The 72,089-nt window shown below is 34.9% G+C and overlaps 1 protein-coding gene and 1 pseudogene across 1 annotated transcript; both read right to left on the bottom strand.

The window, feature by feature from the left end:
• Positions 1 to 31,717: 31,717 nt before the first annotated feature.
• Positions 31,718 to 40,838, bottom strand: LOC149562750 (DEAD-box ATP-dependent RNA helicase 32-like; annotated as a pseudogene).
• Positions 40,839 to 48,860: 8,022 nt separating this feature from the next.
• LOC149562749 (uncharacterized) lies at positions 48,861 to 54,358 on the bottom strand. Its single transcript, XM_089826164.1, has 3 exons — positions 53,939 to 54,358; positions 49,715 to 50,148; positions 48,861 to 49,602 (listed from the first exon to the last, which is right to left on the bottom strand). Exons 1-3 carry the CDS (start codon positions 54,101 to 54,103, stop codon positions 49,164 to 49,166), a joined length of 1,038 nt encoding a protein of 345 aa, XP_089682290.1. The 5' UTR covers positions 54,104 to 54,358; the 3' UTR covers positions 48,861 to 49,163.
• Between the last annotated feature and the right edge of the window lie 17,731 nt (positions 54,359 to 72,089).

Below are 72,089 nucleotides of genomic sequence, written 5' to 3'. Positions count from 1 at the left end.
TCTCTCTCTCTCTATTAGGCCTTGTATATACAATGAGAAATGCAACCATTAATGTATTCTTAGCATTAGGTATGAACTAATGTATAATGATGGAATTAAAGTTCCAATCAACCTCTTTATGTCTAGCTTCTCCAAACCCAATTCCAATCTTATATTAAAATCTTTCTCAAACATCAATTGTAAGGAGATATATCACAATCTTGGCACATCTCAAGAAATATATAGTAACCACACCACCTCTTACAGTGCTCATAAAACTAATTCAAGTTGCATCTTCTATTGAGCCAATATGTAAGATACCATTAACAATGACTTGTGTTAGCTTTTAATAATTAAATAGATGAATAATATCTATTGTTTATGTTGAAGTATGATTTCTCAAAACTTGAAACATAACAAATGTGAGGACTTCAAGAACCTTTTTTTAAACTCAACGTGATCAACTATAATGATAATGAACCAAAAAGTATTGAATAAGTATGGATTCAAATGAAATAATTAAAAGGCACGTGATAAGCTTAGCAACATGGGAGTTAAGCATGTCAAAGGTAATAGAAAATCATAACACAAAATGACTTGATTGGAAACTCGCTTGCATGAATAAAACCACTCCATATGTCTCACTAACTTATCACAAATAATCTTTTACAAAGTTTCACTCACTATATGTCTCACTAATCAATAAAATGTATCCCTGGTCGAATGTGCCTCACTTACAAGTATACCTCACCAACAAAGTAATGTACCTCACTAGTAGGTATATCTCATGTGTCTTGCTAATAGTGTGTCTTATTGACAGTGTGCCTCACTAGCTTTATACCATCACTCTCACAATACAATATAATTTATTTTATCCATAGTCAAATAGCTCAAATAAGAATGGTAAAAATAACCTATTCTTTGGATACATGTCACACCTATACCAAACAATGCATTATACCAAGTTATAATCACAACATTCTACAAAAGATATTGCTTTTGATCCCTATGTGCACAATGAACTAAATAAACAAAGAATATTTCATGAAAATCCAATCTCTTTCTCCATACACTAAACAAACCCCTAGTGCCATGTTTTTCAAGTGTTCCATAGTGATCAACTGATACATAATTGGCATATGAAATTGATTTTCAAATTTATTCAAATTGTTTGTTAATGTTAAAAAAAATCTTTCCATTAAGAATTTCTTAATGAAAATGTATGTTCATTTCTATTTTACACATCAATGAAATTGAGTAATCAATTTTTTAATCATTGCCTAGTTATGTGCCTTGGTATGTAACATTTAACTTGAAAAGACCCTAACTATTATTAGGGTTCAAAGTAGAGAAAATACACACTAGAACCACTTACGATACATAGAAAACACTTAACTAAGGTTTAGAAAGAATGCAAACCCTAAGACATGAATGTACGAAGGTTTGAACAAAACCCTTATTTTCAAAACTCTGATGAAAAGCTTTAAACCCTAGCTATGCATAATGAATACATATTAGAAGACCATTCTAAACTTAACAATAGTTAGTGTCAAACCACACTTTAAACTAAAATTAAGATGATATAAAAAATCAAAACCTTAATGAAAGAATGAAATTGGGCTGGACATCATACCTAACCACAATTCAATATTGAATATTTTGAATACATGACAATGTATTAACAGAAAGACCCTTTGCATAGCTATATAAGCATAGGTTAGAAAACCTTTTCATGAGTCTTAAGAAATAATCAAAGTTACAGACAAGACTTCAACCCACGAAATGAGAATTTAATCATGGTATGCTATGGTATGAGGATGAATATACTCTAATCATGAATACATGTATAGTAGAGATACATAGTGTTTAAAAATCATATGCATATATAAACTAACAAGAAAACCTAATAGATATGATTAACAGACAACCTTAATGGAAAGTACAAATAATAAAAATAAACAATGAACACCTGTCAGATGGTCTATGACTCCTTTTCAAATCTCGCATTCTCTACAACCTAAAGATCTTTCTCATGCCCTTTCTGTAAAATCTTCTCTCACCCAACTGTTACTATCATTTACAATGCTCTATCATTTTCATCAAACCACCATGAGAACCAAAGATTATGCCCTAGCTTGAGCTTCATGTTTTAAAAAATGAATAGCTTTTCATCTCAACCCGAGAACCCTAAGATTAATGAGCATTTTGTGTTTTAGGTGTGAAGTAATTTCCTTTTTTTGCCAATGTAATAGTTTTTTTTTTATATTGAAAAAATGCAAATTACAAGGGAAATTAGAGCAGTTCACAAAGAACTATTGGAAGGAATGAAGAAAACATTACAATAGAGAAACAAGAGGCAAAACAACCCACTAGGGTACATAGAGAAGAGAACACATTTTCAAATACAATTTATTAGAATCTGGATACAAGGCTAAAGACTATAAAGTACCCCATTTTTCTGATTCTTGATTAGTTGAACTACTTGGTGCTAGATACATTGAACTAATATGTTGTCGTGTTACTCTTCCTGGAATCCGCTTGTAGTTGGGTGAAAATAGAAGCAAGACAATAAAATATGTCTTTGAATAAAGTTTTAGAATTGCAAATTTGTAATGATCATAGGAGTTATCAAAAACTACTTTGCAACAGACTCTCTAGATGTGTAATAAGATGTTTGTCAAACACTTTCAGCAATGACATTGTTTTGAAACCCAACTCCAAGTAAAGCCTCTTTCTAGTTAAGGTAATTCCAAAAGATAATAGGAAGATAATGAAAAACAAAGTTCCATGACTTCTTTGCAAAAGAACTGCCCCAAAAGATGTGGTGCATGTCTTTAGATTTCTTGCAAAAAGGACAATTAATGGGATTAGCCATGATATATTTCAGCCTACTACCAACTGGTAACTTGCAATGTAATATCTTCCAAGCCATTAATTGTGCCTCTGTGTTAATCTTTGACTCCCAACTTTTAGCTGAGAGTTTTGGCCAAAATTTTTCACTAAATTTACAATTCCATTTGCTGTTCAACCGAGACTTCATGGGAAGATTAGGAAACAACTATAAATATACTTCAAAGGAAAAGACAAGAAAGGAAATGTTGAAAGCCATAGCCAGTCTTTGAAGAAATTGCATTGAATTGGAGTACACATTTTCATAGACAATTCTGGAGGCAGTAGAGATTTCACAAAGATAAAAAATGATTTGCATTTATTGTTCAGATTGAATTGGGCTCTAATGACATCCCATGGTAGCCAATCTAAATTATTGAAGTCCCAAAGATCTCCCACCATGTTAATGCCTTTTTTGGACAACAAATAAGATAATTTAGGAAAACTCAATGCCAAAGGATGAACATGATAAAATATGTGTTTGTTCCACCAAATAGAAGAAGTGGAAAAAGATAAAACCATGTTGGAGAGAGCCATATCTCCATTTTAAAAGATGGCTAACCCTTTGCCAAGCTTTCCAAATTGATTGGAGAGAAGGTGAGGCCTTAATAGAAAAGAAGGGAGCATGAAGTGACTTGTCTAGCCACCCCACACCTTGTCATTTGCCTCTAACCGTGGCAAGGAATATCCTATTTTGAACAAGAACTTTCCAAGGTTTATCTCCTTTAACAACTCTAATAATCCATTTCGCTACCAAGCAAAACCCCTGGGTTTTTGAGTTAATTAATCCCAAGCCTCCTTTGTGCTTTGGTTGTATGAAATGAGACTAAGATGTAGATATAAATCCCTTACTGCCATCCCATTTAGTCCATAAAAAATGTCTAATGATTTTAATTAATTCCTCATAACCATTGTTGGAGGGCATCCAACTAGATGAATAATAAACATTAGTGGCCAGAAAAATCTTATTAGCAACTTGGATTTTCCCAACAAGAGACATAAATTTATTACGCCAATTAAAAAGTTTGGATTTGACTCTATTAAGATACCAAGTCCACATATCAGAGAGAGTGAATCCTAGACCATAGGGAATCCCAAGATATCTCATAATCTCATCATGCTTAATATGCTTCCATTCATGTGAAATCCAATGGGGGATATGCCCATCTCAAATCATCAAAAAATCTCTTTTTTCATGAGCTAGATTAGAGCCAGAGACAACACAATATATTTCCAAAACATCCAAAGTATTAGAGATCTCTTGCTCAGAGTTTTGCAGAAATAATAAGCTATCATCATCATAATGCGAGTTAATAACAATAGAACTTTGAGGAATAGAAACACCTGAGATGAGTTTCAGCTTCCATGCACCTTGCAACATATAGCCTAATGCATATGCAGTTAGAACATAAAGGTAAGGGGCAAGAGGACATCCTTGACGAATAGATCATTGAAGAGGAAAAGGATTAGTCATCATATTATTGATAATGATTCGAGAGGTAGCATCCTAAAATAACATACGAACATGAGCTTGAAGTTTAGGACCAAACCCCAACCATTTGAGCATGCTCAAAATAAAATTCCACTAGATTCTATCATAAGCCTTACCAAAATCAAGTTTGACAAGAATAGCATTCTGACAAGTTTTTTGAGTCCATTCACATGTTTCCCTCGCTAAAATCAAATTATCAAGAATATATCTACCAGCAATAAAACTAGTTTGTTCAAGTTGAACAATTTCTTGCACCATCGGTTTAATCCTATTAGCAAGAGCTTTTGCAATAATTTTGTAGGAAGTATTCAAAAGTGTAATGGGATGCCAACTTGAAATAGAATCTTCATTTTTTCCTTTGGGAAAAAGTTTGATTATACCACCATTAATAGTAGGACCCAAGGATCCTCTCTCAAAGGCTTCTAAGTAATAGAAATCTTCTTCGATGTGTTTCCACATTGCTTCGTAAAACTCCATAGGAAGCCCATCGTTGCCCAAACATTTATAAGGAGCTATATTAAAAAGAGCATTTTCCAGCTCTTCCAATGTGAGGATTATATCAAGGTATCAGCTATAATCAGCAGCTATACGCTGAGGAATGTGAACTTTAACAATATCTTCTAGAGCCTCTTGAATGTCTGGCCATTGATCATCTTTGAATAGATGTTCATAAAAATGTTTAAAAGCTTTGCATATTTTAGTCAAGTCAGTAAGAAAAGAACCAAATTTTTCTTTAATGGCACCAATCTTTTCCTTTTTGTGTTTATAATTGAGATAATTAAAGAAATATTGCGTACCCTTATTACCTTCTTTTATCCAATGTAATCTAGATCTGATTTTATCTCCCTGACCTTTATAATTGTCCATCTTGTGCAATTGGTTTTCAATAGCAGCAATAATAGATTGAAGGTTTATGTTATTAGGATCAACACTAAGAAGTTTTCTTGCATGCACAAGTTTACCTTGAAGAGATCTTTCTTTACGCTTCCGGTGTTAGGCCATTTTCTTTTTTCCAAAAGATCAAAGAAAACTAGTGCATTGAGAAATGGCAAGACACCACCAATCAATCCAAGAATCTCCTTCTTTGGGTTTAGGAAGAGAATTCCAAATCTCCTCAAGGGAAGCAAGGCAAATAGGATCCTTTAAATGAGAAATATTTAGTTTGAAAGGGAGGTAACTCTCAAAAGTTAAGTTTTGAGAAAAACTAATGCTGCACATAATGGGAAAATGATTAGAAAGAGTAGAAGACTAATCCACTTTAACACAAATCCCCGACGGATCATAAATTAGTGAGAGAATAGAGGAAATATAAAACCTATCTAAATTACTCAATTTTCTACTATCTCCCATTCTGCAATTGGACTAGGTATACAAGTTCTTCGCATGGCTAGAAAATTTGTCATGAATGGGATCAGTCACACCAATAGAATTATGACAGAACACCCAACTATCAAACTCATCCCTGCTAAGTTTTAAAAAACTATTCTGACTATGATCATGAGAGTATTCAACCATGTTAAAGTCTCCTCCTAAAATCCAATCAGTGTTGGGTAAATTATTAGCCAACCAATCCCAAAGAGAAATTCTCTCTTTAACAAAATTGGAGGCATAAATAGAACAAAATCCTATAAGTTGTCCATTAATAAGCATAAGGGCCCAAGCACAATTGTGGGAGGGATCTTCTCCTTTATCAATGATATATTTTGAAACCCAAGGAGCCATCCCAATGACAAAACCACCTTTGTCATCTGAATGAGTTGTATGAAGAAAGGTGGCATCTTTCCATATATTATGTAAAGAAGCGTAAAGTCTAATGTCATTGATTTTGACCTCTTGGAGAAAGAAAACATCAAGTTTCCACTTCAACACCATCTCTTTAACTTTATATTTGTGATGAGGGAGAGAAATCCCTCTGACATTCCAAAATAGTAACTTAAGTAATAGCTACACTTGTGACTTGTTTTTAAGGAAAACATTAATAAGAAAATTCTTTACCACATACCTTTGCTAAAAAGAGATGTCTGATTAAAGTTTGACAGGACATTATTCCCATCTCAATTTGGAACATTTCTTAAACAAGTGGTGTTATGTGAGTCTTTGCATAGATCGGTGGTCCTTTCTAGTGACTCATAGCTCTTGCTTACCCTTTTGCAACTATTTACAAGATGATCAACCTGTAACACATTATGCCACACTATCATTGTCAAAAACATATATCAATATATAGCATTGTTTATAGAGGTTCAGATTGTGTATCAACATAAAACTAATTAAGTGCCACAAGAGACTCTGTCATATCTTGTAATGTCCCCTGTCCCCTCTTTTAGCTTAGTCCAAAAGAGATATGTGAGTCACCTTATTATGGGGTCTTATAGGCTAATAGGGTTGGATAGAGACCCAATATGGTTATTCAGTGTTGAGGACTTGATGTTTTGGCAGTTATTGATTAGTTGGGAGATGTTCCTTTTTTTAGGAGGCAGTTCCTACTATTTAGGAGGTATGATCTTGCCTAGGGTTGGGTCTCCATGAGATTACTCTTTGGGTTTAGTTTCAGAGGGATAGGGCTTGTTTCCTAAATTTTAGGAGCATCCCTAGATTTTAGGAATGAGACTGCCAATGGATCTTTGATTTCCAACTTCAGTCACAGACAGGTGATAGGATGATTTTATGGTTTGTGATGTCAATTGGGAATTTTGTGGCTATTTGGGTTATATATTTAATATTTCCTGAGTTAGCATTTAATAATTAAATAAGGCTAAGTTATTAGCCATTTTGAAGTAATAAGGGGTTTTTGGCCTCATTCAAATGTGCATCCTATGGTGTGATAGCTCATTGGAAAGGTCTCAAAATTCTCTAAATCTTTCTCTTTGGTCTTAGGGCAATTCAGTGAACAGATTTTTGTCTATGAGGGAAAAGGTCATTTTCTAGTAACATAACCACTTTAAAATAAGAAATTATAACACTTTCACTACCCAACGCCACTTGGAGACACCTAAGCTTCAATTTGCAATTGAGAGAGGTCACAAGGAGATAGAAGCTTTATTCTAAGATCATCTTTTGCATATTTGACAACTTGTTTATGAATTTTCTCTGAATGGGCAATTTCTAGTCTAGGATGCAAACTCCAAGTTAGTGATTCGCTGGGACGTAGCCCTTAGCAATCTTTGGCACTAAATTTCTTAGGCATTGTATGTGGTGATTAAGGATAGAGGCATCAACTCTCATTGGGGTTTCAGCATGGCATATCATCTTTCCAGTTGGGGCATGGTTCATTGTACCTTGTGGGATGCCATTTGCAGTAGATACACAACATGGTGTATAGGGTATTTCTTGTATTCTCCTCCATATGTATGTTAGATTCAAGAACAATCTTCACCTTCTAGTTTGACATCAAATTTTTAAGTGAGCTTTGGGAAATGCATTGCATTTATTGCTTGGCTCTATAATTTAGACAAATTTGCCTAGTACGGTTTGCAATAATTTTGATTTTTACTGAATACTTATTTATTTCAGTGTTTTTTCATTGTTGTTGTTCCCTATTCTTTTCTATGTTATAAAGCCATAAAAAACAAACAAACCTTTTTGCACTTCTGTCTAGTTCTACAAGAAAACATAAATAAATAGGAAAACAAATTTAAAAAGATAAAATTGCAATAGATCAATAGACGAGATCCATCAGGGATCTTTCAATGATATTAGAGGTTACATCCTACCAGCTTGTAGAGTTTTTGAGAAATTGTCACAACAGATTTCAGCATTTGGGTACTAGCTAAAAAGTTTTAATAATTCATTTTGGCATTTGGGTATTGGATAATTTTTTTTGATAATTCATTTCAGCATCTGTGAGCTAGCTAAAAAGTTTGATAATTCATTTTGGCATCTAGGTACTAGATCAAAAATTTTGATAATTCATATTAGCATCTAGGTAGTCACTAGTTGGTGGATTGAATACAAATCTATGCATCCAAGAGCTGAGATACACATATTTTATACGCGCAAAAGAGCTCAATTTGAGCTAGGGTTTGGAATAGATCAAGAACCTATTATGGCAAAAGAACAGGTGGTGGCATAGGGAATTAGGATGATGAAGAGAGAGATGGTGTAGACCCTATTCACTACTCAACCTAGGAAAGCTTAGGCTTTAGATAGATTACAGGATTCCTTGGAGTGTTTGGAGATGGGTGGACATAGAGGAGAGAAAAGTAGACCAGTTTCTATGGTTCGTAGTCAACACAACCATTAGTCCCATTCTTCATTTGGGAGCTTCCTTCATTCCTCTAGGCAACATCACTATCGTACACCTACTATGAATAGACCATTGCTTCCTCAATTCATACCAGGTGAACGACCAACACAGGTGAAACCACCAGAGGTGGGGTTCCAAGAGTCAGTTTTGGCAGCCACGACTGAGTGGAGAGCTCTACCCCTTGAGGTTAGGGATGTCTTCCCTCTTCCCTAGTATTGTGCACAACATAGAGATACAACTAGGTTTAGGGGAGATTGTGGTTATAGACCACCAAAGTAGTATTAGAACTATGACCTCAATAGAGCTACTAGGAAGATCACATTGGCTACATATAATGGCTTAGGAGATATGAGTGCACGAGCTTGGGTTCACAAGCTGGATATATATCTTTCATTACGACCCATGCTTGAACATGAGGCTATTCAGTTTGTTGTGTTGCATCTAGAGGGGATTGCCTATGATTGGTGGCACCATGGATTGGTTAACCAGGATCACACCTTAGTGCATTCCTATACTGAGTTCATTGAGCGACTCATTGCATGGTTTGACCGTAAGAATACAAAACTTTACTATAGAGAGTTAGCTCATTTGAGACAAACTAGTAATGCAGAAGCTTATATTAATGAGTTCCAGTACATTGTAGTTATGGTACTTGATATGACACAAAAGCATAGTGTGATGCTATTCATTAAGGGATTGCAGGAAAAGCTTAAGGGATTGGTTTGTGCTTTCCAGTCGGCCACTCTTAAGGATTCTATTGATGTGATATTGAGATTGGACACCAATCCTACCTCTTATCAGACTGATAAGATACCATCAAAGAATATACAGGCACCACAGAGACCTTTACAGGCTAAGGACATGCCACCTCCACCTCTCAAAGTAGATTTGGATTCTAGAAATGAACCAAGGAGGAGGAAATTATGTTTTTCTTGTAAGGAGCCATGGATACCGGACATAGGTGCCTTGGGCAGGGGAAGGCACATCTCATTGAGGTCATATCAGATGCAGACGATGAGGAGGTTCAGATATAGATAACAAAGATGATGGTCTCCAAATTGAGCTTGAAGATGTTGAGGTAGCAGTCGCAACATAGGGGACTATGGATACGTTGTCAGGTGCACCGATGATTCACCTCTTCTACATCTCGGGTATGATCCATGGGAATACTGTGTATTGTTTGGTGGACAGTGGGTCTACACATAATTTTATAAATACAAGAATGGTAGACCGATGTGGTCTACAAGCACATAATTTTCTAGAATTCGATGTGACTGTGGCCAATGGTCTTACTCTGCAATGCGTCAAGGCTATCCCATAGTTGAGCATAGGCATGAAGGGATACACCTTGATAAATGACTTTTACATGAGTTATCTTGGGGGAATGGATGTAGTTTTGGGTGTACAGTGGTTGCAATACTTGGGGAGATACAACCAAGATTTTAGGAAGAAACAATTTGAGTTTATGGTGGGGAGAAGGAAGATCGTGCTCAAGGCATGCCCACTTTCATCTCAAGGTGGATCATTTAGGAGTATGATTACTGATCAGGACTCAGATAGTAATAGTGATTTGATCATAACCCCATGTCCCTCAATATTTCAACACATAGGAGAGGGTGCCTTAGATTTGCCACAGAGATTGTATGAGGTTTGGGATGAGTTGCATAATAGGATTTTTTTGGGGTTGGCTACTAGTCTAAATTTTGACAGGAGGATAGGATGGCCATTTTTTTGGATTCTTGGGCATGAGGGTATTCAGGGGTGGATACTCTACTGTGATGATGTGATCTACTTCACTTCTACACATTATAATGGGGAGTATGTTTGTCTTGATGAGACACTATAGGTTTGGGGTCGATTAGTGCTCTGTAATTGGATTGCTTGGGATAGTGGAGGATTAGTGTTGTATTGCTTGTGGGCAAGCATCTCCAAGAGGAGAGGACTGTCATGTCCCCTCTTTTAGCTCAGTCTAGCAGAGACATGTGAGTCAACTTATTATGGGGTCTTGTAGGTTGACAGGGTTGGATAGAGACCCAATATGGTTATTTAGTGTTGGGGACTTGATGTTCTCGCAGTTATTGATCATTTGGGAGATGTTCCTTGTTTTTAGGAGGAAGTTCCTATTTTTTAGGAGGTATGATCTTGCCTAGGGTTGGGTCTCCATGAGATTACTCTTTGGGTTCAGTTTTAGAGGGATAGGGCTTGTTTCCTAAATTTTAGGAGCATCCCTAGATTTTAGGGATGAGACTACCAGTGGATCCTTGATTTTTGACTTCAGTCACAGACAGGTGATAGGATGATTTTATGGTTGTGATGTCAGTTGGGCATTTTGTGGCTATTTGGGTTATATTTTTAATATTTCCTAAGTTAGCATTTAATAATTAAATAAGGCTAAGTTATTAGCCATTTTGGAGTAATAAGGGGTTTTTGGCCTCATTTGGATGTGCATCCTATGGTGTGATAGCTCATTGGAAAGGTCTCAAAATTCTCTAAATCTTTCTCTTTGGTCTCAGGGAAATTTAGTGAACAGATTTCTATCTATGAGGAAAAAGGTCATTTTCTAGTAACATGACCACTTTAAAATAAGAAATTATAACACTTTCACTACCCAACGCCACTTGGAGACACCTAGGATTTGATTTTCAATTGAGAGGGGTTATAAGGAGATAGAAGCTTCATTCTAAGATCATCTTTTTCATATTTGACAACTTGTTTATGAATTTGCTCTAAATGGGCAATTTCTAGTCTAGGACGCAAACCCCAAGTTAGCGATTGGTTGGGATGTAGCCCTCAACAATCTTTGGCACCAAATTTCTTAGGCATTGTGCATGGTGATTAAGGATAGAGGCATCAATTCTCATTGGGGTTTCAATGTGGCATATCATCTTTCCAGTTGGGGCGTGGTTCATTGTAGCTTGTAGGATGCCATTTGCAGTAGATGCACCACGTGGTGTATAGGGTATTGCTTGTATTCTCCTCCATATGTATGTTGGATTCGAGAACAATATTCACCTTCCAATTTGACGTCAAATTTGTATGTGAGCTTTGGAAAATGCATTGCATTTATTGCTTGGCTCTATAATTTGAACAAATTTGCCTCGTACAGTTTGCAATAATTCTAATTTTTACTGAATACTTATTTATTTCAATGTTGTTTCATGGTTGTTGTTCCCTATTCCTTTCTATGTTATAAAGCCATAAAAAACAAACAAACCTTTCTGCACTTGTGTCTAGTTCTACAAGAAAACATAAATAAACAAGAAAATAGATTTAAAAATATAAAATTATAACATAGCAGTAGAAGAGATCCATTAGGGATCTTTCAGTGGTATCAGAGCTTACATCCTGCCAGCCTGTAGGGTTTGCCAGAAATTGTCACAATAGATTTCAGCATTTTGTTACTAGCTAAAAAGTTTTAATAATTTATTTTGGCATCTAGGTATTGGATAAAAAATTTTGATAATTCATTTCAGCATCTGGGTACTAGCTAAAAAGTTTTGATAATTCATTTTGGCATCTGGGTACTAGATCAAAAGTTTTGATAATTCATATTAGCATCTAGGTAGTCACTAGTTGGTGAATTGAATACAAATCTATGCATCCAAGAGCTGAGATACACAAATTTTATACATGCAGGAGAGCTCAACTTGAGCAAGGGTTTGGAATAGACCAAGAACCTATTATGGCAAAAGAACAGGTGGGCGACATAGGGAATTAGGATGATGAAGAGAGAGAGAGAGAGATGGTGTGGACCCTATTCACTACTCAACCCAGGATAGCTCAGGCTTTAGATAGATTATAGGATTCCTTAGAGCGTTTGGAGATGGGTGGACATAGAGGCAGGTGAAGTAGATCAGTTTTAGTGGTTGGTAGTCAGCGCAGCCATCAGTCTCATTCTTCAGTTGGGAGCTCCCTTCATTCCTCTAGGCGGCATCTCCATTGTACACCTACTACGAATAGACCATTGCTTCCTCAGTTCATACCAAGTGAACGACTAGCATAGGTGGAACCACCAAAGGTGGGGTTCCAAGAGTCAATTTTGGCAGCCACAGTTGAGTGGAGAGCTCTACCCCTTGAGGTTAGAGATGTCTTCCCTCTTCCCCAATATTGTGCACAACATAGAGATACAACTAGGTCCAGGGGAGATTGTGATTATAGACCACCACAGTAGCAATAGAACTATGACCTTAATAGAGCTACTAGGAAAATCACATTGGCTACATATAATGGCTCAAGAGATACAAGTGCACGAGCTTGGGTTCACAAGCTAGATATATATCTTTCATTACGGCTCATGTTTGAGTGTGAGGCTATTCAATTTTTTGTGTTGCATCTAGAGGGGATTGCCTATGATTGGTGGCACCATGGATTGGTTACCCAAGATCACACCTTAGTACATTCCTATGTTGAGTTCACTGAGCGACTCATTACATGGTTTGACCATAAGGATACAAAACTTTACTATAGAGAGTTGGCTCATCTAAGACAAATTGGTCATGCAGAAGCTTATATTAATGAGTTTTAGCACATTGCAGTTATGGTACCTGATATGACACAGAAGCGTAGTGTGATGCTATTCATTGAGGGATTGTAGGACAGGCTTAAGGGATTGGTTTGTGCTTTCCAGCCAATCACTCTTAAGGGTGCTATTGATGTGACATTGATATTGGACACCACTCCTACCTCTTATCAAATTGATAAGATACCATCAGGGAATATACAAGCACCACAGAGACCTCCTTTACAGGCTAAGGACATGCCACCTCCACCTCCCAAAGTAAATCTGGATTCTAGAAATGAACTAAGGAGGAGAAAATTATGTTTTTCTTGTAAGGAGCCATGGATACCAAGCATAGGTGCCTTGGGTAGGAGAAGGCACATCTTATTGAGGTCATATCAGATGTAGACGGTGAGGAGGTTCGAGATATAAATGACAAAGATGAAGGTGTCCAAATTGAGCTTGAAGATGTTGAGGTAGTAGTCACAACACAGGGGACTATAGCTACGTTTTTAGGTGCATCGATGATTCACCTCTTCTACATCTCAGTTATGATCCATGGGCATACTGTGTATTGTTTGGTGGGCAGTAGGTCTACACATAATTTTATAAATCCAAGAATGGTAGACCGATGTGGCCTACAACCACAAAATTTTTCAAGAATCAATGTGAATGTGGCCAATGGTCTTACTCTATAATGCATCAAGGGTATCCCACAGTTTAGCATAGGCATGAAGGGATACACCTTGATAGATGACTTTTACATGTGTGATCTAGGGGGCACAGATGTGGTTTTGGGTGTACAGTTGTTGCAATACTTGGGGAGATACAACCAAGATTTCAAGAAGAGACAATTGGAGTTTATGGTGGAGAGAAGGAAGATTGTGCTCAAGGCACACTAATACATTAGGGGTCAATTTGCGACAGCAGGAAAATGTAATGTGTTTTTGGCCTCTTTTTTTTTCAATTTTAGCCCGAAAATATCGCAATTGCGACGTTAACTCCAATACATTTGGAGTGGAACTATGAGGGAAGTTTGCGACGATAGAAAATGTTATGTGTTTTTGGCCTTTTTTTTCAATTATAACCCGAAAATGTCGCAATTGCAACGCTAACGGGATATATGAGAAAAAAAAACCAAAAAATGTTGCTCATTTGAAATTGACACAGGGATCTCTGTGGTGAAAGGGCCAAGGCAACATTCGGAGGAGGATGATGGAAAGGTGCAAAACAAACAAACCCATTACTCTTAGAATCCTTTTTTCTCCAATCATTATTATTATTATTCCATGATCAATGAAATCCATGCCCCACATCTCCAGACATTGGCAGTTTTAAGGGCTTTTGTGAATTAGATGGAATCTTTGTTTTTTAAGAAAGATCTTTGGCTTAGAAGCTGGAAAATTTTTGTGCCACACAGGGCATCAATGTGAGAAGAGTTTAAAGCCACGTAGCTTATTGGAATTAAGGTCAAAAGACATTCATGCTCAAGCTTAAAGCAGACACGTACATTGTTTTCCATTTGAGGCTATATCTAAATTATGGGAGGCAAAATATTAGTATCTGAATGGGGAGATTAGAAAGGTGACCAAAATTTGTCAATCTATTTGTAATTTATCTTAATTTTTTGACTGTGTTTAAGAATTATTTTGTTTTCTTGCATTTTCAGGTATGGATTTTACGATGAATGTCTGAGAAAATATGGAAATGCAAATGTATGGAAGTATTTTATAGATCTCTTTGATTACTTGCCACTGACAGCCCTTATTGAAAGCCAGGTAAAGAAAAAGATATTATACACTATTTTGTTGGTACCCTGTGCAACACAACAAACTTATTCTTACTATAAGAAAATTTTCTTTTCTTTTATTTCATTGTAGATCTTCTGCTTGCATGGAGGTCTCTCCCCATCATTGGACACACTTGATAACATACGAGCTTTGGATCACATACAAGAAGTGCGTCTATACACATAAGTATAATGTTCTATGTTGCATAGATTTGAAAAGAAGATCACAACCATAACATTTAGTTCTATGCATGATAGTGTCTTAGATCTAGTTCTATGTAGTGTTCTCTATTAGAAGAATTTTATGTCCTGGTTACTAAATAGTTTCTATTTGAAAGTATTTTGGTTGTACTGGCTATGTAGTGCCTCACCAAGGAACCCTTGGAACTAAGCGTAAAACATGCAGGGGATTTTGTTAAAACAATTGTATCATTACACACTTAAATTAGGACAACAATGCTAACAACATGAACAAAAATGAACAAAAAATCACTATCACTTTGTGCTTGTGCACAAGTAGAAGTCTTGACACACTTCCAAGGGTCACCTGACACTCTACTAGACAATTTTAATGAAATTCCCACATTCCATTGTTTTGCCTGACATAAATGACCTGTTATCAGACGAGTAGGGATGAAGGTGCCAATTACCAGTTGGAGGCACTGATTAATGTATGTGTTGAAATATTGGTGGAGACATTAATCTAGCAAACTTGCCCACAAGCTGAGTTAATATTCACCCAAGACTGTGCTAACTCCAACATATGGCTGAATACATAATAAGGCCAAATCACTTGAGTATAACAACATACATATACATCAATTTGCTACATTACAATATCCATGAATACATGCATGACTCTTACTAAAATTGGAAGAGGGAGAGAGAGGTGCAGAAGGAACTCATGTAGGTGCCACTAAATTCAATTTAATACTTGTACACTGGTTCCCAACAGTGCCTTGTCACACCACTCAATCATGTGGTACTCTCAGGTCCGCCTCACTATGCTTGTGGAGATAGTCACATAGCCCAAACAAGAACACAAGGCATACAAGGAGGTATAAGCATACTCACACCAATCAATGTATATAGAGTGCAAATAAATCATAGGCTTATTTAAGAGAAAACATGGAACAACACAACATGAAGCAATGGCCACAATGTAATATCTAAACACACTCAATCAACCAATACCCAAGAGGTTCTATTCATACTACTAGGACTTCGGTGGTTGAGTACAGTGCATAGGGAATGTCATCACATGCCCATACATGTGTCAACTATCCTCACAAGTCACCCATTTCCTTGAGAAAGTGCTCATGGTATTATGCTCATGGATTTAATTGTGAAACTACCCTCACAATTCAGCCATAGCCTTGAGAAACTGCTTATGGTGTGCTTGGGGATTCTATAATGCATATTGCCCTCAGAAGTCACCCATAGCCTTGTAAAATCATGTATGGTGTGCATGGGGATTCTATTATGCAAACTGTCCTCACAAGTCACCCATAGCCTAGAGAAACTACCCATGGCATGCTCGTAGATTCAATCTTACAGCTACCCTCACAAGTCATCATAGCCTTGTGAAAGTGCTAACGTGCTCATGGATTCTATTATTTTATTTTCCATACCTAGTCAAAGAACCTAATCCTATGGCTTAAACTTTTTAGAGAAGGTAACAATATAAACTCAAAAGACTTGATTGGTCTTCACAAGAGTGTAGGTCCCAAGATGATCACACAATATAATAACATGACTCCATTGGCCAACATGCTAAGAGGGTGGATCTCAATAAGATCTCACATTACCAAGAAATATCCCAATATATTAATATACCAAATCACAATATCCACAACATTGCATAGATCCCCTTTTACAAGCAAAGGCAATGTGCAACAAGCATACTCAATTGGCATCTCAGCCAAGAGTATGAATCCCTAAGTGATCCAAAGTACATTTAACATCACATAGCCATATAATAGCACATGTAAAGTTTAAGTGTATTACCACAAAGAATATAACCTCAAAATGACAAATGTCCAATCATGCACATATGCACACTCAATCAACCTCTATACTGAGAGTTCAGATCCCAATGCACCTGAAATGAAAATTCCAGAAAAATTATACCCAATGCTCCACATGGGGATAACATATCACAATGCACAAAATCTAGTGTTAATAAAATTCCATTCATGGCCTAAAACTAGTTTTAGAAATTAATAAAACCGATCTAGACTTTACCTATATACAATAATCAGAGGTGCAATTAGTTAAACAAAGATACATTGACCCAAACAGAAATGATAATAGCTATAGATTATGAAGGGCCAATGTGACTATCTCCTCTAACCACTATTAGGGATATAAACATAGGTAGACCTGTGAAGCTAGTTGGAGTTGATGTCAGGTACCTCCCATCACTACAACACACATTAAGTGTAGTTGCTCACCAATTAAACAATTTTTAACCAATGATTTAGCTACAGGCAACTGGAAATTAATTTCTTATCATAGATAATGAAGATTTTGTTTCAATATAAATGTTGATCAAATCCAACTTCTTCCTTAAGCACTAATACAAATAGGCATCTAGTAACAATTAAATTCTTAGTTCATAAAAGATTTGATTATATCAGCACACCCTGATGAAGGCGATTGCTATTAAGGGCTGATGGTGTTGTGAATCATTGCTGTCAAAAAATAGACTAATTTTGGGTTGCATTGTGAACAATATGGCAGATTAAGGGTGCAACACTTTCCTTTGGGAAGACTCCAGCAATTAGCAGACAACCTTAAACCCTTCTATAAAATTTATACTTTCACCTTGGGAAGGCTGTCTAGGTCTCTCCTGGCATAATTCACTACCCTTTAAATTTTGCGGCTACTGGGGCTACATCCAGGCAGCTCACACGGGTTTCGTTCTGTGACAGACTTAAAATCACAGAGAACTCAATTATTGGTGAAGAGAAAATAACATTAATGATCAATGAATAAGTCTTTTAAGGCATCAAAATTTCTTACAATAATCCCATCCCTTCCAAATAGTTTAAATTCTTCTAGATTATTCAGAATGGCAACTAGGCATAATTCCTAAGGTTCAATTACATATTTATTAATTATTGTGGCCTCATCATTAGACATAATGAATAACTAGCAGTTGCATGCTTTTGTGCATGCAATGAGTTCGTCGATAGGAGAACTTTGGTCATCTTATGGTGGACTCTTGTCTACACAGAGAAAAATTATAGTATTAATTATAATATTAATACTACATGTAGTAGACAAAAGACTTACTCAAGTTTAACCATGCATTAAATTTAATCGATTTAGCAACCAAAAAATTTAAAAATTGAGAAATTTTTGGCATACTAACAACTTTTTCATCAACTATTTAAATTTTGGGAGGAAAGCTTTCACAAATAGCCTATTGGCTAAATTAAATATATTGCAAATAGACTTTAGCTTTTTGGGCTAATATTTTATTATTCACTCATTCCCTTACTATTCAATCACTTTTCTAGCCTTAGGGAATGGAAAAGGCTAGATATTTCTTCTCTGCTAAAGATCACTTGGAAGTGGACATTAAATAATAAATACATATAAAATAGCCGAAGCACCTGTGCAAATAATCCAAAAATTGAAACCAATAAAGGGGCATTTGGACGGCGTAATTATTCTTATATATTCAAATGTTAGGACATTGACCCTTTCATATCTGATCACCATTTAAACCATCATAATAATAATGTAATTAAATATATGCATTTAAATAGCATTTAAACAACAACAATGAGTATATATCAAATCTCCAAACCAGATAATAACAAAGCATTATCAACAACAATATGTCAACAAATGAATAACCAGATAATTTATATGCTTTTTCATGACTATGTTTGACTCATATAATTGTGATCTCTCTAGCACTATGATGTTGTTTAATATGTCTTGCTAAAGCTTGTAAATTTTGTTCCTTTTGCCATGTCATGTAATATGTCTTGCCTTGTAGCTTATATGTTTTGAAATTGCTGTTAGGCCTTGTAGCTTGTATAATTTGATTGTTGGAGAGCTTCTACAACTAAGCAAGAAGGTTGTTGCACGAGTTATAGCCGCGCACTCGGGTATGAAAATTGTATATTTTTTAATCTAATGTATATTTTAACTAGACTTTTAGCTTATATGTTTTGAAATTGCTTTTAGTGGCTTAATGTTGTAAGGTCTCTTGAAATAAGACCTTCAGGCGGTTGGTCAAAGTTTTACAAATAATCTTATCCACAAATTTTCCTAGAGCAATTGACTGAATGTTATAAAAGGTGATTGGGTTAAATTTCTTACGAATAAAGTCAAAGAAAGTATTTTTAAAATATTAAATTATTTAGCTAGGTCTAAGAATATTTTTGTACTTTTGACAGTTTTTCTTAGTTTGTGAAAGTTGTAGACCAAAGTTTTCATAGCCCGATTTTTGCTTCCTGTGAAGAACGCTCATGTTAGATAATATAAGTGAAGAAAAAAATAGGGAGACAATCGATAGATTGTGGTCTAACTTGAAAAGAAAACGTGATGGAAAATGTTATTGTCCTTGCAAAATTTGTAAGGGCTTACACCGTGGAAGACTGCTAATCAAAATAGTTAAGAGACATTGTAGGGAGAATGGTCACATTGAAGGGGGGCATGACTATCATCCACTGGTAAGTTGTTCATTATATCATTTTAATATATACATATGAAATCACTTGATGATTAGCTGATGATCATGGTTTATTTATGTTAATCAATTTTATATAGGTTGATCTCCCCAGGGAAGTACATGATATGAACCACAACAATCCGAAGAATATGGTTTTCGAAGTGTAGGAACATGGAGGTGCAAATATCCAAGGTGAAGATAATGATCTCATGGAAGATGATGATCATGCGCCAAAAAACACAATTGAAGATGATGGTATAAATACATTGATCCATGACACATTTAGTCCAAGCATATCTAATCATGATGATGATGATAGCCTTGATGTACCTCTACTTGAGAAGGCATACGAGCCCCTATACAAAGACTCCCAAACAACTCTTCTCTCTGCTGTATTGTTGTTGTTGAACTTGAAGGTTATGAATGGTTTATCCAACATAACAATGCCACATATGTTAAGGTATGTCATATATGTCTTTATAGTTAAAAAAGGGTGAATAATGTACCACTAATATTGTTTATATTAACAACTTATTTTTTTTTTCTGTAGATTGATAGGTAAGTTTCTGTTACCACCATCAAATATTCTACCTCACTCATATCGAGAATTATCTAACGTTATGAAAGATATTGGAATGGAGTATGAAGCAATACATGCTTGTCCCAATGATCATATTATATATTATAAAGAACATGAATTTGCAACACAATGCCCTGTATGTCATATGAGTAGATATCGAACAGATCGACTAACAAAAAAGGTGCCTCAAAAGGTTCTTTGTTACATCCCCATTATTCCATGGATGTGACAATTATTTAGGTGTAGTAGCTTGGCTCAATTTATGGATTATCATGCACGCAATAGAAGTCGAGATGACATTATTCGAATCCCTGCAGATGGTTCAACATTTATGCACATAGAGGAAAAGTGGAAACACTTCAAAGAAGAACCTCGTAATCTTAGGCTTTCATTGGTAGCGGATGATGTCAATCTATTTGGAGAGATGAGATCTATTTACTCGGTGTGGCCTATTTTTGTTATCGACAATAACATTCCTCCGTGGATGTCAATAAAGAGGGAGCACATTATGTTGGCAATGATTGTTCCAGGTATCTTATCATTTGATAGTTATTAATTTACATGTACTTACAAGTCTTGCAGTAAAATGGCCACAATAATTATGTAATGTTACTGTTCATTCAAGTAGGTAAATATCAAGTTAAATATATGAATGTATATATTGAGCCTCTTATCGATGAGTTGGTGGAGTTATGGAATGGTGTCACTATGTATGATGTGTCTAGACCAATAGGACAAAGACAATTTCAATTCCATGCAATACTTGCATGGACAATGCATGATGCCCCAAGGCTAACACATTTTTGTGGTATGTTATAGTGAATTCAAGTTGCACACGATAATTCTAATTATAAAAATCAACATATTTAATAATCCAATTATATCATTATCTTGTAGGTCTTCAAACAAAGGGAAAATTTGCATGTCCAGTTTGTGGTTCAAAGATGAAATCTCGTCATTCAAAAAGTTTAGGAAAGCAGGTGTTTGATGAGTGTAGACACTTCCTCCACAGGAATCATAAGTGTCGAAGTACAGAAAAAATTCTTTTCAATGGAAAAGAAAAGACTACATCAAAGCCACGAAGAATGACACCTCGCCTATGGAAGTTGGAATATAATAGAATTAATCGTCGAGGTAATGTCGTTCCACCTAATGGTTTATGTTTGTAATTTATATATTTCTATTGTGATTATTGTTTACTAATTGTGTAATTGATGATCGTGAAGGTCGTCAAGGCAGTATTGACAACCTTCCAAAGGGACTAAAAAACTATCCTAGACAATTTAGTAGGTTACCCTACTACGAGCACTTAAAAATTGTGCATTTGTTTGATACTATGCATATTGAAAAGAATATAACAGAGACATTGTAGAAAATATTGGATGGAAGGCGTGACAAAGAAAAAATTGTAAAAATTTGTAATGACATTCATGAATCCAATCATGCATTGAAGAATTTCATTCACTCAAATAGAAACAAAGATCAAATTAATATAAGTGCCCTTCCTTAATTATTAACGGAGCAGCAAAGTGATGCCATAAAAGAAGTCATATGAAAAATTTGATTTCCCATAGGATTTGCTGTGAACATAAACAATCTCATATTAAAAAAAAAGTGAATTTGGGCCAGGGTTCAAAACACATGATTGGCATACTTTCATCAAGGTAAGTTATGTTCTTCTGTATTTACAATATATTCATAAACTACGTGTATTGTTCATTATGTTATGTTAGAAAACAATGAAATGATTGGTTTATAATTACTGCAGTATGTGCTTCCTCTATCTCTCCCAGAGCCCTTCAACAATAACATCAAACAAGTGATATACGATCTTAGAAAATACATGAGGTAAGCAGTAATATCTATTCAATTTGTTGTATATATTTATTATATTCGTGATTTTTTTTTCTTGCTATGTAATCTATTGTATATTATTTTGTAAAGTCTCGTATTTATATATTTTTTGTGACTTGAATCTCTTAATGAAGGTGGTTGTCATCTAAAGAAATCCATAAAGAAGATATAAACTATTGGAACAGAAGAATTCCTCATTTACTGTGTCAAATGCAAAAATGTCTACCTCCAACTTTTTTCAATGCACAGGAACACTACCTCATACACCTAGTTGAGGAGATTGAATTGTGTGGACCTGTACACACTAGGTCAATGTGGATGGTTGAGAGGCACTTGAAATCTTTGAAGGCTTTGGTTAGACAAAGAGCACATCCTGAGGGTTCTATGGTAGAGGGATATATGGTATACCAGACTATGGTGTACATTATTGAATATCTTCCTAAGTTTGCATCAAATATCCATGTACATCACATTTGGGATCTTGAGCCTTTTAAAAAATTAGAAGGGGAGTACTTGATGGGGAAAGGTACATTGAGGAAAGTGAGAGGTAATAAATTATAAGATGTTATTGTAATAAATTATTTCTTAATCTTCAAAGTAAATCAGTTGTAAGTTGTCTATTTTTTTTTTGTACAAGTGCTCGAGAGTGGGATGCACTACATTTGTATATTGCAAAAAATCTTGATTGGATGATGGTATGGATTGAACGATGTCAACATTTTGGTTGGACATTAATGTGGGAGGGTGTATCTTCAATGGTTAAAGAAGCTCATCGTAATGGAGATTCCAATGTTACGCAAAGGGAAATAGATTTAGCATGTGGTTTAAGAGATTTCTAGGTACGTACAAATTTATTAATCACTCGTATGTTTATCAACTCATGATACAATAATTTTGACATGTTTTACATATTATTGCAGGTTAAAAACCACAAGGCTATGTTCTGTAATGGTCAAAAATTTTGCATCAAAGTGTTGGATGACACAAAGAAAACTGGTGATTTAGGAATAACTGCAGTCTTTCAAGTGACTAATATTTCATCTAGAAATGACTTACATCCTTGAGAGTCTGAAAATCGATACTAGGGCATTTTGGATGATATACTTGAGTGTGACTTTAGTTCCTTCAAATTAGTACTCTTTGTTGTCAAATAGTACAGGCTACGACTTAATCCAAATGATCCTGATAGAACTATTATTGAACATGATAATGGATTTACAATGGTTAATACAAGGTCGTTTGAGCCAGTTGGGGATGAGCCCTATGTTCTTCCAAGCCAATGTGAGCAGGTATTTTACTCAGAGGTTCCACATAAATCAGGTTGGTCATTTTTTGTTAGACATGAACTGAGAGGAAGGCCAATAAAGTATAATGCGATGGAAGAAGAAGATATCGAAGAAGTAGAAGATGATGTAGATGGTGATCACAATCGATAGTTATTGGATGATGTTCCTGACACAAATTTTTATGAAGAAGAAGAAGATGATGATGACGATGATGCTGCTGTTGATGATGATGATGAAGATGATGTTGATGTTGATGATGATGATGTTGATGATGACGATGATGATGACGACGATGATGGCGAGGATGATGATGATGATGATGATGATGATGATGATGATGATGATGACGAGGAGGATGACGATGATGATGATGATGATGATGACGATGAAATTTAGAGGTATGCCATCAATCCTTAATCTATTTAATATTCATTTCTTGATAGAAATATATTTGTCTTATATATACGGTTACATAGTTTATTCATTATCTATTTAAAAGCTACAAGTTTCAACTACAAATAGAATACTGCTAATCTAAATTAACTATTAATCTAAATTAATTAAATAAAACTATTTAAAACACATATTGATGTGTGAATGTATTGAGCCTTATTTTCTTTCAGGTCAAAAGCATTTGTAAGTGTTTAGTTTAGAAAAGGGAATTCATTAAATATCTATAAAAGGGAGTTGTAACTAGAATAAAATTCATAGGGAAAACATAATATAAGTGCTTACCCAATTTGTTGGTTAATAATTCTGCCTCTATAGGTAATGCAGAGACCCTAGGTGGACTTGCAATCATTCATAACAAGAGGGACTTCCATAGTGTTCTCACAACACCAACCAAGCATCTTTATAAGATCCCTCTCCTTGATCCAAGCCAACTCCATAACCTATCAGAGTGCACACCAAATCCTTATGCCACCTTAGGTTCTACATCTTTGGAATAATCCCATGAATGTCCCTCAATCCATCTAATGGATTCATCCAAGCAATCTAATCAACAAACTATCAAATGCTCACAATGCCTCAATAGGCACCAAACTTGACTTCACCTTAACTAGGTGTTTCCTCCACCTCCACACACATAAAATAACTTCAAATAGCATGTCCCCCCAAGGTGACTAAGCTCTCAACTCATCAGCTACTACGAAAACCCAATTTTAGCCCTTCACTAGGCCTACTTCCCCAGTAGGCTTATAATGTGAGCCTGATTTAAGTGTTATATTGTGTACCTTTTAATGTTTTTAATTTTTATGTGATGCTTATGATGGATGTGATTATGATTATGATGTGATTATGCTCACGATAATTGAATTACATTTGTAGGAAACTAAACCCCTTTCAAGAGCATCCCGCATAGTCTCATGGATCGACAGCTATAAGTCAATACTCCTTATAGACAGTCTATTTAATACACTTATCAATAGTAAGATTGATGTCTTCTAAGATCTCTCCCATTTTCAGGTACCGACGAATAGGTATTTTTTAGAAGTGTCTTCCTCGAGTGAGGGAAATATAGGAATAGAAGAGGAAAGTGAGACATGCAGTTTATCTAGAATAGGGAGATTAACTAGAGGTCAAAGGACTAGAAGGAAATTCAATAAACGCATGAAATTTTTCCTTGCTCAAGGGGGGTCATGTTCTTATGATGATGACATAGAAGGCGACATCGAGGTTCCCTTGAGGTACCAACATCTACAGAAACATTGGGTACCCAAGGAACTTCCTCCAATAAACACTGATTTTTGTGTTAACGAAAGGATATATCGCATAGCACGATCATCATTACATGGTTTGGGCCTATTTTCTCTGGACGACATAAAGGTGTCTTACAACAAAGTTTTTGAATTGATGAAGTATGTTGGACCATGTTACGATTACAAAAGTTGGATGCATATTGTTCAATATAAAAAAAGTATGCGTAGGTATGCCCTCTCAAAAAATTATATACAATAGCAAGACAATAATCAAAGTAAAAGTGTGGCTATATACATTGATGGAAGGCCAAAAGCAACAGATAATATTGCGAGTTTTATAAATAGTACACGACCTGGGTCAACTATAAAGCAACCCAATTGCATATTTGAGGCATGTGAGGGAAATCGTGTATTCATTTGTGTGATAAAATCAATACGTGCAGGGTAAGAGCTTCTTATTGATTACAATTTGAACCACATAGATACAAATGAGGCTACTATCATGGGGGTGGTACATACTATTAAACCAACTTCTAATCAATGACTCCAACATACCATTTAGTTAATAAATTTTTGGCTAACATTTTTATACTTGATCTTTGACACAGGGGCACAATATGGAACAACTGCCTCGAGGGGATGCTGGCGATGTTCTTGGGTCATCTACACATGAGCAGGTAAAACTCATTGTAATTGTGCAAACTAGATAGAAGCAAAATGTTATTTTCTTCATTGTTTTGGAGTAATTTTGATAATACTAATACTATTGTTGTCACAAAGGGCCAGTGGTCAAAGGGAGGGAAAGGAACCTGTAGTCCCTCAGCAACCCCCCCCTCTGAGGAGGACCCTTTCTATATTGATTTAGCAAAGATTGATGACCCGATCGGTTCGATTAAAAAGTTGCTAAAGAAAATTGGCAGAGAAATTATATGTTTGGCAACCATAAAGCCTACTACTCAGGAAATAAAAGATAGGGGATCTGAATTGCACACCTCTGAAACCTTAAAAGTAAGTATTAATGAAATTTTTAATTATAACAAGAGTTGAATAATGGTTTTTATGTTATGCTCTTTTATGGCATTAATTAAAATATGGATGTGTTGTCTTTACAGAGTTTTTTATGTGATTTCGAGCTCCATTCCCATGATGAGGGTGTTGTAGGTGGTTCAAGTAGATTGCATGTTCCATTCCCCACTTGTGTTTTCCACTGAATATATATAGGAATGATCATAATCATTGACAATACATGCTCGAACAATCTTTTTTTTTAATGCTCTAACAATCTTGTCCATGCTAGTCCACGCGTTCTATATTTATGCATGCTCTAACAATTTTATTCTTCAACTTCAAATCAATTGAATCCTATGAAGCCGCCGCCTCCATCCAGGACAACCACAAATTTCTTTCTGACTACTGAATCGACAACACGTAGCTTACAGGCATCAACTGTTGCACCATCTACTGGTACACAAATCCCTCTTTTTCTCTCTTATGACAGCAACAAACAATTTTTTTTTGACAACTTTTTAACATCAATTATCATTTGTTCTTTTATACTTTGTGACAAAGACTTATGAAACTTATGAAACTTTTTGCAATAGGAGTTGCAACATCATTTCCTGGATGTTCCTATATTCCTAGTATGGGAATGGTGAAGGATGCCATATTGATCGTCAGCGACAATGAAGGCATTCCATTAAAAGTAGCCAAAGTTCCAGGTACTTTAAAGTTATTATTATTCTATAGTGATATAATAGTAATTTAGTTTTTGATCACTCTTAATTAACTAATGATCCCATGCTTTTTTTGTAGGGAATGATGTTTTTTGGAGAAAACTTGGTGATGAGTGTTTGCGAATATTCAGGACCACCCTGCGTACCTAGTGGAACATCATATCCTAACTAAAACTCCAAACCACTATTTTGATTTCATATCATTGCTAGAATAGTTTTCCTTTTCATCCATTTCTTGAACTATATTAAAGGTAGCTTCACTTTCATTTATGAGTCTAACATGTTTTTTTTTACTTAAAAGGTGGAATAACCAAGACAAACTATTGAAGGATGATCTTATAGAGAGCATGAACCAACTATTTGGACCTCCTGCATTCGAGAGAAACAAGCTCTTTGAAAAAGATGGTTTATGTTTGAAGTATATTAGGGACCAGTATAGAAAAAATTTACGAGATAACCCCAGGTACGAGTGTCTGCCCTATGTTCCTGAGGTTGAGTGGCAGGCTCTAATTTTGGATGGAAAGTATAAAGCTGACAAGAGAAATAATATTACACTAGTAGAGAGTACAACAAGGTATGTGATACTGTTGAGAATGTAATTATGTACTAATTAACCTCTATATTTATACTATCTAACATATTTCAAACTTTTCATAGATTGCATGACACATCAAAAGCAACAAAGGCAAGACTAGAAAAGCACAAGACACACAAGCTCGGCTCTGGTGGTTTTTTGAAACTTCAAGAACGAGTTGTAAGTATTAGTAAATGAAAAATTGTATCAAATTTTTTATATAATGTGATGGGAAATGTTAGGATAGACTAGCTTGTCTATGCTCCTGATCCTCAACTTGGATCTCAGTGTTCTTCCACACCAATATATGATGTAGAGTAACACGCTTTGGAAGCACCAACAAACTCCTAGCACCTTGGAACAACTAAGAAATTTAAGTTATCACCCCAATCCTCTATTCTCACAAGAAAATTCAAGGCTCGATTCACCTTCAAACAAGGAACTAATCTGCTGTTACAACTGCTCCTTTAATTCATGGACCCAACTCATCACATAAGGTTGCATACTAGTTACTTCTTCCTTGTACCATTCAAGGCCTCATACACCCAACCTTGACACCAAGTGTTTTGGACAAATCCAACCCTCTAACATAAATGGAAACCAAAAAAAACATCAACACAACCCAAAACAAATCAGGTCTAAGGAAAACTTGTTGTTACCAGCCACAGGGTAGATTGAAACACTTGACCTTTATTCTACACACCCAACCAAGAGTGCAATTGGATCCTCTAGGACTCCAAAACACCAAAGACAGTTTATAACAACTCCAATATGACCAAAATAAGGTGTAACAAGGGTTGGAAACCCTACTGACTATTTACCATTTCCTTTTGATATTTTAACTACCCTCCATTGGTTGATGAAACAATGCAAGTAAAATTCACCATACCACAAAAAAATGCAGGGCTCAGAGTTCAAGAGATGCCTCACAGAAGAGGATAAGAGAATTGGCTTCCAACAAGGCTATAGAGTCGTTGCTAAATGGCTAAAAGCTGAAATCAGTGTGGAAGGTTCTAATAATGATGCATCTAAGCCATAGGTAAATAAGCTAAATGAAATTTATTTCAAATTGAATACTTACCAATTAGTCTATTTGATGTTAAGTTCCAATATAAAGTGAGTATATCTATTTTAAGAAAGCAATGATAACAATGCGTAGGATGTTGGAATGCAGCCTGACAATCCTTCTACACAATCTGTGGATGCTGAAGGTTCGCATGATGTGCATCCCAATGGTGGAGGTATACATTTGCTATTAAATTTTTTATATGTAATTGCAATTGGTGTTTGGATTAACATAACATTTTTTTATAGCAGCTGTAGAGGATCGAGGGGTCGATGTTCATGAGCATGTTGATGTTGAGTCTAGACAAAATGATGTGGTCAGATCAGGTAAAGAGCACCACAGTTATGTTATTTAAAATAATTAAATACTTGTAACAATTATAATAAATTATTTTAAATTTAACTCTTTTATTTGTTATTGCAAAGGACCCCCCTTTGCAACAGCATAGGAATTTGAGATCATCAAGAACAGAGAACAGAACAAATGATGAGGGGGGAATTGATAATGACACTGATGCTCCTCTTAGAGCTTACATAGAAAAAATAAATAGAAAGAAAAAAAAGAAATGATTGTCATCTACATACCTTAATTGATAATGACTAAATTTTATGTCTCAATGAATTTAATTATGTGCTAATGAATGTTCATGAATTATGTGTTAATGCAGAATATTGATGAATGTTGCATGTTAACAAATCTAATGTGTTAATGAATGTTATCATGTGATATTGATTGAATGTTATCATGTGATATTGATTGAATGTTACATTTTATTAATGGTTGAAAGAATGAATGAATGTTAGATGTTAACGGGGAATGCATAGTGATGTTAGGGGGAGGGGGGTGGGGCCAAATGAGCTTCCACCTTCACGTGGTTGGCCCTGTTTAGTAGAGAATATTAAACTATTCTCGAAACAAAGTGAAGCTCAATAAGATACTAACAATGATAGGGGTCCTGATGTGAAAAACATTTTGGCTCTGCCAATTTACAATATTCTTCAAGGTATGGGAGTTCTAGTTTTTCTTGATTCAAGAGAGATGGACTTGGAAGACTTGTTTCCTTCTACCCTTCAGAACGCTATTAGCTCTGCTTCAGTTCAAATTTCCATATTCTCCAAAGGTTATGCAAATTCTCCTTGGTGTTTGGCTAAGCTTTCTCTCATGTCACAAACTAAGTCTTTGATTATACTAGTGTTTTATGATGTTGCTCCTGCTGATCTCCATCACATCCAAAATGGAGTCTATGCAAATGCATTTTCTGAATATGAAAAGAAGGGTAGGTACCTAGAAAAGCTTCAAGAGTGGAAGGAAGCCCTTCACTTTGTCTCATTCATCACTGGATATGAATTCAACACACACTATCAGTAAGACTCTGTTTGTGTATTTTCCATGAAGAAGTGTTTCTTACTTGATTTTAAACTCAGAGCATAAAATTTTGGCTTGTGTAGCATACTTTAGGTTTCAAGTTGTTTAAATGGCTCACCAAAATATTTATTTATAGAGGGGCTTTACTGGGTAAGTTAGATTTTATTGGATAAGCTATTGTAATTTCAGATGAACCATCTAAATAAATCATATCTTGAATGTTATGTGTAAGTTTGTTTCAATCAGTTTAAATGATTCATCTAAAATTGTACTTTTAAATAAGGACTATTATAATTCTAAATGACCAATCTAGACAAATCATAACTTTGAACATAGGATTTTAGCTTACAGAACATATCTAAATCAAAATTTAATATATGCAATTTGCAATTCTAAATGAACAATTTAATCAAATAAAAAATTTGAACATAAGATTTTAGCTTGCAGAACGTACCTAAATAAAACTTAGAATGTGGAATTTCAGCTTACAAGAGCATAACATCTTTCTAATCAAAATTCTTGTAATTTCTTAGTAATAAGGAGCTGTTGCTTAAGAATATAGTGTCCATTGTGCTAAAAGAGCTACAAAAGGAAAGATCTTTTGATGTAGCAAAACATCCTGTGGGGTTAGATGAAATTGTAGAAGATTTTGAACAACATTGTAGACAGGAGGAGGAGAATAGAGTTAAGATAATTGGTATCTTTGGAATGGGTGGATTTGGGAGCAAAGAGAAGTGTATGGCCATGAGAATATGGGAGGCTTCTGGTTGGTGAGAGATGCTTCATTCTTCTCAATGTATACATTGTTATACTAGATGTCACATGCAGGCCTATTTGACAATCTATATTATGTGGCTTACAATTGAAGTTGTACTGCCTCCTATGGTTTTTTCACATTTATTTATTATTATTCTTAGAGAGAGCTCCATATGTAATACTTTTAATAGTTGCGTTGCATAGCGTACTTTATTCTGTTGTTGTCTGGCTTTTGTCTTTCACCAGTATGAGTATATTTATCTATATTGTTTAATCGAAGTTCTTATTCTTACAATCAACCATTACATTTCTTTAAGTTTTAACTGTAAATAGCCAAAAAATGTTTGCATTTTTTTGCTTTCAATTGATCTATAATTAGCTAATCATTTAATATTTTACATTCCTCTTTCAAAAAGTACTTGATCCACCTCCTCAAGAAACTATTGAAGATGCTACAAATATGTTGGTTTCAATAGGTCCTCTTAAGGTATTGTCTAATCACAAGCAAAAGGTTGAACCAACACTATATGGTCATTTGCTTGGAAATCTACCACTTTCCTTGGAGGCTTCAATGCTTGTCATTAAGTTTGGCCAATGTGGGTCTCTTAGAGAAGGTGTTGTAATTGGTTCTTTGATGGATTCATGACCAATGCCTATAGTGCAACCATTTGGCGAGCAATCATTGGTATGGTTATTTATAGACCAGAATACATATTGTGCTACAATTTTTTAAAAATATCTTTAAGTTTGAATGTTCTTGTCCCAACACTGTCTCTCATTTATCAGTTTAATAGCTATGTGGAGAGCTATTACAAGGAAAAACATGGACCTTCTGGTACCACACAAAATGAAACCACATTAACAACAAATCTCTGTGCAGTTCAGTTTTGGCAGCGCATTTCCAAAGTGATTATGGTTATATTTTTACTTTCCTATTATGTTTAATGGAATCTTTGTGCACTATTAAACTAAGATGAAAAAGAAAACACATAAATTAAGTAGATTTTTCTTTATATGTATTGCTGAATGGAAACCATAGGATGACACAATCAGATCTTCTATTTCAGTTTTTTTCATAAGCTAATGGAATTATGTAAGAAATGTTGCTTTTTGAGATAAAATAGAATACCATTATTTTAACTTTCACGCCATAAATAAAAATGAAATGGAAATTTCAAAGATAGAAATTTGTTTATTCATTCCTCGAAACCATGTGGATACTACTTATTAACAATAAAATAATTAGTAGTTTTCTTTGTTTCATTGTCATTGCTTGTATCATCATCTGAGCTACCAATGTGGAAATACACCTTCCTTGATTTCTTGGTGTCATTGTATACAACATCATTTTCAGACTCAGAACTAGATGATGCATCCCTTTTCAGTTTACGTCCGTCTCTAGTTCACTTTTCACGTAATCGTTGTTTCAAAATAAGCTTATCCTCCTTGTCTTGGTGTTTCATCTCTTCCTTAAGTTTACGGTATCGCTCTTCAACTACAATGATGAAGACACACATTAATTAACAGGTAATAAAACAACTGTTTGAGTGAAACTTGTACTACATAGTTTCACAAATTCAAACATATAAGGAGCTACCAGATAGACCAATAAAACAAACTTATATGGTAAAAAGGTATAAAGAACCAGCGATTCCAAAGGATAACCCAATATGGCATTATAATAGCATTGAATGTAGTGCGGCAGTAGTATATGGGTTACAAATTATTGTTGCAGGGAGGTAGATTTTGTTAACAGAAGAGATGGCTGCAAATAGGGAAGCCTTTGATAAAGAAATATTGAGCTGCAAATAACCTTATCAACTTGATAATAAAACCAATAGAAAATCACATAAGTAATTGTCTTCGGTAATACAAGACAACTGTCTCTGTCTTGGATAATATGATAGCAATTATCTTTGCTAATATAATACAAGACCAACTGTCAAAAAAAGTAATTGCACCATTAATATTAAATCTCCATCTTGAAATGTTCGGTATGTCTAAGATGCAGCACTTGGTTCAATCTGTATATAAGAATGGATTGGCAAGTCTAAAGAAAACCATGTGGTAGAGATTTATCTAAAGAAAACCATGGTGGCAGAGATTTATTAAAGAAGGATTTCTTTGAGTAAGAGCAGTGACAGTCTCATGTATGGGCTGCATATTTATTTAATCACGAACACTGTATAACAGGGCACTCATGAATAATTTCTTATATCTATCCAAGACTTAGTCCTAGAAGTTGCATGACTAAAATGGGAACATATCGTATGTTACGTGAGAAACATCCTTAAATCCACCTTAGGATATGTTGTTGCCTAGGATCCAACCATAAGATAGAACAATTGCCATGATAAAGGTAAGAAATAATACATTGACACACACAATTCATATTCTTACCACTAATTTCATGTTTGATTCATCTGCATCACAAAAATAGAGTAATTAAAGATTGAATTTTAGCATAAACAACAATATAGATTAGTATAAAGACAAATTAATGTACTAGAATTAAACTTTCTTTCATGAAGTTATCAACATTAAACATGATAGTGTGTGCAGTGCTATGGTTGCTCTCTTTATGCTTCTGTGGTTTCATGGCATGAATAGCTAAATGCTAGTTCAATGTTTAATTTACTCTATTGTTATTACTAAAAACATGTAATTCAATTAGACATCATAGCATGAAGAAATCATATATGAATTGATGTCTTTTAAGGAAGGGTGGGATTTAAATAAAGCCCCATGGGAAAGGACGTGCCTCTTCCCCAACCAAGAGGAAGTATAAATGTGTTGGAAATATCCACCTCTATTGGCATCAAAGGAAGTTATCAGCAGACCATGGCAGGGAGTAGGTCTGAGGAAGATCGCTGAAAGGTAAGACTAATTCTAAGATTTCTAAGCACAGGATCTTCATATTGTTGTTTAAAAATTTGAACACAAGTTATTCAAATTGCTATTTATATGTAGTGCTACACATAAATGTATCTAGTGTGTAAATTATTTCACTTGATCTGATATCAATCTAGATAAAATGTATAAATATTAAAGTGTGTTTGTGTACTAATCAAATGGAGTACACACATGCACGTCTGGAAGATATAGACATAAAGACACAGAGGGCTTTGTGTTAGATATTCATGCTATACAATAAGACCATAATTCACATACTGTAATTAGATCTATGTTAATATATTCAATATTTGTGATCTATACTTGTATGATGTGAAAGTATGTTTATCAATCCAATCACAATAATCATGGGGTGGGAGGAAAGGGCAATAAGGGAGAACGGTGGAGCTTCACTAGGTACACCACTTCATTAAAATATGAGGCCAAGAGGAACAAGAGGTTCCACTCCTGGACCTAGGGTTGAGTTAGGGCACCCTATTGTAGTCTTTCCCTAACCTATAAGGTAGGGTTTATGCAATAGCTAAAGGAACTTAGCCATGGTGGAGGGACTAAGATAGAATGATGAAGGAGAATGGCATAATGATTCCGCTAGGTACACCAACCTAGTTAGGCATGGGGCCAAGGGAGAGAGTATCCGCCCTGAGGCCTAGGGCTATGACAAAAAGGGCACCTCATCATATCTTCTTATTCATCACTCACTATAGTTATGGCCCATAAAAGTTTATATGCTACAAATATTTTCTTACCATATGTCTGAGTATATAATACATCTGCATATATTTTTATTTATACATGATTTATTAACAATTTAATTAAGCTTTATATACATTTATACTTATTTCATGGCTGCAATATTTATATTCAACCATAATGAAAGGGATTTCCTACTTGGTAAGATAAGTTTCTAACCCTAGTTTTTGCAATGGTGTTGTGGAATCTGAACTTGTTTGTGTTTTAGAAGAGACAGTACAGTTGGTCACATTAAATGATTCTCTCCATCCTCTTTGTTGTCACCGCTTGTATAGCTCACTTGAGATCCCTTTGAGGACATTCGTTTCCATCGTCTGTGAACTTAAATTCCATACTTCAATATTTCTTTGAATACTCCCCTAAAGAATGCAATCATTATAATGTTTAGTTGCTTGATAGTTTTGGTGCATGGAATGACTAGCATTTAAACCTTCAAATTCTTCTATCTTCAAGCTTTTCTTCCTCACCAAACCTTTTATAGTGTCATAAATTGTATACCCTTCACAACTTTACACTCTATTTGGCACCTACTTTAGTTTTCTTTCCTTTATAGATCATTTTAAACCCACTTACCATCTATGTTACCCTATAATTTAATTGTTAAACATGCAACTTCATCATCATCAAATGTTAATTCTGAGCCTAAGTCTTCTGTTTTAGACCCTGACACATCATGACCCATTTTTTTGGTTCATTTCCCTCCAAAAGGGGCCCAAATTACTAGATTTGTGAGTACCAACCTCCACCATTCGTGATTTTTGAATATTGAGTAGCAACCTATAAGAATTCTTCATTTAAGTATGGACTCATGTTTGACATGCTATTGCATTAACACTTGCAGGACTTCCATAAAGAGCATTACATCCACAACTTTAGGTGAAACTCCATGGGAGGGTTTCATATCTATGGTATAATCATTTCATTTCAGTATTTCATTATTGCTTTGTTGCTATCCTCCCTAAGACACATATTTTCATCATAATAGCTAGCGTGGAGGTGGGAACACCAACATTGGATTTGACTTGGGCAAGCCCGCATGCAACATGACTATCTTTCCCCCTTTTTTTGTGAGTGCAGGTATAGATCCGACAGCAAAGATGATACAAAAGCACAAAGAAGATTGTTACAATTTGCAACAGACTTTGAACAAGCCAAAAAGCTTGAACTAATTTACTCAGAATCCCCATCCTGCTATTCTGGGTTAAAATTTTGAGGGACATCATTGCAAGCCTCTTACAGTAATACAACTCATCTATGTCAGTTTCAGATACCTTCAAACTAGGGCACCCAACACCTATGTCCAACACTTTCCACTCCATTTTTGAGATCTAGGTTCCTCTTTGCACAGCTATCCCAAATCTAGCCTAAAATTATGTTTTCCTTTTCATAGTTTGTTGTTGTCCAACACTTCACATTTCATTTTTTGAGATCTAGGTTCCTCTCTGTATAGCTATCCCAAATCTAGTTTAAAAATAGTTTATTGTTATTTATCATGTTATTAACATTAGCCCTAGATCTCATATGCACACACTTCACAATCTCAATTCCATTGCAAGAAAGGAATAGAATCCCAGCATTCAGCTCTCCTATCAGGACTATAGCTATTTGTGTTCCAATACTATGCTAAGGAAAATTTAAGATGTTAGTTTGCATCCATATCCATGATCTCATTTCCATATCACCTTCACCAATAAAGTTTTGGGTTGCCCTACCATTAATAAAAATAGTCATCCTCCCCCTTGCTAGCACTCCACAAATGTCAAACCCTTGAAGGGAAGATATTTAGGGGCACCTAAGAGATTAGCAAGCGTACTTCCTTGTGACTTCATGTTCTTATGCCTTCAGCAATATGACTGACAAACATTTCAAATACCACAACTTCATCCTCTGAGTCCAAGTCTTTATCTAACACCACTTCAATGTAATGTATATGTCATTCACCCAAGCATCTATGGTCCAAGAGTCCATGGCTCTTTACAAAGGAAACATAACTTCTTTCTCCTAAGCTCATTTGTTCAAACTTCAATTTTGCTTGGTTCTAGAGGTAATGCATTAGGTTGAGAAGATTTTTGATGCATACCAGTGGTGCATTCTTAGCATAAATTTTCTTTTTAGTTTCGATATCAATTTTTGGGCCATGTCTAGAAGACAATTATATGCAGTAGTTGTATGTATTCAACAATCCCAAGTTAGTCTGTATGCTAAGCAGGATTCATATCAATTCCATAAGTTTCAAGTATTCAAAGGCAAATGTTTATCTATGTTCACTAAAAAAGTTAAAGCATGAGAGAATATCTATGTTTGATCCAATGAAATGTGGGCAAATGTAAATTAACCAAAATCTATGCAGTTGACTGCTAAAAAATCATACCAAATCAAAAAATCAAATTGGTATGATGCACTCTACAACTTGCCAAACTTCACTTATCCAAAATGATATCTGTAATATCTTAAATGATATGTTGATAAAATTAAAAATCATACCTATGATCTGGTTTTCGTGAACACCACCAGCTTGCCTATTTGCAAATGCTGCCAATGGGGCCATTGGATTCCCTTTTTCATCAAAGACAACACGCTAGCCAATTGGTTTATTGACATTGATCTTGAGTTTCTTTTACTTTGAGACCCTTGTTGCCAGACTGTAAAATATTTAAGCACATTTGTAAGTGTCAAAGTACAAACAAAAATTGCAATTGCAATTCCTTGACCTAACCTATATCCATTTTGCATACCTCATAGCCTTGGTGTCTCCATCTTCAACTAGTCTATTTTGGGTCAAGAATAGATTATCCCCTTTATCCTCATTTTTGGTCATCAATTCATCATACTCCACAGATGCAGTATCAGCATCCTTATCCCTAACCAACTTGGAATGACTTTTTTTTATTTTTGGGTTTCCACTAGCTACCTTTAGTAAGACCTCTTCATCGCCATCATCTACACTACCATAATCATTGCCAATTCCCTCTCCCTCTTCAATCTCTTTTTCAGGTTCACCCCCCATGTTTTCTGGTTTCTTTCCACCTCTTTTTAAGAAATGGATTCGAGGAGCAGTTGGGAGACCTAAAGAGACAGAGAAGTCCTCTATGGGTAATTTAGAGACATCAAAAATTTCCTTATCAAAACGCAAATGGATGGACCATAAATATGTCACAAATGCCCATTGTGCCATGTATTTCAAGATTTGGATCTTTCGATAGAATTCCTGCTAGTGGACCTAATATAGACTGCAGCTTGCTTTCATTTGCCTGCATGGTCACCCAAAATAGATAAACAACACATTTTCTTCAATATGATGTATAACATTGAAAATCTTATGTAGACATTTGGAACATGAAGTCTAACCATGAATTCTATGGGAAACTACTTTCAGCTTTCCACCATAAACAATGTACCTTAATCACTTTAATTGGTATTTTAGCTACTTGGAGCTGGTTCAGCATTTTCAATTCTGAAGGCATCAGGAATGCAACAGAACGACCTGCAGCTGTGAAACGAGCTATACGACCAACACGATGAATATAAGATGGTACATCTTCTGGGAAATCCCCCTTAAATTTACAAATAAAAAACAAAAATTAGTGCCATAGAATGCAGCATACAGTAGGATTATAATATCATTCGAGCATTTCACTTCAGCACAAATAAATGGCAGAAAGGCATTTACGCCTCTACCTTAAACTTACTTGAACAACCCAATCAATAGATGGAAAGTCCAAGCCTCTTGAAGCAATATCAATTGCAAAAAGAACGAAATGTTGTTCCTCTGTATACTTGTAGAGTACTAGTAATCTTTGAGTTTGTTTCATGCGCCCATGAAGGCATTTTATTGGAACACCAGGACGTAACTTCTTAAAAGCTTCATGAACAAACTTAACCTGTACCAAATATCAAATTATTGGAATAAAATCACCTCATTTATTGTTACCTATATTAAGCTATCATACTCTATCCCAAACAAATATTTAGGTAACCAAATATCACAAAAGTGGTGCAAGAAAGAGTTATCGAATCCAACCTGCTTGCAACTTGAAAGGAATACCAGTATCTTTGAATTGAGATGGCTCTTAATGAAACTCCATAGCATATCAAGTTTTTGTGAGAGAGGAACAATAATTGCAGTTTGTTGTAGGTGTGCTGGAGTAGCTACTATAGACTCAGCGTGGACAGCTATATACTCGGGATCTTTTAAGCTAAGCCTTGCTAGATCCTGCATTGGTTGTGTCTGAGTTGCAGAGAACAACATAGTTTAACGTTTTCTTGGTAGTTGTGATAGGATTGCATTCAATGATTTTGAGAATCCCAAATCCAAAATGCGATCTGCCTCATTAAGCACCAACACCTATTGTTAACCACAAACACTATAGTGTATATCAAAATAGACTCATCGTAAAGATAAAGAGATGTTAGTTAAGAGTTTTAAATTACAACATTTTCTTGTATGCAACTTTAATTAGAAAGTAGGTTGTGTAACTCCTAAATTCAACAAATTATCATGCAACTTGGTCATTACACGCATACAGTGAGCCTTCACATCTTTGCTGCACAAGTACAGCCCTACCTAGAATTACATATACAATATTTTTAGTTATTTAAATTTCATCCCCATCATAGTAATATAATAACTTGCAAATCAAATATTTTTTTTTATCCTTTATCATTTGCAAAGTTGTCATAAATAGTCTAAAGAGAACTTTTGAATTGTAACCTGGAGTTGTGAACAGTCAAAGAGGGGAGTCTCATCCATGTGCTAAAGCAACCGCTCTGGTGTGTAGACCAAGGTGTTGAGGGCATTCACCCTTTCTTTTTCCATGTCTACATCTTTTCGCCCACCAATTAAAAGGCCTCCACTTATAGTATGGTGCTTTCCCACTTTCCGTAGCACCTCAAAGATCTGAAGTACTAGCTCTTTTGTTGGTGAGATAATAATAGCACCGACACCATCAACAAGAGACCACCTTAATTGGTAAAGTTTTTCAATCACCTGAAACAAAGGTGAGCATCATAATTATGGAAAAGAAAGCACCAAATTTATCTAATAAAACATAAAACTAAACCATGATATGCAGTGAGACATTGTCAAATTCAGAAGAGCCACATCCATGTGTAATCCACACTTTTCAAGCATATAAGTTGTTTGATACATGCTTGAAATACCTTTTAGCAACAAAACATAATTTTTGACACTTCAGTTATTTTCATTATTATATACAGGTGTGAAGCCTGGTTTTCATTATGATAAACAGGTGTGAAGCCTGGGTTTGCAGCATCTTCTATAAGACTTGGAACAAAATTGAGTAAATTCAAAAGCATACTACAACCTACAACATCAAACTAAATTGTAATATTTCACAAGCGGATCATACTTTTGCGATGTCTAAACCCATGATTAGACACATTGACTATAAACCTTGTTAACATTCTTGTACCCATACCAAAATCTTGGTATTAAATCATGTCTCAAGCTGAAGTGGTGTTATTTGCGTACCTAGTGAGCAACCTTTTGAAATAAACTTTAAAATATTTACCTATGTTCATAAACTAACCAAAATATAGGAGTCAATGGGCAATTTAATCAAATTCCTCAACCTTGCCATTAAACTGTGTAAATGAAAAAAAAAACTAATTATAAACGGTTTACAATTTCTGTCATGCCCAAAAGTTTACTCAAGGACATGACAAAACACAAATTGTTGAATAAATATAATTCTATTAACCTAATACGCCATGCAAAGACCAGCGTGATGCATGATGCTTACATGCATCAAATGAATGATGATGTTGATGCCTCACCCATGAGTAGGAATATAAGAAAGTATTTATTTTTGGCTCATTAACTTTGTTGCAAATATCCTATTCGATAAAAATGGTTTGATGTTGGGGTTACAAATGCTAAATGACCATTTGTTGAACTAACTAAAGATAACCACTTGGTAACCCCTACATAGCTATACCTAGAATTTCACCTTTGGTGAATTTTTTATTTCCTTCCACTAAAAATGGTGAGAAGGTACATGGTTGATTAAATGCCATTACGACATCTACCACAAGCATTGCAACGGGGTCACTATGGTGACGACGCTAACTATCGTCGCCATGCTTGTGAGAAGGTACATGGTTGATTAAATGCCATTGCGACGTCCGCCACAAGCATTGCGACGGGGTCGCTATGGCGACAAAGCCAACTGTCGTCACAATGCTTATGAGAAGGTACATGGTTGATTAAATGCCATTGCAACGTCTGCCACAAGCATTGCGATGGGGTCGCTGTGGCGACGACGCCAACTGTCGTCGCCATGCTTGTTGCGGACGTCGCAATTGCGACGTCCGCCACAAGCATTGTGACGGGATTGTTGTGGCGGCGACGCAAACTACCATCGCATTGCATGTGGCAGACATCACCAATGTGACGCTCGTCACAAGCATTGCGACGACAACTAGCGTCACCGCCACAGTGACTGCGTCGCAATGCTTGTGGCAGACGTCACAATTGCAACGTCCGCCACATGCATTGCAACGGTAGTTGGCATCGTCACCACAATCGTCGCCATTGCGACACCCGTCACAAGTATTGCAACAGCAATTGGCGTCACCGCCACAGCAACCGCTTGTGGCAGACGTCGCAATTGTGACATCTGCCACATGCATTGCGACGGCAGTTGGCGTCATCGCCATAGCGACCCCATTGCAATGCTTGTGGTGAACGTCGCAATTGCGACGTCCAACACAAGCATTGCGATGGGGTTGATGTCACAATAAAGTGGTTGTATAGCGATGGATAGGTGTCGTAATTACGACGACATAGGATAGATGTCGTAATTTGCGACTAAAAAATAATGTCTATTACTGTCGCAGTGGCAACACATTGCTGTCGTAATTGCGACACATAGCCGTCGCAAATCGATGCCAAATGTATTAGTGGCATGCCCACTTCCGTCTCAAGGTGGATTAGTTAGGAGTATGATTACTAATTAGGACTCAGATAATAATAGTGATTTGATCATAACCCTATGTCCCTCAATATCTCAACACATACGAGCGGGTGCCTTAGATTTTCCACGGAGATTGTATGAGGTTTGGGACGGGTTGCATAACATGACTGTTTTGGGATTGGCTACTGCTCTGAATTTTGACAGGAGGACAGGATGACCATTTGTTTGGATTCTTGTGCACGAGGGTATTCAGGGGTGGATACTCTATTGTGACAATGTGATCTACTTCACTTCTACACCTTACAGTGGGGAGTATGTTTGTCCTGACGAGACACTACAAGTTTGGGGTCAATCAGTGCTCTGTATTTGGATTGCTTGGGATAGTGGAGGATTAGTGTTGTATTGCTTGTGGGCAAGCATCTTCAAGAGGGGAGGATTGTCATATCCCCTCTTTTAGCTCAGTCTAGCAAAGACGTGTGAGTAAGCTTATTATGGGGTCTTGTAGGTTGATAGGGTTGGAGAGAGACCCAGTATGGTTATTCAGTGTTGGGAACTTAATGTTCTGGCAGTTATTGATTAGTTGGGAGACGTTCCTTGTTTTTAGGAAGCAGTTCCTACTTTTTAGGAGGTATGATCTTGCCCAAGGTTGGGTCTCCATAAGATTACTCTTTGGGTTCAGTTTCAGAGGGATAGGGCTTGTTTCCTAAATTTTAGGAGCATCCCTAAATTTTAGGGATGAGACTGCCAGTGGATCCTTGATTTCCGACTTTAGTCATAGACAGGTGATAGTATGATTTTATGGTTTGTGATGTCAGTTGGGCATTTTGTGGCTATTTGGGTTATATTTTTAATATTTCTTAAGTTAGTGTTTAATAATTAAATAAGGCTAAGTTATTAGCCATTTTGGAGTAATAAGGGGTTTTTGGCCTCATCTGGATGCGCATCCTATGGTGTAATAGCTTGTTGGAAAGGTCTCAAAATTCTCTAAATCTTTCTCTTTGGTCTCAAGGCAATTTAGTGAACAGATTTCTGTCTATGAGGAAAAAGGTCATTTTCTAGTAACATGGCCACTTTAAAATAAAAAATTATAACACTTTCACTACCCAACACCACTTGGAGACACCTAGGCTTCGATTTGCAATTGAGAGGAGTTATAAGGAGATAGAAGCTTCTTTCTAAGATCATATTTTTCATATTTGACAACTTGTTTATGAATTTGTTCTAAATGGGTGATTTCTAGTATGGGACACAAACCCTAGGTTAGTGATTGGCTGGGATGTAGCCCTCAGTTATCTTTGGCACCAAATTTCTTAGGCATTGTACGTGGTGATTAAGGATAGAGGCATCAATTCTCATTGGGGTTTCAGCATGGCATATCATCTTTCTAGTTGGGGCGTGGTTCATTGCAGCCTGTGGGACGCCATTTGCAGTAGATACACCACGTGGTGTATAGAGTACTGCTTGTATTCTCCTCCATATGTATGTTGGATTTGAGAACAATCTTCAACTTCCAGTTTGAAATCAAATTTGTATGTGAGCTTTGGGAAATGCATTGGATTTATTGTTTGGCTCTATAATTTAGACAAATCTACTTGGTACAGTTTGCAATAATTCTGATTTTTACTGAATACTTATTTATTTCAATGTTTCATGGTTATTGTTCCCTATTCTTTTCTATGTTATAAAGCCATTAAAAACAAACAAAACATTTCTGCACTTCTGTCTAGTTCTGCAAGAAAACATAAATAAATAGGAAAACATATTTAAAAATATAAAATTACAACAGATCAGCAAAAAAATCCATTAGAGATCTTTCATATCTGCATTATATGAATCAACTATCATTTATTCTTTGCTGAGGATAAATGTGCCATCAATATTGTATATATATCAAATATGAGCTATGTATCAATCAATAATGCACCTGCAACAAGTAGTTAGTGTTTGGGTCATCAAGGACAACATGATTATGAGTAACAGTTTAACCATAGTAGATTTCCGTAATCTTTCCATAGAGAAATTAGATTTCCAACATTTGAAAATAAAATGTACAATCAGCAAATAGTGCCTCTCCACGCAGTTTGGAATTTGAGGAACATCAAATAGCTTATTTTACTAGAATGTTGCAACCTTAACTAGTTCTGTGGAAAACAAAATATCAAGAATATGCTTACTTCAATGTTCCAATCTTCGTGCCATTTTCATATCCTTTTGAATCGTTAGGCACAGCGCAAACTATTGTCAAGCAAAGAATTTGGATGTTTGAATGAAAATGGCTCTTTTGTTTGCAGAATACCATCACTGTCATGTTCACATGCCAAAAGATTTCAACACATGTTGCTCCTACACTTTCCATGCCTCTGAAACTATCTGATAATCACTCTACAGGCAACTCATCTCATTATCTTACTTGTGTCGCTCTAATCGACCTTCTTTATATGTCACTTGGTCCAAGATTCCTGGTAAGTAACAAAGAATTGGGAAACAATAACCATTCCCACATGTGTTGTATATCACCTTCCAACCATGGAAAACATGCAGAGTCTAGGGGCCATCATACCTTCAGTTAGCACAAGATTCAATATCTTTAAATCCCATACCTTAACGATAAATAACATTCCAGAGCCCCGCTTAAACTTCAATTTCTATCCTCTTCTTTGCCCAAATTAAGACTTTTAACATCACCATTTCTAACTCATCGCAGCTATAAATCATCTATTCAAAATGCTCAAACACATTATCACTGCTCTGATAGCATTTTTCTGATTAATGAACAACAAAATATATAATGAGAATTGCAGTTGGAAAAACTGCCCGAACTGAATTAATGCAACTGCCCACATGCAAAAAATAAATGAAAGATTGACACAGTGCAAGGCAGGAGAATCTTGAAAGGAGATGTCCTCAGCCTCCAGCAATTAACCACACAGTAAAATAGAAACAGTAACACAGAGATTTAGATCTACAATAATGCCAACTCTCATTATAGAATCATAAGATTTACATTCAACATGCCCAGTTAGAAGGTCTTCTGGGTTACGGCCAAATACCTCAGCAATTGCAATAACAATTTTGCAAAACCTGACAAAATCCAAACTCCTAGCTAGCCCAACCTTACAGTCTCATAGAAAACCCTAAGAAGAATTTAAACTTGTGCTTGCAAATCACCAAACAACCTTCTTGTTTCCCAAGCCAACACTTGGCTACTAGCTCTTCTCAACTTTGCTCCTCTCAGCTACTCCATCTTCTCCATGCTAAATGAATAATGACATAGACTTCACAATACCCTCTACGTATACTAAACCAAGCCACAAATTGGCCTAGCATAGTAGACATTAAATAAACACTCACATTAAATACACCCTCAAGCCACAAGTTGGTTTAGCTACAAACATTAAATACATGAAATAATTAAATAGTTAAGATAGGCCCCAAGTTTACAATGCATAACTAACTCAAAAGACCACATAAGAATACACACCCTTAGGCATATGTCCACATTCCATCCAACTATCCAAATCCAAGAGCACACATGCCAACTCCCTCAGATCAAAGCTCACGGAAACGATCTTTGAAGTCTGCTAGTAAATTAAGAACGTGCGACCCACACTCACCAAAACGGCTCCAACTACAAGATGATTACTCTAATCATCATGCGCACTTAGGACAAGGTCCTCAAATATGTCTCAAACATATCTTCAACCACGCGAACTATTATTTCACAAATCTGAGCTTCAAGTCCCTACACACAAGAATTCTGACTACCCTAGGATGCTCATGCATCAAAGATGCCAACAAGATCTGCATTTCAATTGAGTAGACGGCTTAAACAACCTTTGCCATACTCATCAAATTATTGAGTGGACAATGTACACAACCTCTGCCAAACTTATTCATTTCCATACTACATATTGGAATGGATCAAATTACACACACTATGCAAATCCTACAGTAATTGCATCCTTCATTCGAGCTAGAACTTGTGGTAAAGTCAAATCACATGAATATGCCTTAAACCAAACATGTAAAAGGCCTTGTCCACAACCCAACATATCATACCAAGAGTGGACCTTTTGAATACCTCAAAGTGAAAGAAACATAATGATAATTTATCAACTCCCACCATATAAACCTTTTGAATACCTCTAAGTGAGGGAAACACAACGATACTCCCGCCTCATTATCCTTTTAGACCAATGGCAACACCAACAATGCTATCTCCAACACAACCTTAATAATTCAAAATGGATTAAGCTATCAAATTTAAAGATCATAGCTTGGAAAGTGTTCCACATCAAGTGCCAATCAATGAGCATTTCTCCATTTTCCCACTATGATTTGTCTTCTTTCCTCCAAAATAGAGTCTATGAAACATGGTTTTTGGCTTTGGGCCCAAGCTTCGTCAATTGGGTTACTTCATCTTTGACACTGTCCAAACTCTCTTCCCTCGATGTTGATCTTGGAAAACTAAATTTTACTTGCACCTCACCACAATGCCATGACCCAAACTCTGATATAACTTCCTCCGGAAGTTTGGATGTATCATTTTACATTTCCATTTAACTTAAATCCAAATAGTGCTCAAGCTCAACCCTTCATATTTTTATTCTACAAAATTATCCTCCATTAAAATTCATACTCTTTGTCTGTGTATCCATATCCGTGGTACATATACCAAAGTACGAGGTACATGTACCCAAATACCAAATACTCAGTGTAGAGCAACATAACTAAGGACCTTGATTTAGATTTTTAATTTTTGTTTGCGTACCCATATCCGTGGTACACATATCAAAGTACGAGGTACATGTATCCAAATACCAGATACTCAATGTAGAGCAACATAGCTATGGACCTTGATTTAGATTTCTAATTTTTGTTTCGATTTTTTGTTTGCATAGCAGCTTCTTGTTTATCATGCTTAATTTAACACCTAAACAGTTTGAAACTTTGATACAATACTAATTAACATAAACTTTATCATTGCTCAAGTCAAAAGTTTATCACTTGTAATCAAATCAGAAGTTTTATCACTTCTAATATGTCATTATTATAATATTTATGACCTTGTCTATTTGAAGTCTGCCTTCTCTGTTATGCATAGCATAAATTATTTTAACCTAAACTGAAAAAAATATAATACATCTAACTTTACCACTGTTCTTTTACACTTTACTACAAATATTAAATTATATTTAAAAAAATTAAAATATTATCCAAGTACCCCGTCCCCTATTTTGAAAAATAACTGTACCCATACCCCTAGGCCCCTACCCCTAACCCTGTCCCCGTGCAACCCTGCACTGTTGCATACATTTTAAGGGACTCCAAGAAAGGTACAAAATCCGATTTCTGAAGAGAGTTTACACCGTTGGGCATGATGACAGTAGCGTGTGTTTATGGAGAGAGACATTCCTCATTATGAGAATATGATTGATTATGCTAACGCTGTTGATTTAAAAATTTACATTGAGGCTGTTAATTTGAAAAACCACACTTAATGCACATCGGGGTTGTTGTTGAAAGCGTGGCGTATTCAGGGGCTGATGTTTTTTTGAGATACTTAAAGGGAGTGCTTGATGCTGTTTATATGTATGTTGCTACAGGTTGCCGGATACTGATATATGTTCTAGTTGTTTCAGCAGGCAGTCCGTAACGGTTGGTAATGAACATATTACTTTGCTCCTGCTAGCTGCTGCTCTTTTACTGCCTTGCAGCTCATTTTTGTTAATTTTGTCGCTGTTTTACAGCTCTGGCGGTTGTAATTTGGTCTCCAATTAAAAAAGAGATGAGATGGTCACTCTGATGACATGCAAAAATTCATCAAACATAGCTAGCTGCTTGAGCAAGCTCCTAGTAATACAATTCCTTTCACTTAACCTTCAGATATGTAGCCTGTAAGAAGATATGCAAATGTATACAGTATCTTTGACTTGCCTTAAATCTTATAGGCTGCAAGAAATGCCGAAAACTTTCCATGATAAGGACTTGAAAGGAAACTAATGAGGAAGGAGCCTCCATGGTCCTAAATTGTCCATATCAACGCCTATTTATGCTAGTAGTTTAACCATCATAGAACTTAAATAAAATCTGCACAATTTAACCATCATAGGCAATCCCCTAATGTAGTTTGAACAACTTAAATAAAATTTGCACAGAAGCCAATCATTTAAAGGGTGGCTCATAACGTACGGTTAATCTTGGTGGTAACACAAAGTATTTCCCAACCAAATACTTCAACCCAGAGGCAGGTCAAAGGCCATTCTATACCATTGAAATGGACAGCTCATAATAGAAGAATTAATAATTAAATGTCTGCTGAAAGCAAAGAAGCCAGCTCAAGGCAATAAGCTACCTTTGACATAGCCTTAAGATACGTAACCTGCAAAAAGATATCCATGGAATACAATTACTTCTTAGAAGATATCTAATGGAATGCAGTTAACAACTTAAGGTGAAGAAGCAAGCTCAAAGGAATAAACTACCTTTGAGTTTGCCTTAAGATATACAACCTGCAAAAAGATACCCGTTGAATTAACCTTTAGGGAAGTCACCTGAAAGGCGATATCATAAAGTCCCCGTGTTAACCTGATTTATTTTGATTTAGTTTCTAGCAAGGGGAAGATTGTAAAAACTGAGAGAACTTATTTATTTATTTATGCCAGTATCTGCCAACGCATAGGAAGCCTAAATTTGGGCTTCTCTGGTCGTGGGCTCCGATGAGCACTACTCATCAAGTCCGTCTTAGCATGATTAACTTTGCTGAAACTAGAGAAATTTGGTGGGTAATTCCAGTCTTACCCAATACATATTAGCCCAAATTAAGGGCTTCTTTGGTCATGCACTCTCATGAGCATTATTTGTCAAGCCTGTCAATGTAGACACTATTTCCAACCAAGCCTTCAGCACTTCTGCTGCTAATAATGTCATCACAAATGTCCTCTCAACTAATCTTCCTAGTGGACAGTGTAAGATCCTCCCTTGAAACAGTGTCCTCAAGTCCTACAATATAGTAAAATTCAGTGCACAATTTAGGGCCTCCGCATTATTTGTCAAGCCTGTCAATGTAGACACTATTTCCAACCAAGCCTTCAGCACTTCTGCTGCTAATAATGTCATCACAAATGTCCTCTCAACTAATCTTCCTAGTGGACAGTGTAAGATCCTCCCTTGAAACAGTGTCCTCAAGTCCTACAATATAGTAAAATTCAGTGCACAATTTAGGGCCTCCGCACTCATGTCTGACATACAATCCACTTCATCCCAATCCATCAAGCATCCATTTTGTGCCCAAGCGAAGAGATCTAGCACTAATCTGAGGCTACCCTATAGGTTTTTTAATGCACCCCAAACAACTGGCTAGTAATTATTATTTGGCAAATCTATAAAAGCAGACACTTATAAAATCCACAGAAGCAAACCCATCTGCCCGCTGCCATAAGAAGTTCTTCATAGGCCATTTCCTCAGTAACTCCTGCAAGTATAAAAGATGAAATCAAACAGATAAACTGTTTATAATAATCAATTTTAATTTGACCTAACACCATTTTGATTCAGTTCACATGGTAACAAAATAAGAGCTGTTAAATGAAGACTGAACAAAGATTTGATGATTTTGTTCTTCTAAAACCAAAAAGAATAATCTCAATTATAGTCTCACGGAGAACTAACCGGCAATAAAAAAACACTTCAAATCTTCCTGAATAAAAATGCAACAAAGCTAAAATTCTCGGACAACAATGCCAATTCATGGTACCCTGAAAAATTTCTAACAAAAATTGCATTTCTATTTCATCCAATGAATTTACAATCTCATGATAAAACCAATTTGGTTTGGATGCAAAAATATTCTGCAATCATTGCAGTTTATATTATACCCTCCAACAAAGAAATTAATTTTAAGATCGGGTGCCATAATTACATGCATTTGCTAAACCAATATGATCGTTGTGGGACCAGTAGGTTCAAACCCAGTCCTTAATCTCTCTCTTAACCATACAAGATTTCCTTCAGCCATATAGGAAATTAAGAGATCTAGTTGCATTGATTGTCATTCCAGAAAAAATGTTCAACCCCCAAGAATCCTCTTTAAGCCTGACTTCTGCTCAGCAGTTAACCTTGTTGGGAATTTGATATCAAACTTTATACGTAGGTTGCCTTTCCGTCCATGTTCTTTGCCAATGGGCATTCCTTCATTTGGAATTACTTTTTCAGTGCCAGGACTTATAACTTCTGTAACAGGAATGGATAAATTCCTACCATCCAGAGTTACCAGATTCAACGTGCAACCTGTGAGTGCTTCTACAAGGGAAATTTTTTGAGTAACTACTAGATCATTCCCTTCCCTCTTGTAAACACTGTGTGGCTTCTCATCGATCACAAATACAAGATCTGCAGCAAGGACACCTGGCTGCTCATTGCCCTTTTCAGGAAAGGTAATCTTTGTTCCTTTTTTCCATCCAGGTTTAACCTCAATGGTTAATATCTCTTCAACTGGCATTGACTTCCTGTGTAAAAAGAATTACTTAAGACAGACAAAAAGAGTACTAGTACTAAAATAATACCTGCTATATTAAAAAATGAGAGTAAAACACAGCATTTCACTTAAAAGCAACTTACCCGCTAGCATCCACAATATTTCTTGATATTTTCATTTTTCTTGTAGAGCCACTATAAAGCTCTTCCAAGGTGCATGGCAACTTGTTTTCCAGCGGTGCAGCCTTACGAGGCCCAGCAGCAGATGCATCACCAAAGGATCTGAAAACATTTTCAGTGCCACCAAATCCTCCAAACATTCCATCATGAAATCTTGATCCTCTTGTACCCATGCTACTAAAGCCACCCATTCCTCCAAAAGGGCTTGAACCACCAAAGAATTCTGCAAATATATCTTCAGCATTCCTGGGATTAAATCGAAACACATTTGGCCCTGCATTGCCATTATAATATGAGGAACCAGAACCAGAGCCACCAGCTTCAGGTGGCGGAACTCCTTTTAGTCCTTCTTCACCATACTGATCATAGATTGCCCGCTTTTGAGGATCACTTAAAACCTGTCATCAAAGGCAAACCAAACCTCAGAAGCAAGCACAAACAAATAATAATAATTCATAAGCTTTATGACAAGAACCCCACTTTAGTGATAAAGCTAAATTGAAGAAAACAAAATACAGAAATGCAATAGCTACAAGACTACTCTTAAATTTGCACTGAAACAAGAGTAAGTTTAGTTACTACAAACTGAATCCATAGACAAAGGACATGTAATAGTATGAGTTAAATTAATAAAAAACAATAAAATCAAAGACTAACAGAGAACCTACAAGATAAAAGACCCGATGTTGCTAATAAACCAAATTGAGATGTTACCATACAAATAGAAATGAGAAATGCTTCCAACCATAGATGTACTACTGCCAGAGTACTCTCCAAATCACAAAAACTGACACAGTATTCTGGTCTAGCACCTTTTTACGGATTTTACTGGCACCAAAAACTTGTTGAATTTTTGGCAAAAACTCATTGAGTACCTCCGTGAGTTTATGTTAAAAACTCGGTTGTAGTTTTAAAGCAGCATTTAAAGAAAAAAAAAAATGGCCCAAATTAATTTTCATTTCTCATTTCTCATTCCTCAACTTTGTATTTTGCTGTGTGAGGTAAATAGTCTTCCAAACACTTGCAAACTGATTTGTATCAATTTGAAGTGTATTTGATGCAGAGCTTTTGAAGAGGATGACATCAATGATTTGGTGAGGCAGACAATGGAGGAGGCAGGTGGATTCGGTTTCACACTGGATGACATTGAGTTGCATGAGTGGTCATTCCTAGTGTCAGAAGAAGCTAGAGGCAGAGCTACATCCAGGATGGAGGACAAGTCACAAACTAAGTCAGACATACTAAGTGAAGAGGCACAATCACGCCCACTGCAGACTTCTACGATTGAACCCTCTAGTTCTACCTCTCCCTTAGATTTTGTTAGAGGTAAGAAGAGGGAGATAGAATTCAAATGAGGTATTACTCCTAGTTTTACATAAATTATTTCTTATTTTACTTCCAGATATCAGCATTCCTCGCAAAACTGTAATTTTGTGCCCACTTTATGTTTAAATATATCTAGGCTAAGCTTGTTTCTTTTGCGTTCTCATTTATTGCCTCATCAGATGCATCTTCTCAATGAAGATTGCAAAAAGGTGCTAAAAATTTTTAGGTTCAAGTTTTTCCCAAAAACTGGCCGAGTGTTCCCCAAATTTATTTTTAAGGCCTTGGCAAGTTTTAGGCTTTAGCAAGTTTTCCAAATATGCTTGCAGCTGCTTTTATATTTTCACACATTTTTGTTCCATATCTTATTATCCTTCAAATGTCATTCATTGCATGACCGAAGTCCAAAAATACTAATAGGCATGGTACACGATAAATGGCAGTCAGTTTAGTAACTGTTAACGTGAAAATTAACTTTGGGATTATTCAGTAATTCAACTGCAAACAGGAGATGGGTAATAAAAGAGTGGGCACATTAAAGCCACATTATCAGTGGAATAGATAGCAAACCTCTTTTATTATTTTAGAAAACCAATACACATCATTGATTAGAGTGTGTTTGTGGAAGCAAGAACAAGATTGAGTTACAGGCATTTGAAACAACAAATGTGAACAGCCAGAGTTAACTCATCACTGTGAGCTGGAAAGAACTTAATGTATTTCTTATAAATAATGATATCATAACAATAGAAAACATTTCAACTTCTCCAAAGAATATGAGAAATACCACTAAAATTATAAACAGACTTAACACCCCTTCGAAAGTAAACTGTCAAGAATCGGAGATCACAAAGAACTTTAAAAAAGGGGATCAAATAGAAGAAACGACCCAGTAGCCACCTAGGCTAACTTCATGCACCTGCACTTCCTAATCCGTACGTCAAGATTTGCTGTTTTTTTGGTGAACCTCCAAAAAGGGATCAAATAGAGGAAACAACCCAGTAGCCACCTAGGCTAACCTCGCGCACCTACAGTTCCTAATCTGTATGTCGAGATTTGCCCATTTTTTTGGTGAACATACGTAGGCCCAACCCGTTATGCTCAGCCCACAATAGCTGCTCATCAAAAAAATAGTACTTTTTGCACAAATTGACCAATCAGAAACCAAGAAAGCTAAAAAATGATCATCAATTAGTACATGTGCAATCAGCTATCAGTACATATGCTATTATTTTTTAGGGATTCTGATGAGTGGTAATTAGGCTTTTTGACATGGCGGTCACTCAAACATAGGCAACAACTGACTCGTTTCCCCTACCCCCAGTAAGACAAGGTGTGGATGACCATTAAACTTGTTGTAAATAAACAAAAAATGTTTACCTCAGAATTGTGATAAATTTTTAAAAATATATATAAAAGATTAACGGATGACAAAGAGCAGGAAATGAGTGCTGCAAAATCTGCAACAGAACAAGTTGTAATGGCACAGCTTGCCACAAAACTATGAAAGGTCATAAGAATATACTTCAAAGAAATAAGAAAAAGACACAAAACGTTGATTCATTATCAACATTAGTACACTCGGGTTTACAGCCTTGGTCGACATCAAAAGTTAATAAAAATATTTTCACATCAAAGCGGCGGAAATAAGCCAGGGCTAATTTCTATCATGGAAAAGCTAAATGTTTTATATACGTATATAGTATATACAACATTAGGCCATAGATGAATTGGCAAAACTTTACACTTGTTTCCCAGCTTAGTCACGATGTTAAGGCACAAGACATACGTATATAGTATATACAACATTTGGCCATAATTGAATTGGCAAAAATTTACAATTGTTTCCCAGCTTAGACACGATGTTAAGGCACAAGCCAAAGGGAAGCGAAAACAAATCCCTCCTACATTCGACCCGATTAGGGAATTTGACTAGGTTCTCAAAAACACGGGAAAGATTAAGAAAAATTTCCCTGTTCTGACAAACACCCCGTTAGGCTTCCCGTTTATTGCACGCTCATTCCGGTCGATATTGTACAAATATAGAGGGGGTGAAAGAGAGAAAGAGAGCACTGTACAAGATGGGAGAAGCACGTGCCATAATTGAGAGGCAAGCAAGCCGCAGGGGTCATGAAATCATTGACCATATTCGCAAGAAATAAATGTTTCATATGCAACAAAACGACTTCAGAACCCCCTTCACAAATCCTAGCCGTACAAAAATTCACTTAAGAAAATCGATTTATCGATTTTGTTGATAGCTTTGATCGATCTGAGAGACTGCGAAAAAAAACTAGAAAAATAAATGCCAAAATGTGTTGTAGTACTATTTGCTTCGAGCCTTATAAAGAAAAGCCATGAGAATCTTCTCCAATCCAGTACCTATTTTCGGGTTTGGTGAATACCCACTTCCTCACACGACACATAATTAAGCCATATGACTGATTAATCTCCGTGATGGGTTGATGTAAATCTAAACGAACCCTAACCATTACTCATTAATCGGTTTGTGCGAATTTGATCGAAATTATCGCGTGTAAATGCAAACTCAGTATGGCATTGACTCAAATGCTGTTTTAGGGTTAGAAAACACAAAACCAAAATCTCAAAAAGCGTAAAACTTACACAGCCGATTACGGATTTCATACAAAACGAAAAAATGGGCGGATTCAATTAAATCTACGGGACCGGATCTATTTACCAATTCCCTAAGAAGCACAATAAAATGAGTTCCAATTCAGCGCATAACCCGCTTTCATAACAGAGGAATGAAAGATAAGCATATCACATATAGAAAGAGGATTAATCACTCAGATATAAAGCAAAACAAAGATTAACTAAGATGTCAAAGTTCCAGGTTCAAACCTCGTAAGCCTCTGAAATCTCTTTAAATTTGGCCTCAGCTTCTTTCTTATTATTGGGATTCTTGTCAGGATGCCATTTCATTGCCAATTTTCTGTAAGCCTTCTTCAGATCATCGTCCGTTGCACTTCGCCCTACCTTAAGAACTTTGTAATAATCCACACCCATCTCCAGATATCGAACACAATAGCTCCTCAAGAATAATTCTTCGAGTTAATATAAATTCAGAAACAAATTTAAAAACAAAACTGTAGTTATAGAATGGATTTGCGTTGCCGATTGTACCTTCAGTGAACCATGGTCATATAAACAGAGAGTAGAAGGGTAAGGAGAGTTTGAGAACCTTCTAGGCCTGCAGCGAAAGATAATAAGATCTTGCTCTCTCTTTATAAAGTAATTAATTAATCCCAACTAGTTGTTGTTCCTCCTAACATAAAATCTTACTCTTTTAATAAAGTAATAATCAATTTAATTTTGCCCACTTTTAATAAAAAAATTATTAACTTAATTTTTACTCTTTGATTTTTAATTATATGATTACTATTTGGTATGTGTTTTTTACAAGTATATAGATGCTATTTTATTCACTTTTCTTGGTAGATTCTTCTAATTAAAGGGGAAAATATTGATGGTTTATAACTTTCTATTATGTTTTTTTTATTAAGATCTTAAGAAATGATTTTGTTATTTTAAAAATTATATAATTAATTTTATATAAAATATTAAATTTGATGTATTTAGTATAAAAAATAAAGATGTAATTAATTTAAATGATTTACTTTTTTAGATTAAATGTCAATCTATTAATAATTCCCAACTAATAAACACATCCTCCCTTGAAAAATCTAGATGAGAGATTCATTAGATTTAATTTTCATTTTTAATGAATTTATTATTATTATAAAATATCAATTATGTAATTTTTTAAGATATATTCTTATGTTTCTTTTTTATTAATTATCAATATATTAGTTTTGTTGAAAGAATGGTTATTCTAAAAGAAGTAAACTAAGTTTTGTAGCTTTATAAAATATATTTTGCTCACTTGAGAATCATCATGAAGTTTTGAATATATATGTAAAGTTGAAAAGTATAAAGAAATGAATTAAAGTTGTGTAAGGATGGTATAGATCCACTTCAAGTCTTCTAAATTCAATCTTCAACTTATATACTTAGAAATGTATCTAATTGAATAATCTTTTTTAATTTTATATATTATTATGTACAATTTTATTCAATTATTGTGAACATAATAATGTATAATTGTTATATTTATAAGTTGTATATGGATGTATAGATATATAAAGATCAAGAATTAGTGGAGAAACACACATCATAAAATGCAACCACGAGGTCTTAAGAGATATGCAAAAGGGTCTTAAATAATAGAAATATAAGGCCAAAGAGGAATTTGGACATGCTTACTCTAACTTTGTGTCTCTCAAAATCTTATGTGGAAATTCTAAATTACTCTCAATTTTTTATCAAATCCTCTACTTAAAAACAAGATTTCAAGTGGCCATGGTCAAATACAATGCCACATTGGCATGTTTTTTTTGGTGAAGGTGTCCAAAATGGTCTAGAAGTGATAATACCAATAAGTGTTCATTAAGTCATGTTTAATGGTGTGGTGATGTGGCACCACATGAGTGGTTATTTTTAAAATTTAGATGCATATTTTTGGGGATATGCATTGATGAGGCATTTTTAGTGTAGGGTATAGATCTATTGTGTTCACCTACTAGACTATTATGTTCACCTTCTATAACATGTATTAAGACCCTAAACATGTAATGGCTCCTCTACCCTAATGAAATAAAATGGAAGTGTAAAATAATCTCATACTGATACAATTCCACTCATTCTATGTGAAGGCCCCATTGCTCCTCCTTTTTGTAGTGTATTTAATGTTGGCTCTCAAATTCATAGCACTATATTCATCTTACATTACATAGATATTTGAAGATAGTGGTTGATGGTAATGTCAAATTAAACTTTCTTTTATAGATTTCATGTATTTCAATCAACGGTTGAGAGTAGATGTTAGCAGGATTGATGAATGGCTAAGATCTATTGAGACAACATGATTCACAAGGTAGAAGTGGCGACATGAATTAGATAGATTGAATTTTGAAAAGTTAATTTATATGGTTGGGGTTAAGTGTGTTGGTCTTATTAATTGAATGATATTGAATGGAACTTAAAGGTGGATTATAAGACTCATTTAACATTAAATAATTATTTGTTTGAGCATTAAAGAAGAAATAATAAATGAATTAAATAGATACATTAATTCTCATGTGCACGAACCTAATAAATAATATTAAAAATTTATTTGTTTTTAGAAGAAATCATTTTTTTGAAAAAGAAATAATTAAATAAAGAACTTATTTAATTATAGAAGACTTGGTTAGCTAATTAAATAATTAAAATGATTATCTTTAATTATGAGAAAGATTTATAACCTAATTTAATTAAATAATAAAGATTACACAACTATAAGTCGAGCTCGGCTACAAAGACGAAAAAAATGAAGTATCAAGCTAAACTCAGTCACCCTATTTCGAGATTCACCTCTTTCAAGCAAAAGCCCTATCCGCAGCATCCCTTGGAGACCAAAAACAAATTTGTAGCACTTTCACAGGAAAATTTGGATCAAAAAGAAATTCGCAATTTAGACCAATATAAATTCGATTCGATTGATAGGCAACAGACCAGGCAAAATTGGGAAATTCACGATATTCAAACCCTAAAAAAAGAAGATGGATGGCAATCGGTGCACAGGAGAAGAAAGAGATTCCAAATCAGGCAGGAACAAAACAAACTGGGAGAAAAAATTCAGAAGCAAAAATCCTTTTATCTTAAAACCAAATATGCGTTAGAACCTACGAATAATCATAAAACCAAGCTAGAAAAAAATCGCAGCCAAAAGGAACAGCCAGAAAGGCCATGATGGATCTCAGAAGTCAATGTCATCCCTCTAGGGCAAGGCATGGGAAAATTCTCTAAAAAAATGAAGTCCCCACTTATGCACGCATTGGATAGGAAATCGTGAATTAACAATCCCACTAAAGAGAAATTACTGTATATCCTACCGCACTGGAAATCAAGTCAAACAGAACCCCAAGGAAGAACATTAGGAAGGTCTCAGCAAAATTTTCCAAAAAAAAGCACAAAATGGTATGAAGTAATCATCAGTAATTCGCACAGTGAAAAAAGATGGGCGGATTGCAAGGATAAGGGCATCTACATGTATTGGAACAGTCCGTCAAGGAAAAGTTCCAGGCTAGTAGGTATGCTATCTAAGATCTGGGGCAACAAGGTAAGTACTCTTAACTCATTTGCAGATAAATTTTGGTTCATTTTATGTCAAAATGCACAGGACAAAAAGGAAATTTTGGAAAATGATTTTCTATTTTATAGAGGGCACCATATTAAATTTCTAGATTGGAAACCAAACTTCAACAAAAACCACATTAAAAACATTGAAACTATCAAATGGATGGAGAGCATAGAAATCCCATCAGAATTAATGGAGGAAAATACTATTAAAATAATCAGTAATTCGTTAGGTACTGTAATTGGAATTGAAGAAAATCAAAACAAAACCAATAAAATCAGGGTGTTGGTCAAAACTGATCAAAATAAATCGGTCAGTAAGAAGATCATCACAAACAGATCTATATACAATTTAATCTTCAATGAATATTTAGGAGAAATACTAAAAATTGTAGATGCAGACTTCACAAAATCTGGCATCAAAAATAATATCAAAGACCTAATTAACATTAAAAGGAGACTAGGTAAAAGAGAAGAAAGAAAGGATAAGGATATTAACAAATTCCCAATACTAAAAGAAGATATAAAAGCAAATTTTCTTAAGAAAAGGGATGCAGATTTCAGATCAAAACCAGTAAATAATGAAAAGGAACTAGAAGGAACAAAGGTAATAGAAGAGAAGGAGAATATAAGCTACCAGCATTCACTTAACAAATTTAAGCAATGTAAGGATTGCCAGTTGGAAAAAGAAGTCATCAAAGAAATGGATTTGAATATCTTCAAACTAAATAAGCTCCTGCATGAAACAATCCTAATTCAAAATGACTTAATTGATCAAAGTTTATTAGCAAAAGAAATTCATAAGGAACATAAAGGAAAAAGGATACTAAACATAGAAACAGGGGAGACATCAGGAATTTGTGGAAGTCAGAATAAGGAACAGAATCAGGTGGTTGACATAAATCACATCTGAAATGATAAACCAATACACACAGAGCAAAGATTAGATAGAAGGAAAGAACAAGAATCAGGAAAACTGCTAAGAAAGGCCCCCCATGAAGAAGTAACAGAACAGGCGATCATCATCCCACCAGTAGATTTTGCCCAGTGGGGAAACATTACCATTAGGAAGAAAGGGAAAAAGAAGAGTTATAAGTTCTGGCAAACACCTAATGATGGGAAAGATATGTCTCCTATAGAAATAGAGAACACAGGAACAACCCTAAAAGAATCAATATTTTCAGCAGAACTAGATCAAAATTGGGAGAGCGGGTTATTGGAGAGTCCAAACACACAAGATTGCTATAAAAAGAATGAAGTATTAGAGGACAAGGAATAGCTAATCAACAAAAAGTTAATTAAAGAAATCATCATGGAAGACAGTCTGGAGGATGAGGTTTCAAATATTGCAGAAAAGGTATTAGAAGAGAAAAATCTTGAAAAAATTGGTATAGCTATGAATCAGGAAGGTATGAAGACACCAATTTGTGGAAAAAAAAGACAAAAACATGGCAGGAAATCATTAAAAGAACTTAGAGAGGCTGTAGGGCAAGTAAAGGATCGGACAAAGATTATTAATGTTCTTCACATTAGGAAGGGGAAGTTCCTTCCCAAGGAGCAATGAAAATCACTACCTAGAATGCTAGGGGCCTTAATGCCCCTAGCAAAAAATGCTTATTAAAGCATAATCTTACCTTATTTGATTCAGATATTACATTATTACAAGAGACTAAATTAAATAAAGAAGAAGGAATAAAGATGAGCCAAAAATTAGGGAAATGGAAATCAAAATTTTAGTAGGCACAAGGGGCCTCAGGAGGACTGGGTATATTATGGAATCCCAGATTAATCAATATCGAAATATTCTCACCGCAAACAAATTGGATGGGAGCTAGAATTGTTGGTACAAAATCCAACTTACAAATTGTTATAATCAATGTTTATGGACCGACACCTACAGAAGAGAAACTTGTAGTTTGGAATGCGATCAACACCTTCATCAAGTCTTTACCCCTAGAAATAGTCATAATAGGAGGAGACTTCAATGCAGTATCAAGTAAGGACAAAAAATAGGGGGGTAGTAACCAGAAAAACAAAGCAATGGAAGATTTTAAAGATTGGATCCAGAAAGACTCTCTTATGGATATAAAAACAAAGAATGGTATATATACTTGGAATAACAGAAGAAAAGGATACTATTATATAGCAGAAAGACTGGACAAATTTCTTTTAAAAGAAGATCTTAGCACGAATAATTTTATCAATGCGAAAATTCTACCAATGGCTGGTTCAGACCATTTCCCAGTGCAAATGGAAATCAAAGAGCAGTTTAAACCTAGCAGAAATCCCTTTAAATGTGAAAAAATATGGTTTATGGACAAAACCTTTATGGATCATATTAGAGATTGGTGGCAGGAGGATTAGTTTGAAGGTTTAAAAATGTTTTGCCTGGTCTCCAAACTTAAAAATATAAAACAAAATTTTTTAAAATGGAATAATTTACATTTCAAAAATATCTTTAAAGAGAAACTTGAATTAGAAGGAAAAATGAGTAAATTAAATTAAGAGATTCTAATTAAAGGTTTGAATAACAAATCATATCAACTGGAAAAAGAATACCTCATTAAACATGAAGAAATTCTAGCTAAAGAAGAAATATTCTGGAGGCAGAAATCCAGAGAAAAATGGCTCCTAGAAGGAGACCAGAACACAAAAAATTTTCATGACAGTACTATAAATAATAGAAACTATAAAACCATTTCTAAAATAAGGAATCCAAAGGGGAAGCAAACCAAGAATCCAGAAGAAATTGTTGAAATATTCACCAAATATTTCTATGATACTCTTAACAATTTTGAATCATCATATAAAGTTTCTCAAGAAGAGTTGTTAAGACACATCCCTAAGTTGATATCCGAAGAAGATAACAAATTTCTTAACAAGCCCTTTACCCTTCAAGAGGTGAAATCGACACTGTTCAGTATGAAACCAGATAAATCTTCGGGTCCAGATGACTTCCAAGCCTTCTTTTTTCAACAGTGCTGGGACATTCTAGGAGAAGAGTTTTGGAAAGCTTTAGAAGCTACACGAAAGGGAGGAACAAATTTAACAGAAATCAATCATACATTTTTAACTCTCATTCCCAAAAAAAATGAAAGCGTAGTGCCAGGGGATTTCAGACCTATAGCGTTATGTAACACTATATATAAAGTATTTTCAAAGATCCTTGCTATTCATCTCAAAAGCTTTCTTCCTAAACTCATTTCAGAAGAACAAACTGGATTTGCCCTAGCAGATCCATATTAGATGCCATATCTATTATATAGGAAACTATCCATTCAGCGATTAAAAATAAGGAACCTTGCATGTTGCTTAAACTAGATATCCAAAAAGCATATGATAAGGTAGATTGGAGATTCCTCTGTAAAACCTTAGAGGCCTTCGGCTTTTCCAAACAATGGATTAACATTGTTTTCCAATGTATATCAACTCCTAAAATTTTGATTCTCATTAATGGAACTCCAGAAGGCTTTTTTAATATCTCAAAGGGTATTAGACAAGGAGACCCAATATCCCCATTCCTGTTTATAATAATGGAAAAAGAATTTGGAAGGGCAATCAAGGCAGCACAAGAGGAAGGTAAAATCAAAGGAGTGAAAGTCACAAATGATGTCGACAACACTACCCATCAACAATTTGCTAACGACACTATACTTACTAGAACTAGCACTTTACAAGAGACAGAGCAAATAAAAAACATATTGGAAACATACACCAAAGCATCAAGGAAAATGATCAATGCTGAGAAATTAGAAATTTATTTCCTAAATACAAAGACAGAAGTTGAAAATCAAATTTGTCAGAAATTAGGCTTCAAAAAATGAAATTTACCATTCAAATATCTAGGGATCTACCTTGACAAGAGTATGATTTCAAATCAGGGATGGGAACACATTCTTAAGAAAATTGATAACCATACTGAATCCTAGAAAGGAAGATGGTTAACTAAGGTAGGAAGGATAACAAAGATCAAAGCAGTCTTAGCAGCTACCTCATCCTACCAACTTTCATGTTCACATTTGCCCAAAAATATCAACGCTAAATTGGAAAGTAAACTACGAAACTTCTTTTGGAAAGGATTAGAGGACAAGCAAAAAGTAGCCTTAATTAGCTGGAATAAAATATGCAAACCAAAAGAATTTGGTGGATTAGGAATAAAAAACCTGGAATGGCAGAACGAAGCACTAGGAGCCAAACAAGTTTGGAGACTCTACCAAGAAAGGGATAGGAAATGGGCTAGAATAATTTTTAACCAATATCTTGATCCCTTAGATAAAACATCTGGATTCAGAATCAAAGCCCCACCCAAGGGTTCTGTAGGATGGAATTTTATTATACATAATCGTAGTTTGATCTCCAAATACCTCACCTGGGATATAGGGAATGGAGAAGAAGCACTGTTTTGGGAAGATTCATGGGATGGTAACCCCTCGCTGATAGGGGCATAATTATCTCAAGAAACAATATCTACCCTTAAAACTCTATGGGGAACAAAAGTGAAAGATTATTTAGAGGAGATTTACTCAGATATGGGTAAAAGATGGAAATGGAAACAATTATCAAATTGTGATATTAACCAAGAAGACAAAGAGAAATTGGAAAACATAATTAAAAATAGAACCATTATACTTAAGAATAGGGAGGACAAGTTAATATGGGCAGCCTCCAAAGATGGGATATACAAAGTTAAAGAAGGATACACAATAATCACAAATTTGCAAAAATGGGAAATAAGTACCCTCCCCCTAAACCTATGCTGGGACACAGCTGGTCTCCCTAAAGCAGGCACGTTTCTATGGGAAGCCATGCAAAAGAGAATATTAACAACTAATAGAATTCGGAAAATGGGATTTGAAGGACCATCTAGATGTATTCTTTGTAAAGAGGATGAAGAAATTGTAGAACACCTATTATATACATGCAAATTTTCTCAAGAATGTTGGCGATGGCTTCAAAGTAAATTTAATTGGTCCTCCCCGTTAGCAGGAAGATGGGTAGATCACTTACTAGGGTGGCCTAAAGACAATCAAAAGAAAACTTATGGCAAACTCTGGAATATCTCTCCGGCCATTATTGTCTGGGAAATTTGGAAAGAACGTAATCATCAAATTTTCCAAGATCAATGTCTATAAAAACAAGCTCTATTTACAAAAATAGAAGTAGTTATTTCGGAAGTAATGAACAGTGATCTCAGAAAGAGACCTAGAGAAGAAGGATCTTTCTTTGAATGGGACGCAGAAATCAAAAAATGATGGCCTTTACTAATCAATCCTCCCCTTTACTACAAAAAAAAGAATGATTTAGCTAGACTTGAATGTAAATGGGAACCTCCCCCACCAGGATGGATTAAGCTGAATTTTGATGGGGCTTCAAGAGGAAACCCTGGGAAAGCAAGAATTGGATGTATTATTAGGGATGAAACAAGTAATTCGATTATCCAAAGATCCAAGTCTCTAAACAAGGTATCAAATAATATTGCCAAACTTGAAGTAGTAGAAGAAGGAATTAACCTATGTATTAAAATTAAAATCAAAAAACTTATTATAGAAGGAGATTCCCAAATCATCATTAATGCTCTCAGGAAAGGAAGTACCCCAAACCGGGTGTTAAACTCCAAACTAGAAGCTATTAACAAAGCTCTTTTAACATTTGAAGAAATAAGATATGTACACATTTATAGAGAAGGCAACAAAGAGGCAGATATATTAGCCAACTTAGATACAGATGGCTTTAATACATTAGAATTTAATCATAACTTTAAACCACTTTTGATAGTGATATAATCTTTTCCCTTCAAGCTCTTGCGAAGATAGTAATTCCACACGTTTTGGGGCAGAGTACCAAGATCGCAAAATCTCTCACCTAAGTATTTCCATCCTTTCTAAATGATGAATTAGCAAGGAAATGCTTTATTTCCTCGGATGTCATCGCCATTATGAGGTTTCCAAAAATTTTGATTCCACCTATTTATTCAAGGAACAGGGGTTACTTTGTCTTTCACCTTAGTTTGCATTTAATCTCTTTCAATTAATAGATAGTAGTCTAGTCTGAGTGTCATGGATACCAATATAAGTTTGTTTCATGCATTTGAAAAATACATCATGGCCTTTTGTGGGCTGGTTACACAAGAATGCTACAATCGTTTGTTAAGGTCCATAGATGATATGCGTCATGTAGTAGTCAGCCATGTTTTAGGAGAAGGGGTTTTTAGCTACGAATACTCATGGAGGACTAATGGTGACACCGTTGGGCTCTGGGTAAGATGTCTGGCTAGAGCTGGGGCAGAAAAATGGGATATCATCAGGATTACCCATAATCTTTTCGAACCCTGTTGTTTAGTTGGGTTGGAAATTTTTGTTGCAAATATTGATGCCTGGCTTCGTATCCCTCTTCCTGAAGCTTACATGGAATTTGATGTGAACAGTCCTAAAATTGGAAGAAGCCCTAGGCGCCCTTGCATGGTAGTCAGAGACAATGTCCAATTTTTTAGAGAATGGCCACGAATGGAGGCGAGTATCAACTTTCTATTAAGATAGAGGGGAATTGTTGAAGATCATGAAAGGGATTGGTTAATGACATACCTATGGATGTATGATGCCTATATCCATCCAGATGTGGACTTTAATAATCTAGAGATTGTGGAATTCTACTTGCCAAACTATGACAGAACTAGTAGGGGAAGGTCAATGTTCGAGTTTCCGCCAAGTTCCAAAGCCACCAACTTGCATGAAGCTACATAAATCATAATGGTTTTTAAGATAGAATAATATTAAGATGATATTGGGTCATTTGTATAATACTCTAACCCAAATTTTGGATTTTAGCGATATTTAGTTATGGGTGTTCAGTAGATAATAGATCTAGCATATATTCGGCCAAAACTGTTAGTAGGGCATATTTAAAAAAATGTCCATATCAAACTTTTTGAAAAAACTTATGTTACTGTACATATTAATCTATAGTAATGAAATGACATTTAGATATAATTTGCTTCGATATCTGGATTGATTTGATCATGATATTTTGGATCCATTGAGTTAGCTTCCAATCTATGCTTGTTTAAATTTAGTCTTCCATCTCTTGGTCTCTCATACATACATAAAGTTTGTGGCATAAAATTTCAAAGATTGGGTGCCCTTCAACAATATCTTTCGGTCATTATGGCTTCCCCTCTAGATTCGGTTGGAACTATCAGACCTAGCATTAACAAATTATCATGTGTTAAAATATATATGAACTTAACTTATGATTAGTTTAGATTATTTAATAAAAACCTAATCTTCAATCATTAATCATTTCAATATTATATTAATTAACTAAAATTAGAAGTTAATCATTTAAAAACATAACAGAATGTATTATCTAAATTTAATTAGTCTCCTGATAAGACTTAATTTTTAGTTAATAGTTAATATGGGCCTCCTGGTTGCATAATGAGATATAATTATGTTGGTTTTGTTAACCCTTAACATTTTGATGTTTATGGTGACTGAAAACAGATTTTGTTAACATCTATACCAATTTGGAGCTTCGATGGAAAGGCAGATTAAAGATATGGATATTATAATGAAGCTTACATTGGGGTATGCCCCTTTTACTAATGTATAATATTAGGACTAAAGTGTCGAGCAAGACTGGAGGTTTTCTTTACCCGTTCTTTCCTACCAGTGCCCGTCAGAACAGGGGATCTATTTGTAAATTATAAATTTAAATTAATAAAGATAATCATGGCCACGACTATCTACCAATCAAAAAAAAAAAAAAAAAAGATTACACAACTAAAGTGTATAAAAGGGATTAATCAAATAATAAGGTTGAGAGAAAAATAGATAATTAAATAACTAAAAAATATTTAGTTATGTGAAGGTCAATGAAATATTAATTTTTGAACTTGAATTAGAAGAATGACATTGAATTAACCTTCTGAATTAAAATTAAATGAAACATAAAAATAAAATAACGGTTTTGCATTGTGCAAACTATTCTACGAAAGTGCAGGCAAACAACATCTTTGCAAAAACAAAATATGTAATGGCCCACACCCTTTTGACTTCAAACAGATTCAACGCCCTTTCCTACTACCCAAAATCTAGCGAGAAGGGGCAGAATGTCCCAAAGGACCATTTGGAACAAAGCTCAATCCTAGTTAGTACTTTTAACCGGACATTGAATCTTGGAGAAATAGAAAAACAAAAGAATTTATTTGCCTAAACAAAATATGCACTAAAGGTTAAGGATCTAGGGAGACATCCCCTTGACCTTAATGAGTGCCAATCTTTTCTCTATAGGAAAAAAAGATCCCCCAAAGACCCATCAAAAGAAGATCGAATAAAAAGGAATATACAAAAAGATTGAAGAAGACAAAGCCCTAACTTAGTAAGATGCTTTCCCTCACACAAACCATCAAGAAATGAGAGGGCACCAGGGAGAACTAGAGGAAATAAAATAGAGCATTGTACCCTTAGACAACCTAAAACTAGTGCAAATCAATCTTTAAAAAACACCCTAAACTCTCATATTCAATTAATTCAACCTAGCCTTCCCCTCTAGACTTTCCCAGGTATCCAACCTGTCAAAACATATGAAGCTAACAACATCCCTTTAGGATGAAATCCATGAATTAACACTTCCAGTAAAGATAAAACCCTTCTCAACAAGGACCACACCCCTCACCACATAAACCATTCTAACATTAAAATTTAGATCCCCATTAGAGTCTTGTTCTAAGCCGAAACCCTAGCCTTTCTATCAATCTTCAACCCAAAAATAATTGTGAAAATGCTAACAAGGTTATCACACATAGTAATATTTGCATCCCACCACACAAAATAGGGAGAAAAATCTCAAACTAAATAGAAAGCCTTGCGCAAAATCTCCCAAACTCTAAATAAAATATCAAACTCTTCCATCTACATCCCCTTGCATACACTTCCTACCAATTCTCTCAAATCTCAGGGCAAACCCCCTCTTCATAAGAACAAACATATGCTCTCCTCCAAAACCATGAACAACTATTCTTAGGAAGGATTTATGGCACCCATAAAAAAAGGGAAAGCAAGAAGGAAATAACACTATGCAATTAGTACCCAAAGAAGCAAGTTTTCTATCAAGACACCAAATGATCAACAATGAAAATTTCCTAATTACCAGTGATATGGAAAGTGAATAGAGATGGAAGGAATTGAAAGATAAGAGATTGTATGCTATAAACCAATTTGAACTAATAACCAAAAGATCAATCTATTAGTTGAAATACTCAATATATGAAGGGCATATAAAAAAAATTGAAATTAGAACCAAGAAGGACTAAAAACATTAAGCAGATTGAGAAAAACTTCTCCCTCAAGGAAATTTTATTAATGAAGGCTATAAATGAAAGGTTGTCATTAATCAGAACTACCTATGCAAATAAAACTCAAGGCAACGTTAGCACCTCTAAAGAAAGTAAATTAGGTAAAGGTTAGAGATAGAGTAGTAGAGATAAAAGAAGGGGAGATTCTTGATAAAGTAAGGAATTTTAGAGCTATAATTCACTTGTAAGAACATCAACCAATCATCAATCCCTAGCAAAACATGGATCACTATGTTGCAGAAACTGTGGAAAAGGAAAATCTAAATAATAGTTATTCATGGAGAGCTAAATTGGCAAGTAAAATATGCTATCAAGTAGAAGAAACAAAGAAAGGGGGAACTATGGAGTAAGGTAGAATCAAATAAGAAAACATACTCAATAATCAGGTTGTGGATATAGAAATTTGAACAATGGATAAAGAACTTAAAAGGAAGGGCATTTTTGGGAATGAAGAAAAAAAATCTAGACCTAAGGATATTGAACCAATAGAGCATATACTATAGGACAACATGGAGGATCATTAATTAGAAGAAACAAAGGTAGGAAAATATATAGAAGATGGGAAGAATGAAGATAAGACTTTACAGATCTTCAATAATCATTTAGATTTGTATCTAGAGAATAATATTTAGTTTAAACAAACAGAAAAAGTAACTCATAAGGAAGTCAAAAACATGGAGAAGAATGTAGTGGTTGAGGAAAATATAAAATGCATACAAGAATGAGAGAGATGTATCAAACAAAATTTATTCATAGAAGATACAAGAGAAAATATAAAGGAACATGGATGATTGGCTCATGATTTGATATTAATCCATAGCGATATAAGTGATCAACTAATCCTTTGGGACAGAACACACAAAGACCTTATTCTAAACCTAGTTAGAAAGAAGGGAAATAATTATGGACAAAATAAGGGCAAGAGTAGAAAGAATGGAATTCCTCTAACCATAGAAATAGATCATTACTCAAAGCCTATGAATATAGGAAAAAAAAAGGATTAGAATAACTTAAAGAAGAATCTAGATTATGATCATGAAAAAATAGAAATAAGAGGAGGATTAAAATCTACAATACAGGAAATTAACAACAGTAACTTAAGAGAAGGAGCAGAAAAATGATTGAATAAAAATTAGAAAGAGATTAATACTCTAGAGTTTAGTAATACAAAAAAAGAAAGGGAAGACAAATTGGTTGATGAGGTAGGAAAAAATGATTCATGTAGTTCAAACATTCAAATAGACAAGATAGTATAAACTAAAGAAGATTCAAGAGAACCCAACCATAAAAGAAGTTGATCTAAAGTTATTCAACAGAAACATTACAAATTATGGAAAACTCCTAAAAATAGGAAAATAATCTTTGAAGATGAATTTGAATTACCTCTTCAAATAGAAAACAAATCAATGGGACAAAAAATAGTTAGTATTCTAATAGAAGTGAAAGCAATAATGAGCATATGTGGATTACATAACATAAAGGAACCAGAACAAAGATAGAATCATAATATCCAAGATTGGGAAGTATTTGGGATACAAACTCCAGCATACTAGATATAAGAGCAAAACAAGGAAGAAAATAAAGTAAATCAAAAGGGGGCAGTAGAATCAACCCTTAATGAAGAAAGAGACATAGACACACAAATGAGTGAATTAATAATGAAAGAATTGAGAGAAGAAAAAGAAGACAAAGATGATACATCAATAGAAGCAAGTGTACTAAATACAAATAAAAACTTGGATAATTTGGGTATATCGACTAATTTGGAGGGATTAGAAAAAATAAAATATGGTGAAACAAGCAAAAGGGTCAAGAAAAGCCTTGTTGAATTAAGAAGAGCTATGAGATTGGCTAAAAATCAAATTAAGATTAAAGACATCCTAAAAGAAGGGAAGAGGAAGAGCCTTCCCATAGAGCCATGAAGCTTAGATCATGGAACATTAGGGGTTTAAATACCCTAACAAGATATGCTTCCTTAAGCGCAACCTAACACTTTTTGAATTAGAAATTATACTACTACAAGAAACAAAACTTAATAAAGAAGAGGGAGAAAAGAAAAAAAAATTGAGATATTGGAAATCTGAATTAGTTGAATCAATAGGAGCCTCAGGTGGCTTGGGAATTATTTGGGATCCAAGAAAGGTAGATTTTATGCTTCAAACAACAAGTAAAAATTGGATGGGGGGAAGGATGAGAAGTTTCATAAGCGATATTTGACTGAATATCATTCATGTATATGGGCCTACAACTATAGCATACAAAAAAGTAGTATGGACATAAACAAGTAATCATTTGGACATAAATCCTTCAGAAAAATTTCTTTTAGGAGGAGATTTCAATGCATTATTAAACTTAGAAGAAAAATTTGGAGGATTACAGACCGAGTCACAGGTTATGATAGATTTTAAAGAATGGTTTATGAGGAATTTTTTTTACAAATATTCAAACAAAAAATGGGGTATATATACTTGTAAGAAAAGGTTTATGTTATATTGCTGAAAGACTTGACAAATTTATTTTCAAAGGTGATTTCAATTCTTTTAACTTTTCTTTGATTGCCACACTCCTCCCTTATGCAGACTCATGCCATTTTCCTATTCAATTAGAGATCAGTGAATAATAGAATCCTATTATAAATCCTTTAAAATGTGAAAAATGTGTGGTTTTTAAACAAAATTTTCTTACAACAAATCAAGTAATAGTGGTCAAAAGAGGAATTTGAAAGATCCAAAATATTTTGTTTTGTGGCAAAACGAGAAGTATTAAAAGAAAAAGTAATCAAATGGAATAATGAACACTTCAACAATATATTCAAAGAAAAAATAGATAATGAAGAAGTACTAAAGAAGAGATTGGATAATGAAAAATTTATGAAAGAAAAAGAACTACTTTTCAAACAAGAAATAATTTTGGCAAAAAAAGAAGTTTTCTGGAAGCAAAAATTGAGAGAGACCTGGCTAAATGAAGGAGATAGAAACTTAAAATTCTTCCACGCTAGTACAATTAATAGACATAATACAAATGGAATCACTAGAACCAAAGACGATATAGGTTAAGAGATAGAGAATCCAAAACATATAGCAGAAACCTTTGTTAAATATTACTTAGATATTTTAAATAACTATGAATATTTAGATCTTAAAGCTAAAAAAATGTTAAAATCTATTCCTAAAATACTAATTGATGAAGATAATAAATACCTCAACAAATTTTTTACTATAGAATAAATAAAATAAGCTTTCTTCTCTCCCAACCGTGAAGAATAGTTGAGACTCGTTGGTTTCTAGGCCTTCTTTAAAAAATATTGGGAAATTTTAGGAAAGGAACTATGGGAAGCGATAGAAGCAACTAGGAATTTAGGATCATTATTAACAAAGGTTAATAATATTTTCCTAGCTTTGATCCCAAAGAAACCAAACCATAAAACTTTAGGGGACTTTAGGCTGATACCATTTTGCAATACGATTTACAAAATACTATCAAAGGCTCTAGAGATTAGGCTAAACAAAGTACTCCACAAGCTAATTTCAGAAGAATAAATTAGTTTTGTATCTAACAGGTCTATTTATGATAGAATTATAATTAATTAAGAATTATTTCATTTAGCACAAATTAATAAGGACTCATATATGCTAATGAAATTAGATATTTGCAAAGCCTATGATAAGGTGGACTAGAGATTTCTCTACAAAAATAATGAAAGCATTTGGTTTCTCACACCAATAGATTAGTTTAATATTTAATTGCATCTTAACACCAAAGATATCCTTATTGATCAATGGTACACTTAAAGGCTTTTTTAATATATCAAAAGGAACAAGATGAGGAGACCCTATCTCACCCTTTTGATTCATTATTATGGCCAAAGAATTTGGGAGGGCCATAAAAATGACCCAAACAAAAGGAAAAATCAAAGGAGTTAAGGTAACTAATGATGTGGAGAGAATCACACATCAACAATTCACAATACTCTAATATTTCTCCTCCCTCCTAGTTTAAATCTCTCCTTGGTTGTCATGCCAATTTTAATATTGTACTTACAACTTCTTGAATAGAAAGAAAATTTGAATATGAGTAGGGGTATGATATAAGAGGGAGAATATAAAATCTATTCTTAATCCAGATTCCCAAAAGGAAAGATCCAAATGGATTGATCACAAAGAAGTGATAAATGCGCAATGAATCAAACGATGGAGAATATGAAGAAAGGAAGAAATCCTATAATCTACTATATAAATTATGTACTTGAAATCTTGAATGAATAAAAGACAAATACTAACCTCAAAGTAGGGAAAATATGGAAAATGTTGATTTCTAATGTTTGCGCATTATTTCGGGGAATTTTGCAACCTAATCTAGACTAGAAATGTTGAGATGGAGAAAATGTAGAAAACTTTTGTCCTTTTGAGGGTAGGTCGACCTTGACCTAGATAACAGAGCACAATCTTACCCCAAAAATTCAACCTTGGCCTACACTCTAACAAAGATTCTATTTGCAGATCTCGAAAGTTTGCCAAAAAGGGTATCCAAATTTGCATGTAGTGCCTGCCCCTAGTTTACATTTTTCGAGCTACATTTATGATATGATTGCCAAACTCTTTTAGGCCAATTTATGTTTGATGATTAAGTATTATTATTTTAGAGATTATCAGATGATGTTTACACTCAGTTTATTATATGATGAGATTACTTGGTACTCTATATTTCATGCATGTATGATGATTAGTCAATGGTTTTGGTTATCGATGATGATTAGTTAGATGGTTCATTATTCCATGTGTTTCTTATGGATACTTACCCCATACTGCATGTGTATGGTGTGCGTGCTGTTTTATTTATGTATGGTGTTTCTGATATGGTTAAGGAAGGGAGTCGTAGTCACCTGCTAGTCGGGATCTACACGATGCACCACTTCCTGCCATTGCTTGTTTAGCTTAGAATATTGTGTTTGTACATGCGTGGATTTTATGCAGGTTGCAGGTACCGAGTATCGACTTCCCTGAATTGTCAGGATGAGCGTACCCTATCGCACTGTCTCAATGGTAAGAGAGGGGAGATAAACTCTTAAGTCCAAATCCTAAACCCTTTAGCCAATTGTCCTAATTGATAATTAGGACAAGTATCTGAGTTAAGTACCCTCCGAATGCATCAAATGATGTAATTTGGTGATTATAACCCTTTTGTTTGATTTGGTATGTATTTTTCTATGATGGGTTTTCGTATGTTGCTTTATGAGTCCTTGGTGTATTTTCTATTAATTAAGTCTAATTAAAAAGACTAATTAATGATTAAATTTAATAAGGAATTATTATGATATCTTTATATTTAATTAATTAATTAATTAATTAAATAAAAGAATTAAAGTTGGAAATTAAAGTTTAAGATATATTTAGAACAGGATAATATTTATTTAATTTAATAATAATATATTTGGAGTTCATTTTTAAATAAATGCTAAATATT

This window comes from Cupressus sempervirens, chromosome 4 (assembly GCF_028749045.1).
Source record: "Cupressus sempervirens isolate cs-2001-9-10 chromosome 4, ASM2874904v1, whole genome shotgun sequence".
In the NCBI taxonomy this organism is placed as follows: Eukaryota; Viridiplantae; Streptophyta; class Pinopsida; order Cupressales; family Cupressaceae; genus Cupressus; species Cupressus sempervirens.
Note: the sequence above shows the minus strand (reverse complement) of the source record. Positions and strands in the feature narration are given on the sequence as shown.

Coding starts and splice junctions, on each gene's coding strand:
- LOC149562749 (XM_089826164.1), bottom strand. CDS start 54,103: ATGGGTGTGGATTATTACAAAGTTCTTAAGGTAGGGCGAAGTGCAACG. Junction 50,149..53,938: donor AGATTTCAGAGGCTTACGAG/GTTTGAACCTGG, acceptor CTTTGATGACAG/GTTTTAAGTGATCCTCAAAA. Junction 49,603..49,714: donor AATATTGTGGATGCTAGCGG/GTAAGTTGCTTT, acceptor CTTTTTACACAG/GAAGTCAATGCCAGTTGAAG.